Genomic DNA, 72,089 nt, shown 5'->3' on the forward strand with positions numbered 1-72,089 from the left:
GAGATACCATGATTTGTGAAACTATGCTATATATTCACTTCAATCTAGGGGTAACACTACAATTAGAGCGGGTGATAGGGAGTATAAATAATGGTCGCCGTAGGAGCTCTCCCACTCATCCGTCCGGGTCTTTCCTAGACCTCAGCTTGTCCCTTGAACTATGCCAGATATTCTAAGAGCCTGACGATAACCATCCTAATCAACTATATGAACCATATTCATAAATTTCTATTACTAACAGATGAATATAAAATCCATCATGCTGGACAAAGAGGATTAAGGGCGACTCCTTAAAAAAGGGAGAGAATTGAGGATCGTGAACGATCAGGGAGATGCACTTACATATCTTGATTCTCCATACTAGCTAGTCGGTCGGGGTCGGGGTCGTTTCGAACGGACGGCTGCTGTGTCCTGCTTCCCGTTTGCCTTTGGACATATATGGGGAGAGATACAACGATCGCCGTAGCGAATTAACCTGCAGAACATGAGATCTACTCGGATACAACTAGAAGTAATAGTCGGTTAATTCTCAGGTGTACGACCACCAAACCGAAGGCGAGTCACGTAAAGGTTTCGATTTTGGAAGTAAAATTACTAGCTGTACGCCGGGAATAATTTGGAGCGTCCGATTGCTTGAGCAACAGATCATGCAGCCTGTTGTTAGCTCCGTAACAATCTATATCTATACCTAATAATAAAGAAAATAGGGTTTCTCCTTTCGTCCGTGGATTTCTTGTCCGTCCGTGGTCCGTCGCCTTTTCTTCTACCGCTACTGCAAACAAACGATCCCGCGAGCGAACAAAACGCTTCTTTATCGGATGGAAAAACAGTTCATGTCCGTTTCAATCGTCTCACCGATATAAATTGCAATATTGCCATAGATCGAATCAGAACAGGCCAGACCAGAGCAGACCAGACCGTCGCCTCCTTCAGAAATTAGGCGGAACAGAGTCCCGTCGAAAAATATCTGTCCCGCACGGAAGAACAAGGCAAAGCAGAGACGATTCCGCGCCTCGATTTACAGTATAGATGCTCGATTCAGATCGAATCCAGTGAAAACAATCTGTCCTACACCTCGATTCCCAACGGAAAAGAGCAGGAAGACGAGACCAATCTGTCCAACATCTCGATTTCCAACTAAGACCCTCGATTTCCAATGGAGACGAGCAGGAAGGAATTCCAACGGAGACGAGCAGGAAGGAAGGCCAGACAGAGGAAGGATCTGTACTTTCGCGACAGGCTTGACAGCGGGAATCGCGCCCGCGAGGTGGCTTCTGCGTCGATCAAGGCCACCGTCAACCACTTCCTATCTGCCGTGCCGCGCCAGGACTTCACATAGGGGTGAATTCATAAGAGCGCGGCGAGGCCTGAGTCGCCTGACACTCAGGTAGGGTTCATCAGCCTTCAGCCAAACATCACATTTTTTCTAATGATTCCCGACGAAAGCTACGGCAGTTTGTAACTAAAGCTACAGCAGCCATAAGCAAACATGAATTGGATCAGCGCCGCGAGGAAGACGACCCGTCTGTATCGCCCGCTTCCTTGGGGAGGAGCGGACTTGTCTGTATCCCCCTCCTATATGACCCAGCAAATGATGTGGCCCAGCCGCTGTTGTTTTGTTTGCTTAGAAAAAACTAACCTTCCATGGTTGCTATGAGATTTATTTCTGAAAGTACGTGACTATTTTAAAAATATTTGTTCACACCACGAACTTAAACATTGTGCTTGTATGTGCCTTCTCTGACCAGGAAGAGAGATATAGAGAACGTGATTTAGTGTCAACATAATCAGTTTTTCTAAATATAAAATTTATTTTTATTTATAATACTCACAATATGAAAACTCTTATTGCAATGCAGGCAAGCAATTTGGGCTGCAATTTCAAGTCATGGATGTTAAGGAACAAAGAAGAATAAAACATAGAGAGCGATATGCCCGGCTGACCGATGAAGAGAAGCAGAAAAAACTAGAAAAACGCCGTGAAGCTTATAAGCAAAACAAACAGGTTAAGAAGACGAAGAAATATGCAGATTTAGAGCCAGAACAAAGAAAGAAATTATGTGCACAAAAAAGAAATAAATATGCAAATATGGAGCCAGCGGAAAAGAAAGCTAGATTAGAACAAATTATAGCTAACCGTGAGTTCAGACACAACACGCCATGCAAAGAATCGATTGCGATGGTGAACCCTTTATATATCTCTACAGAAGAAATTAGTGCATTTACATTCAGTTAATGTATACGAAGAGGTTATATTTTTTTAATGTTGAGCCATTTCTGCTGATTTGGAGCTAAATTTGGACGATGCTGACATTTTACAATTTAAATTTGATTATTTTACAACCATTGCAACGCACAGGTATTTTAGGTGACTATCTGTGCAAAACTAGAGACTAAGAGAGAGCTCTATTCTTGACTGATAATGATGCAAGCCAACGAAGTTATTTGCTATAGATTGACAATGAAATTATTTGCTATTGATTTATTTCGTTGTTTGCATGAAAAGTTTTTCTTTTAGATATCCTGAAATGCCATTAGTCATTATGATCTCTCAAGGTGTTGGAGTCTGGCTTATTTTTTCTGTTCAAAGCATGTCATGTGTAGGCTGAGCAAATGGGACCATGAGTGGATAAACAACTGAAAATTGTGGAAACCATCAAGAGATATTCTTTTTCTTAAATTATTACAGTCATTTGTTTATAAAATCAACCCGCAGAGGATGCAATTTAGAGAATTCCACCATATTAATACAAACCAAAGAGGATTTATTAGAGAGCTATATAAGTGGATATATAGAGAGACATATATTGGCTACCCATGCTATGTTTGTCATGAATAGGAAACAAGTAACCACCATGGATGGTGACAAAGAGACAGTGTCAACATTGATGATTTGCAGGTGTACTCCCTTCATCCACAAATAAGTCTACATGTGGGTTTTCTAAAACAAATTATGAAGTGGAGTAAAAAATAAATTGGAAACATGCATCTCTCCTCTATAATTCTTTTACTTGCCATAAGCTAAGTGCATGTAAAAAATAAGAAGAATATGTGTATAATATTATTGGGTTTGATTTCCGTGTGATAAGAGAGAGACAATTAAAGTGTATTGAGAAATAGGAATTCACTTTTTTGTGGACAAAGTTTAGAGCTAGATGTCCGATTATTTGAGGACGGGGGGCGTATATGAGTATTTTTCTCCCGGTGCAACGCACGGGTAAATTTCCTATAACTACTTACATTTTGTAGAGAAAAATTAGGTAAGCTGTACTCTCTTTCTATCAAGCAAATAAAGAGATCTGCTACATTTTTTAGATTCATTTTTCGCCATTGGAAACATCATTTTATGGATGGAATGGAAGCATCTTCGCTGAAGTGATTGAGATATAATCTACAACCTTTGCCGGCGAGTCCGGTCCAAGCTTGTATAATTAAAATAGTCGTGCAGACAGAAATCAAGCATATATGTACAAAACAAATTGACACAGAAAAATAGGTGGAGTAGATCTTTAATATCAACGGGTGTTCCTTCAAGACAATACATGTGGTATATATAGGGATAGTGGTAGGTGGATGAGGCCAAATCGAGGGGAAATCTTCCGCCATAAGAAAATGTGGGTTCTCGCCTGAGAAAGGGGGCCACGATTTCCTAACGGCTCCTTTGGCCTACATGACACCTTGTTAATGCCTCAAAAACTTCAGAAAATAGTCAGAAAAGTATATAGAAAAGGCACATAGACATAGTGTATGCCTCCCTCGTTGCATGGTGTGCCTCCTAACAAACATTATTGAGAGAAACCTCAAGAAAACTCATTGAAGGAGAAACGAGTATAATGCACTCCCCCAGGATCAAGACTTACAGATTTGTATGTGCAGATTCTCCATGTGAACCTTGCATTTCGGTCTCATCATATCGATTTCACGAACGCGCCACTCAAAAGATGATATTCATCATGGGCGGAGCTACACCCCGGCCCCCGGGCAATGGCTCGGGGCGAGGGTTTTGGTTTAAGATTTAGACTAATTACGACAAATAACACAATGTTGGTCTTAGGTTTTTGGGATCCTGGCTTTGCCCCTGATGTTGGTAATGATCAAATGAACAAATATGCGAGATTTTCACATGAATTAGTGAGTAAGATTGTCACCTGGTTCAGCTTCAATAGTTTATGTGAATAAAAAGCCTTGAGATTGATATGTTTTGTGAAAAATACTCTTTACACCTAACCCGACTAAACATGTGCAACACCAGCATCATTATCTTCATAGACAATGGTGGGGTTTATACAGTGTTTAGACCACACATTTGATGAATGCAGTCAACCATCGTGAAGCATACCCAGTCTCGTGAGGCTTTATACAGTGTTATAATTTTCGGGTGGTTTGTCGAATTTGATACTCCAAGTTGCCCAACTTTTCATAAATATGGATCTATAACTAAAATAAGTCTATATACTTACGTATTTGGAAAAGGTTGAGTATGTTATTTTGGTAATGAGGGAGTATAGCACTTTGCCTGGGAGATGTCACCACAAAAACCCCATCAATAACAGGTCTTGATTCATCATATAAAACAATTCCATGTAAGCTCAAAATTGTACGTAGCAAGTAATGATGGCAAACGCGATGTCCTATATTGTATAATTCATGATACCGGGATAAAAAATCCTTCCATGATGCATCAGAACCGTGGCAAATTTCTGCTAGATATCAAAAGCTTATCACACAAATTACTGGGTATGTCACTCCATCCACAAATAAGTGAAATTTTAGGTGTTGTGCTAAGGTGAGTTTTTTTAAAGTTTGACAAACTTTATAGAAATAGCAATAATTACAACATCAAATTAGTATCACTAGATTCATCTTAGAATTGGATTCATAATATACTAATTTCATGTCATAAATATTGCTACAATTTTATATATAGTTAGCCAAGTTTTAAAATTAAAGTTCAACTTAAAACAAAACCTAAGAGTGCACTTGTTTGTGGATGAAGAGAGTATGCAGGAACACGTACAGTACATTTTGTTTTACGGTGACTTACAGTACGTTTGATTGTGCATTTTGTGCATAACTATGTAGGAACACTTGTGGTACGCTTGGCTGTGTATTTGAGGAAAGACCTGAAATTAACATAAGGCGGCGAGCGAGCGCGCATGAAGGAACGGTACTCTCTCCGTCCCAAAATATAAGGCGTCTAAGGACTGATCAAAAGTCAAACTTTACTAACTTTGATCAAATATTTAGAAAAATATATTTACATCTACAATATCGAATGAACATATTAAGAAAATATATCTTATGGTGAATCTATTCATGTTGTTGTAGTACTGTAAATGTTTATATTTTTATGTATAAACTTGGTCAAACTTAAAAACCGTTGACTTTTGACTAATCTTTAGACGCCTTATATTTTGGGACGGAGGGAGTATTTAGTTACTCTGCTAAGCTAAGAAATCTGCATCGATGTAATCTGAGCGATGTGCAGCAGGTATCTTACGTCTAACTAGTTTCTGAAAGTGGCCTATATATCTTCACTGCCATCTCCACTATAATTAAGGATCAACACAATTATTTTGGAGTGTTATTAATTATTTTCAACAGTAGCAGCATCACTTTTACTAGTATAGAGGGAGGTGAAGATATCTCTAAGAGCATGTCTAACAGGCCCCGTATAACCCGCCCACCCCGTAAAATTCCGGCGGGATACGGGGCCGGCGCGAGTTTGGGCGTCTAGCAGGCCCCGTATTCGGGCCGGCCCTCGCAACCCTAGCTCCGCCGTGCGCCGCCGCCTCCTCCTCCTGCTCCGGCGAGCAATTAGTCGCTCCCCCGCGCCGCATTCCACCCAAGCTCAAGCATGGACCCCCGCCGCCGTAGTAGCGCCTCGCCGGCGAGCGGATCGAAGCGATCCCGCTCGCCGGACACCGTGGAGGAAGCGTGGCGGCTCAAGTGCAAGCGCTCCGCCGCGGGGAGCCGCCGTGCGGCGTGCCGGTACGCCGGCGCGCTGTACGTGCCGGATCCGCTCCGGGAGTACGCCGCGGGTGGGCGGTGGTACCGGCAAGACCCGCCGCTCAAGCCGATGAGCGGCGAAGCCTTCGAGAAGTGGCGCGCCGAGTGGCAGCGCGACCGCGCGGCGAAGGCGGCATGGGCGGCGACCATCGGCAGCACCAGCGGCGGAGGAAGCGGAGGCGGCGAGGAGGAAGAGGAGGCAGCGGAGGAGGACGCGGAATACTTGAAGGCGGTGGCCGAATCCGAGGCGGTGGCCGAATCCGAGGCGGAGGCCACCGAGAAGGCGCGGGCGGAGGCAGACGAACAGGCGGCGGCCATCGCCGCCGTGGCGGAATTCCAGGCGAAGGAGGCTGCCGCCAGGGCGGAGGAGGAGGCTGCCGCCAGGGCAGAAGAGGAGGCTGCCGCCAGGGGGCCTTTCGTGCCATTCATCATCCTCGAGTAGCTAGGATCGCAGTAGATCGATATGTATATGTATGATCCAATGTATGATCAATGAAGATGAACTATGGTTTAATTTTCCCGGGGTTTTAATTTTTAAAAATACAGGGCGAAATACGGGGTCTGCTAGACGGAATGGTTCAGCAAGACGCACTTTTGGGATACAGGGCGAAAAACTCGCGTTATACGGGGCAGAGAAATAAGGAGCCTGTTAGACATGCTCTAAGCCTCTAACTACTTAATTACTACGGAGTACTTAGATCGATTAACTGGGAAAGTTTGTGGTTCAATTCAATGGAAACAAAAGAAAAGGCCAGATCATAGTGTTACTATTTAGAGCAAGTACAATAGAGTCCAGTCAGCTGACTATAAGACATTGAATAATATATTTTAGATGAGTTAGAGGAGAGAGAAGAGGAAAGAGAAGAGGAGAGAGAAGGGAGGTAGGCTACTATGCAATAGCCAGCTCTTGCACATGCTCCTAGGCACTTTGTGAGAGTGAAAGGTGGACCATATATTAGTAAAGTGCTTCATTCTTGTAGTCAACTATTATACATGTTAGCTATAAGATGACTACAAATGATATGGCATCTTGTTATAGCCAGCAGTTGGTTATACTATTGAAATTGCTCTTATATGTCTCTGAAGTTAACAAATCACAATAGCGCTAGTTTAGTGCTTGATGAAGGACTAGTCAAGACAAAGTACGGAATTAATGCAGCATTGTCGTTCAATAGAAAAATACAACTAGAAAATAATCAAAAATAAAATAAAAATCATCAGAATAACATTGAAAACAAAGAGCATGTTGAAAGTGCATGGAGCCCCCATGTGTGGTTTTGGTAATTAATGACAATCCCTATGTATTAATGTTTGCATTGAGTTATATGTGTAGGTGTTGTCCATAGGCAATGCTTGAACCATTTGTTGGCTTCAAGGTTGCAATAAGAAGAAATTGATGAAGGATATAAAGTATCAAGTATGTCTTGAAGATGAAGATGAAGTGATCCCTCAAGTTACTTCAAGACATCAACATAATGAAGTGCAAGTTCAAGATGAGTCAACTCGAAGAGATCATAAGCTTGAAGCTTGCCATGAAGAAATGCTTGAACCATATGTTGTCTTCAAGATTGCAAGAAGAAGAAATTGATGAAGGATATCAAGTGTCAAGTATGTCTTGAAGATGAAGATGAAGTGAGCCCTCAATTTACTTCAAGACATCAACATGATGAAGAATGAAGAAATGAAGTGCAAGTTCAAGATGAGCCATCTCGAAGAGATCCTTTGCTTGAGTCTTGCCATCCAAATGAAGAAGATCAAGTGTCAAGTATGTCTTGAAGATGAAGATGAAGTGAGCTCTCAAGGTTAACTTCAAGACATCAACGAAATGAAGTGCAAGTTCAAGATGAGCCATCTCGAAGAGATCCTTTGCTTGACTCTTGTCATCCATATGGTGATCATGGTTATGTGAACATGCGCCGAAGAAGAAGCTCTCCCATGGTGGATTATGGGGGAGCAATCCACAAGACTTCGTCAAGCAAGCACAATCAAGAAAGGCGTTCCATCTTGTTGAGATCAAGATCGTCATCATCAAGCTCAAGTGGAATGCGCAAGTATAAGGTTTGCTCTTGATAGGGTTTCTTTCTCACCGGTCTCATGTGAAAGAACATCTCTCATATTATGTTTTGTGTGTTTGATGTCAATGTATGTGATACACTAATGTTTGTCTAAGTGGTACAGGGTTTATATAGATACATTTATATGTGTGTTGGATGTGGTTAGTCATGTCAAAAAGAAGCAGCAAAAGGATCATCAGGCCGGATAATCCGGGCCGGATATTTCCAAAATATCCGGGCCCCAGTTTTCGGCTAAGGACTTGAGCAATTGTGGCTCAGTATGCTTCTGGATAGGGGCCGCACATTTGCCCGGTTTTGTCCCAGGGCCAGATTATCCGGGCCGGATATTTCCAAAATATCCGGCCCCCTCGAAAATGGCTAAGGACCTGAAGAAAAGCAAGTCTGGATAGGGGCCGGACATTTGGCCGGATATTCTCCTGGTTTTGTCCCGGAGGCCGGATTATCCGGGGGGGGGGGGGGGGGCGGATTATCCGGCCCTTACTTAGGCCGGATTATCTGGCCCCCCGGAAGCTCCAACGGCTGGATTTTGGAGAGGGGTATTTATACCCCCTTCTTCTTCCTTCCTCCTTTGCTCAATCATTGCACAAAAAATCTGCCAAGCTTCACCACCATTAGAGCCACCTCAAGAACACAAGATTTGCAATATCTCCTTCCTCCCCCAACCAAAGCTCTTGATCTTTGGAGATTCGAAGGAGAAGACACCGATCTACATCCTCACCGAAGCGATTTACATTTCCCCCTCATTTATTTGAGGGATCTCATGCTAGTGTTCCTATTTGGTTCCCTAGTTGATTTGTGTTGATGTGTTGTTGTTGATTGTTGTATTGTTACAGATTTGGGAGCCTCCAATTCAGTTGTGGATGTGTGCCCCAAGAACCTTGTAAAGACCCGGTTTCCGCCTCGAGGAAATCCCTTAGTGGAAGTGGTCTAGGCCTTCGTGGCGTTGCTCACCGGAGATCTGAGTGAAGCCTTCGTGGCTGTTGGTTTGGCTTTCGTAGCAACCACACTCCTCCAAACGTAGACGTACCTTCTTGCAAAGGAAGGGAACTACAGGAATCATCTCCGTGTCATCGCGTGCTCCACTCTTGGTTACCTCTATCCTATTCTATCTCTTATATTACGTAGCTATATCTTGCTTAGTTGGTTATCTTGTCATATAGGTAAATTCACTTAGTTGCATATCTAGAGAATTTACCTTTGTGTCAAGCCTAAATTGAAAAAGAACTAAAAATTGGTTAGCACCTATTCACCCCCCCTCTAGGTGCGGCATAACATCCTTTCAATTGGTATCAGAGCCTCGGCTCTTATTTCGGGCTTAACCGCCTAAGAGTATGCCAGACGAAGAACCTATGGAAGGGGAGGCTAAGATGGTCACCATGGATGATATCAATTCGTTGAGGTCATCCATGGAAGCTCAAATGGAAAGCATGAGAAAGATGATTTCTGAGCTTTTGACTCCACCCCGTCCCGTGGCTCCCACCAAAGAGGTTACTGTCACGGATGCGTTAGAAGAGGAAGATGCTTCGGTATTACCCTCCGCTACCACACCCGTGGATGGTGATAACTTAAACACTATCAAATCTACCATTGCATCTCCTAAGGGAACTAGTGGAGGTGAGAGCTACAATCGAGTGCCTCCACCTTTTCTATCTCCCGATATACCGGTTCCCCATCCTCATATAAACATTCGGGGCGACCCACGTAAGTTTTCCGTTAATGATTTCGATACTTGGCAATTTGAGTTTAGCTCTCATGTTCGCAGTGCCTCCAATGAACTTTGGAGAATCATCGTGGAAGGATTCAAGCCTTACAACCCCGACAAGTTGACTAGAAGAGAAGCCGTTGATAGTCAACTGAACAACACCGCCTTGCACATGATTCAAACTAGTGTGGGGACAAAGGAGTTGTCTCGTGTTCGACACTTCACCACCGCCAAGGATGCTTGGGATGGATTGGCCGCTAGTTGCATTGGAAGTGAGAGCACAAGAAGGAACAGGTATAATGCTCTTCGGAATAAAGCCGAAGGATTCATGAGGCTACCGGATGAAGATCATGAAGTCATGTATGGAAGACTTCTCACCATTGCCGATGCTTTCCGGAATGTTGGTGCCACTCACATTGATGACTCTTGGATCAAGGAAAAGTACATCGATTGCATGATGCCATTTGAACCTATTGATGTCAAGACTCTTGTCGGTAGAGAATGCTATTCCTCTCTCACCTCTCAACAAGCCGTGCACGAGATGCAAGCTCTCAAGGTGCTTGAGCAAAACTCTCATGATTCTCGCAATCGTGCTCTTGGGATGTCAAAAGGGTCCAACCTTGCCTTGGTGGTCAACCCCGTGGAAGAAGTGATTCCTCAAGAATCTTATAGGGCATCTTGGAACATGTCCTATCCGGAAGACTTGGAACACCATTACCATGACCACATGACATTCCATGCAAACACCTTTTGGATTGATCCATCCAAGGCCAAAGAAGACAACATCAAGAGAAACAACTCAAGGGGTCCCTCAAGCTTGGTCCCAAGAACAAGATCTTGCTACAATTGCAATGACAAGCGCCATTTCATTGCCGAATGTCCCTATGAGAATAGGGAATCTCATGGTGGAAGGCTCATCCCCAAGGACAAGAGCAAAGACTCAAAGGGCAAGTATTCAAAGCCCCCAACAAGAAATTCTATAACAAGAACAAGAAGGGCAAAAGGCCCTCAAGGATTGTGCTAGTGACTAAAGAAGAATATTCCTCCGATGAGATTGAAAGTGCTAGTGATGATGAAGAGGAAAGCTCAAGAGAAGTGGCGGCCATTGTCACTACCAACATTCCCTCTTCCTCTCTCTTTGATTCACCCAATGAGAATCCTCAATTCAAGAATGCACATTGCTTCATGGCAAGGTCCACCTTGGACACATCAATTGTGCTATCAACTCAAGAAGAGTATACCTCCGGAGATGATGATGTTGATGATGAAGAAGATGCAACCTCAAATGGATTGGTTGCCCTTGCCTCCCTCTCCACTAACTCTTCATCAACAAGTGAATCTCCCAATGAGGTCATTCATGTGGAGGAAGAAAGTTGCCTCATGGCTAAATCTTCCGAGGTATCATCTCCTAACCCCTCTACTCCTAACATTTCAAATGATCTTGGGGTTGATCTTGCTAGTCTAAAAGTGAAACAAGAAATGCTAGAGTTTGATGATTTCATTCTTAACCTACAAGGTAACACTAAGAAGCATGTTTCAAATCTCATGGTTTGTATAGCTCAACTAAATGATACTCTTGAGAAAAAGTGCCAAATAGAAAGAGAAGACTCTCTAGAAATACATGCTCTTAAAAATGCTCTTGAGGAATGTCAAGAAACCATAGCATCTCTTGAAGAGAGGCTAGAAAATATTGAAGAACCTCAAGATAAACTTAACAAGCTCACTAAAGCTAGAGATCTTGCTAGAGCTAAGACTAAAGTGCTTATAAAGGAAAAAGGCCAAATTTGGTGTTGATCATGGGAAACTCGTGAAGGATCTAGATGAACTAGACAAGGCTCACAAAGCCTTCAAGAGTGAATACTCTCTCCTCTCCAAGTCTCATGAGCAACTTAAAATTAGGCTTGCTTCATATGACATACCTAGTACCTCTACTCCTTCATGTGATCATGCAAATATTATTGAGGAAAATGCTAGGTTGAAGGATGAACTTGCTAAGGCCTCCTCTCCCCAAAGTAAACTTTCCTTGGATGATCTTTTGAGTAAGAAAAGGTCAAACAATGGGAAGGAGGAACTTGGTTTTAATGCCAAGGCTAAAAAGGCAAACAAGAAAAAGGCCAAGCCCGCACATGAGAAATCCACCACTAATGGTGAAACTCGAAAGGGCAAAACCATTAATGATGATGGTGCGGGAATTGAGAACCCTCACTATGTTTTTTTTAAAGATTATTATGGTGATGTTTATGCTAAATATGTTGGTCCATATGATGGTTATGTTGCTTGGTCTATTTGGGTTCCAAAGACCCTTGTTGCTAACAAAAGAGGACCCATTGAGAAATGGGTACCTAAATCCAAGAATTGATCTCATGTAGGACTATGCCGCCGAAGGTTCAAAATGGGTACTTGATAGTGGATGTACAAGTCATATGACCGGCGGCAAGAACCTCGTCAAGGAGTTGAGGCCCAACATAAATGATATCACCGTCTCCTTTGGCGATAATTCTACATCCGAGGTATTGGGTTTTGGCAAGGTTGTGGTTGCACACAACATTACTCTTGTGGATGTCATGCTTGTCAAAACCCTTGGTTACAATTTGCTTTCCGTTTCCGCCCTTGGCAAGATGGGTTTCGCCGTCTTTATTGATAATGATATTGTGGTCCTCTTGTGGAGCAAGACTCTAAAAGTCGCTTTCGTTGGGTATCGCGAACACAACTTGTATGTGGTGGACTTTTCGGGGACCACCACGACAAGTGCGATGTGCCTATTCGGAAAGGCGGACGTGGGTTGGTTGTGGCATCGCCGCCTAGCCCATGTCAACATGAGAACTTTGCAAAGTCTTCACAAGGGGAACCATATTGTGGGACTAATGGAAAATGTGTCTTTTGCCAAAGATCGTGTTTGTAGGGCTTGTGTTGAAGGCAAAATGCATGACTCTCCGCATCCAAGCAAGACCATCATCTCTTCCAAGAGGATCTTGGAGCTCCTTCATGTGGATCTCTTTGGTCCCGTTACTCATGCAAGTCTTGGTGCGAAGAAACATTGCTTGGTGATTGTTGATGACTACTCAAGATACACTTGGGTGTACTTTCTCAAGACGAAAGATGAGACTCAACAAATATTCATTGACTTTGCTACCGAGGTGCAACGCCAACACAACCTCCTCATTATGGCAATAAGAAGTGACAACGGCTCCGAGTTCAAGAACTATACACTCAATGATTTTCTTAGTGAAGAGGGGATTCGACATCAATATTCCGCTGCTTACACCCCTCAACAAAATGGTGTTGCGGAGAGGAAGAACCAGACTCTTATGGATATGGCAAGATCTATGATGGCGGAATATAAATCCCGCTATAACTTTTGGGCCGAAGCCATTTCCACCGCTTGTCACTCCTCTAACCGACTCTATCTCCGCAAGGGCTTGAACAAGACTCCATATGAAATACTCACCGGGAACAAGCCTAATATCTCATACTTCAAGGTGTTCGGGTGTAAGTGTTTCTACAAAATCAAAGGGGTCTGTTTATCTAAATTTGCTCCTAAAGCTTTGGAGGGTATATTTGTTGGTTACGGTGCCGAATCTCACACTTATAGAATCTTTGATATATCCCCCGGGATTATCATCGAATCTAGTAGTGTGAAGTTCGAAGAAAATGATGGCTCCCAAGTGGGGCAAGTTGATGTATGTGCAGATGATGAAATACCTCAAGATGCCATAGTAAGAATGGGTGTGGGATTTTTCCGCCCCGTTGAGGGACACGGTGTGGCGTCTCGGGAAGGACTATGCTCTACCACGGTGGAGCCCTCATCTTCTCAAAATCAACAAACCCCATCAAGTGAAGCAAATGATGCACCAACCCAAGAACAAGAACAAAACCCTCCCTCTTGTGTGCAAGATCAAGGACAAGATCAACCAAGAATTCATGATGGCTCCGACGAGTATCCATTTGATATTTGCTCCGCACCAAATGATGTCCAAGATCAAGCACATGAGATTGAGCACACTCAAGAAATTGAAGTTGCTCAAGTTGAAGGTCAAGACGGGGACCCAAATGATCAAATTGATCAAGTGACACCTCCAAGGCGCAGAAGAACCAAGGAGGAGATCGAGGCCCGTCGTCTAGCAAGAAGAGAAAGGCAACTTGAGCGTCTTGAACACACACATGACAAGGTTCTTGGTGATGTAAGGGCAAAGGTTTCCACAAGAAGGCAATTGGCTAACTTTAGCAATCATCATGCTTATATCTCCTTAGTGGAACCCAAGAAAGTATTTGAAGCCCTTGAAGATTCGGATTGGTTGGAAGCTATGCACGAAGAACTCAACAACTTCAAGCGCAACAAAGTATGGACCTTAGTAGAGAAGCCAAAGGGGTGCCGCAATGTTATTGGCACTAAATGGATATTCAAGAACAAGCAAGATGAGTTTGGAAATGTTGTGAGGAACAAGGCAAGATTGGTGGCTCAAGGGTTCTCTCAAGTTGAGGGAATTGACTTTGGAGAAACCTATGCTTCCGTGGCTCCCCTTGAGTCCATCCATATCTTTCTTGCTTATGCATCGCATCATAACTTTAAGTTACAACAAATGGATGTGAAAAGTGCTTTTCTTAATGGTCCTTTGCATGAAGAGGTTTATGTTAAGCAACCCCCAGGGTTCGAGGATCTCAACTTCCCTAACCATATCTATAAGCTTGATAAAGCTCTTTATGGTCTCAAACAAGCTCCTAGAGCTAGGTATGAGCACCTTAAAGAATTATTGGTAGACCGTAGGTTTGATGTTGGGTGAATCGATCCCACTCTTTTTACTAAGAGGGTCAATGGGGAGCTTTTCGTTTGCCAATTATATGTTGATGATATTATCTTTGGCTCTACTAACAAAGCTTTCAATGATGAATTCTCAAAGCTTATGACCGATAGGTTTGAGATGTCTATGATGGGAGAGATGAAGTTCTTCCATGGATTTGAGATCAATCAATTGAGGGGAGGAACCTTCATCAACCAAGCAAAATATCTCCAAGACATGCTCAAGAGGTTCAAGATGACCGAGATGAAGGGTGTAGCCACTCCTATGGTTACTAAATGTCATCTTGCACTTGATCCCAATGGTAAAGAGGTGGATCAAAAGGTATATCACTCCATGATTGGATCCTTGCTTTACCTTTGTGCATCTAGACTGGACATAGTGTTGAGTGTTGGTGTGTGTGCGCAAGGTATCAAGCTTCTCCTAAGGAGAGCCACATGATGGCTCTCAAGAGAATCTTTTGGTATTTGGTTGATACCCCAAGATATGGTATTTGGTACCCCAAAGGCTCAAGTTTTATTCTCAATGGATACACCGATGCGGATTGGGCGGGAGACAAGGATGATAGGAAATCAACTTCCGGGGCTTGCCAATTTCTTGGTAGGTCCTTGGTGTGTTGGTCTTCTAAGAAGCAAAATTGTATATCTCTCTCCACCGCCGAAGCCGAATATGTTGCCGCCGCAAGTGGATGCACTCAATTGTTATGGATGAGGCAAACTTTAAAGGAATACGGTGTCATTTGTGACAAAGTGCCTCTATTATGTGACAATGAAAGTGCCATCAAGATTGCCTATAATCCGGTGCAACATTCAAGAACAAAGCATATTGAGATCCGGAATCATTTCATTAGGGATGATGTTGCCCGTGGTGATATTGAGCTTATCTATGTTCCTACCAAAGATCAACTCGCCGATATATTCACGAAGCCTCTTGATGAAGCAAGGTTCACTTATTTGAGGAATGAGCTAAATATCATTGATTCAAGGAGTATAGCTTGACCATCTTGCAAACACACCTTTGTCTCAAAACTTTATTTGGTTTAGATGTGGGCATGGAAATAGGGGGAGTGCGGTTTAAGTTATTGATTATTGAGCTATCCCTCCCCCCATAATGCCAACATTAAGAAATCATTCTCTTTATATCATATGTTGATATATGAGCTTCAATGATGAGTAGTGGCTTGGACCCAACATATATCTTCGCGGTGCCATGACACAACACTCATATATGGTGGTCTAGGCCACCACACTCTTCTTTGAGAAGAGTTGGAGTTATTTGGATCTTATCGCTTTTTATTTGACAACTCCATGTTCTTATGGGAAATCACTCTAGTTTGGCCTTATTTGCTCATATCTTGCAAACTTGAGTGATCATGTACCATTAACAGTCTGTACCCTCTAAACCTAAGCCTACATTCTCCTATAAGCCACTTCCATCTTGCTCATTTGTCATGTTTGGTAAAAACTTGGAGTTTGAGGTTTCTCGGTTGGATGATCTAGGTTGCCCCATCTTATTGGTAAATATGCATCTTATATGTGACATGATACATTATTGCACCACATATGGGTTCACGCAAATAACCAACTAAAGATAGGCATAATTTCCGGTGTTCTGGAATTTTCCAGAAAACCGGATAATCCGGCCCCCTGGCACCCCGGAATATCCGGCTGGGCCGGATTATCCGCCCCTACTTTGGGCCGGATTATCCGGCCTGGGCGATTTGTGGGAGGACTAAGAGAGGCCGCGGGGAGGACAGTTGCCACTGCAATCAGTTCCCCCACGCGCCCTCTTCTTCCTCCTCAGCCGCCAGAGCTCCTCCTCCTCGCTGGAGTCGCCCCGTCCGCTCCCTCTCGGAGTTTTTGGGTGGATCGGGTGCCTCTCCTCCCTAGCTACCCTCTCCTCCAAGCGGCTTCCACAATGGATGCGGGTATGACTCACAATCCCTAACCCTAGGTGTTGTGATTTGTATGTGCTATTTTCTTGGTGGAGATGGTGTCTAGTTGTTCCAAATCGTGTGTAGTATACTCCTCTTGCATGCTATGAGGCCGAACTGGTCATAGACAAGCTTTTGATTGGAAGAACTGCAAGATTCGAAGGGCCGGATTATCCGGCCCCCACGAAGACCGGATTATCCGGCCTGGCCGGATTATCCGCCCCCAGGGGACACCGGATTATCCGGCCTGTAGCCTCATCGCCGCTGCAGTTTGGTTTCAATCTATCTTGTCTAGACTTGTACCGACTTATAGTATGTTTCTAGAGTACATTACTGTATCATACATGACTTATGAGCATTATCTTCTCTTTGCTATCCGCCTTTGCTATTCACAGGTCATGTTTCTCGGGGTGCTCGGAGACGCCCAAGGGGTGATCGGTCAAGTGATGAGTTCGCGCCCAACGCTCCTCGCAAGTCCTCAGCATCTAGGCATAAGAACAAGGCTACAAGGGAAAACTACAAGACCATGGACATTGTCACTTATTCCGCTATCCGCATGAAGAACTGGTATGAAGACCTCCCAAGGGATGAAGAGACAGAGGGCAGGAAATTCTGGTGCATGGAGCAGGAGTTCATCTACAAGGACATTTATGAGCCCATGAAGAATCTGAGACCCATGCAAGCTATCGATGTGGACCTTCTGGCAGTCAACAATCATTTTGAAGATGCAATCTGGGTAGCTGGCAGGTTGGGCTTGAAGGATATCATGAAGATTCAATGTGACTATAGTCCAGAGTTGGTGAAGCAATTCTTTGCCACTTTGGCCATCCAGAAAGATGAGGACCGCACTATGGAATGGATGTCTGGCTCCACTCACTGTAGGGCAACCTTGCGCCGGTTTGCTGGTATTCTTGGACTTCCTGCAGGAGGAGGTCGTCGCCTCCATGGACCACAGAGGGCAGATAAGAATGTGTTGTTTGATCTCTATACCTCAGCTGGAAAAGTTGGTGCTTCCAAGGGGCTGCTTCCCATCTATGGTCAGTTACTCAAGTTCTTTCGGGCCACCATTTCTCTAAGTGGTGGTGACAATGATGCACTCCGGGGAACCCTTGTGGATCTTATGCACCTCAGCTTTAGGTGTGCTCGTGATATTAATGAGGAACGTAACTACACTATTGATGTCATGGACTTCATCTTCAATGAGATTCATGATGCCATGGTCTCCCGGACCACCATACCTTATGCACCATATATCCAGCTCCTCATCAACAACTCTGTGGCCTTGGATGGTGAAGACTTGAGCGGGTACCCATTGATGAAGCACTATGTCAAGAAGCCTTACAAGCTTAAGCCAGTCTCTTCTGCTGCACCTACACCTGACTCCTTCATGGGTGATGCTCGTTCTAGTGGTTTTGCTCCTGCTCGCCATGCTGACCTCCCGGCTATGAAGAAACAAGTGAGCAGGCTTAGTTGGTTTCAGCGTCACATCCTCTACATGAACATTGAGATCCATAAGGAGAACTATGCGGCCAGCCGAGAGCGTTCTGAGATTAAGCATACTCAGGCGGTCATTCTGCATAAGCTCAGTGGTGAGCAAGGAACCCCACCTCAGCCTCCAGTTCACCCAGGTTACAGTGGGTGGCATTCTTCACAGGTTCCGTGGAGTGATCTTGATGATTGCATTCAAAGGTCCAACCTCACTCGCCACTCTCCGGATGCCCCTGACACTGAAGATGAAGATGAGGAAGCGGCGTACCAGTCCGATGATGAAGATGCCTCCGAGTGATTCCCATGGGGCGAGTAGCATCACACTTGTCCCCTTTTTGGCGTCTCGATGCCAAAGGGGGAGAAGTGTTCTATTAGGACTTCTCTCGGGGATTTGCATGGTTTGGGCACAAGCATATGCGTGTATCATTCTTCTATTGCTTGTGTTCCCTCTTATTTGAACTATTTGGTTTGTTTGTGTTCCGTTTAAAACTATGTGCTATGTGGTGTGAGACATTGTTATGGTTTTCGGATTTCTATATGTTGAGATCAAGGCTATTATATTATGTGTGATGCTATATCTCCGTATTATATATCTACACATGGGTATGATTTCTAGCATCCTATCTCAACTTCATATATGTCTATGTCTCTTGTTAGAGCTCATGTTGGATACCTCTTGTGTTGAGGCACCTCGCACCTATGTGTTGTGTATTTGTATTCAAATGCAAATTACTTACATGCACACATGTAGGGGGAGTGCCTCTATGTTTTGCCATCATGCTTGTCTCTATAGTGATTCTCTTGCAAATCCGTATATTGTCATCAAACACCAAAAAGGGGGAGATTGAAAGAACATCTCTCATATTATGTTTTGTGTGTTTGATGTCAATGTATGTGATACACTAATATTTGTCTAAGTGGTACAGGGTTTATATAGATACATTTATATGTGTGTTGGATGTGGTTAGTCATGTCAAAAAGAAGCAGCAAAAGGATCATCATGCCGGATAATCCGGGCCGGATATTTCCAAAATATCCGGCCCCTAGTTTTCGGCTAAGGACTTGAGGAATTGTGGCTCAGTATGCTTCTGGATAGGGCCGGACATTTGCCCGGATATTTGCCGGTTTTGTCCCAGGGCCGGATTATCCGGGCCGGATATTTCCAAAATATCCGCCCCCCTCGAAAATAGCTAAGGACCTGAATAAAAGCAAGTATGGATAGGGGCCGGACATTTGGCCGGATATTCTCCTGGTTTTGTCCCGGAGTCCGGATTATCCGGGGGGGGGGGGGGGGGTATCTGCCCCCCGGAAGCCCCAACGGCTGGATTTTGGAGAGGGGTATTTATACCCCCCTTCTTCTTCCTTCCTCCTTTGCTCAATCATTGCACAAAAAATCTGCCAAGCTTCACCACCATTAGAGCCACCTCAAGAACACAAGATTTGCAAGATCTCCTTCCTCCCCCAACCAAAGCTCTTGATCTTTGGAGATTCGAAGGAGAAGACACCAATCTACATCCTCACCGAAGCGATTTACATTTCCCCCTCATTTGTTTGAGGGATCTCATGCTAGTGTTCCTATTTGGTTCCCTAGTTGATTTGTGTTGATGTGTTGTTGTTGATTGTTGTATTGTTACAGATTTGGGAGCCTTCAATTCAGTTGTGGATGTGTGCCCCAAGAACCTTGTAAAGGCCCGGTTTCCGCCTCGAGGAAATCCCTTAGTGGAAGTGGCTAGGCCTCCGTGGCGTTGCTCACCGGAGATCTGAGTGAAGCCTTCGTGGCTGTTGGTTTGGCTTTCGTAGCAACCACACTCCTCCAAACGTAGACGTACCTTCTTGCAAAGGAAGGGAACTACGGGAATCATCTCCGTGTCATCGCGTGCTCCACTCTCGGTTACCTCTATCCTATTATATCTCTTATATTGCGTAGCTATATCTTGCTTAGTTGGTTATCTTGTCATATAGGTAAATTCACTTAGTTGCATATCTAGAGAATTTACCTTTGTGTCAAGCCTAAATTGAAAAAGAACTAAAAATTGGTTAGCACCTATTCACCCCCCCTCTAGGTGCGGCATACGATCCTTTCATCATGGTGTAGTTGGATACCGGTTTATAGTTTAGTTGCCGTACTATCAAGAGGGCTCTCGAGTGAGTAACTCGATCATATCGTTCGGAGAGAGCTCAAACCTTTGCATCCTTGCATCATATTTCTTGGTTGTTATTTGGATCTTATCCATGTGATGTTTTAGAGCTTGTTCTTATTCTCATGACAAGCTCCAGTTCATCGAAAACGGATTTTGCATAGACCACTTATTGAGTTTTCGAGTTTGGTGATTTTCTCGGTTTCTCATGTTGAGGTGTTGCACCTCTAAATATAATAGAAAATCAACCCCCACTAGTTTCCATATTTTAACTTTTTGTTGGGTAAGCGCTTGTCGTCCTATTTCCAACAAAATTGGTTTCACTCTATTCGGAGCTACCAATCTTTTGTTTTGGATTTTACAAGTTAGCAGTTTTACATCAGCAGGCCAGATTTTCCGGGCCGGATATTTCCCAAATATCCGGCCCCTGAAATTTGGCTAAGGACTCGTGGCTTTTCGGCTCAGTACTGCCCCAGTTATATTGCCGGACTTTTGACAAGAAATTCCCCAGGCCGGAGATTTTTGGCCGGATAATACGGGCCGGATATTTGCAAAATATCCGGCCCCCAATATTTGGCTAAGGACTCAAGATGTTTCGGCTCAGTTCTACCCTGGCATGAGGCCAGATTTTTGGCCGGACTTTTGACTGGATTTTCCCCAGGGCCGGACTTTTTGGGGGGGCCGGATTATCCGGCCCCAACTTAGGCCGGATTATCCAGCCCTGGATTTGCCCAACGGCTCGATTTTCTTGGGGGGTATAAATACCCCCTTCTTCCTCCTTGGGCTGGGGCTTCGCTCACTCTCTCTCTCTCTCCTCGATTGTTGAACTAGAGAAGTTTGCTCTATCTCTCAATCCCTCCATGATTCTTGCCCCCATTTGAGGGAAAAGAGAGAGGAGATCTAGATCCACATTTCTACCAATCAAATCCATCTCTTTGTGAGTGGAACTCTCTAGATCTTGATCTTGGTGTTCTTTGTGAATTCCTTTGTTCTTCCTCTCTTATTCCCCCAATAGCTTTTGTAGCTTTGTTGGAATTTGAGAGAGAAGGACTTGAGCATCTTTGTGGTGTTCTTGCCATTGCATTATTTGGTGCATCGGTTTGAGTTCTCCACGGTGATTCGTGGAAGTGAAAGCAAGAAGGTTGTTTCTCTTGGGTCTTTGGACCCTAGACGGCTTAGTGGCCTTTGTGGCATCTTTGTGGTGTTCTTGGGGACTCCAATTAAGTTGTGGAGAATCTTCAAGGGCAAGGCCTTTGTGGCATCTTAGTGGTGTTCTTGGGGACTCCAATTAAGTTGTGGAGATTCTTCAAGGGCAAGGCCTTTGTGGCAATTTGTTGGGAGCCTCCGATTAAGTTGTGGAGATAGCCCCAAGCTTTGTGCGGGTTCGGTAACCTCCCTAAGGTTACATAGTGGTTCGAGGACATCCCTCTTGGCGAGAATTCTCGAGGAGAATACGGTGGCCCTCGTGCTTTTGGAGTGACTTGTCCTCCACACCGCTCCAACGGAGAGTAGCACTCGCAAGAGTGTGAACTTCGGGCTGCATCGTCGTCTCCCGCATGCCTCGGTTATCTCTATACCCGAGCTCCTTACTTATGCACTTTACTTTGTGATAGCCATCGTGCTTGAAGTTATATATCTTGCTATCACATAAGTTGCTTGTATTGCTTAGCATAAGTTGTTGGTGCACATAGGTGAACCATAGTATACAGGCTTTGGGCTTGACAAAGTAAATGCTAGTTTTATTCCGCCATTTGTTAAGCCCATCTCGTAAAAGTTTAATTCGCCTATTCACCCCCCTCTAGGCGACATCCGTGTCCTTTCACATGTACATTGAATAAAGATTACCCTGAGATACAAGATCATTGTTCCATAAAGTATTCATCTAGCAAACTAGCAAAGTACACTCACAAAATAGTCAAAATTGTAGCATAATATTTAAGAAACCTAAGAGCCGATAGATTAAACAAAAATACTACTACTTAAATTATTCATCTTAATTAATTGATCCCTATTTGCGTTTGACAACAGCCACGTAAGGAAGCTCGACGGATCCCATGAACAGTCTACCGCCTTTCCTCTCCACCACCTCGGTCGGCCTCACGCTCTTGGGTCCTCTCATCTCCTCGACTATCTCCCCATCTACATTGATCCTCAATGCTAGTAGGTGACTATCGACACCAAAGGGGAGTTCCGTCTTCTCACGGTGCAGTGCTACCCAATATCCTCCTCTCCTGTCGAGCCTCACATTATCGGGATAGCCAGGAAAATCAGTGAATAGCTCGATCGTGCCTGCCTTGAGACCCTTGACCCAGTACCTCAGCAACTTGCATGTCCCGGTGGACGAGATCACGAGATGTGTCCGATCAGCGCTCATGGCGAGGCCGTTGGGGTAAGTGCTGCCGGCCTGGAGCACTACTGTCTTTCCCGTCCGTGGGTCGTACCTCATTAGACGGCCTATCGAGTCCCCGGTTCTCATAACCATCTCGTGTTGCGACCTCTGGTAATTCATGGCGCTGTCGGTGAAGTAGACCTCACCGGTAACCTGGTCGACGTCCACCCCATTGGTGAAGCGGAGAGGTGCGCCATCAACCTCCGTGACTAGAACCGTCACCTCCCCGCCGCCCGCCGCGACCCGCATAAGGCCCTTGTAGGCGTCGGCCACATATAGGTGATACGTCTCCAACGTATCCATAATTTCTGATGTTCCATGCTTGTTTTATGACAATACTTACATGTTTTGCTTGCACTTTATAATGTTTTTATGCGTTTTCCGGAACTAACCTATTAACAAGATGCCACAAAGTGCAGTTCCTCGTTTCTGCTTTGTTTTTGGTTCCAGAAAGGCTGTTCGGGCAATATTCTCGGAATTGGACGAAATCAACGCCAAACATCTTATTTTTCCCGGAAGCATCCAGAACACCGAAGGAGAGTCGGAGGGGAGCCAGGGGGGCCCACCTCACAGGGCGGCGCGGCCAAGGGGGGGCGCGCCGGCCTACTGTGTGCCCCCCCCACAAACCCTTTTGCGCCGCCTCTTCGCCTATAAGACCCCTCGCGACCTAAATCTTTGATACCTTTTGACGAAACTCCAGAAAGACTCCAGGGGCGCCGCCGCCATCGCGAAACTCCAATTCGGGGGACAGAAGTCTCTGTTCCGGCACCCTGCTGGGACGGGGAAGTGCCCCCGGAAGTCATCTCCATCAACGCCACCGCCTCCATCATGCTCCGTGAGTAGTTCCCCCATGGACTACGGGTTCTAGCAGTAGCTAGTTGGTACTCTCTCTCCCATGTACTTCAATACAATGATCTCATGAGCTGCCTTACATGATTGAGATTTATCTGATGTAATCGGTGTTGTGTTTGTTGGGATCCGATGGATGATACATTATGATTAGTCTATCTATAAAGTTTGTGAAGTTATTGTTGCTGCAATCTTGTTGTGTTTAATGCTTGTCACTAGGGCCCGAGTGGCATGATCTTAGATTTAAGCTCTATAATTATTGCTTAGATTGTATCTACAAGTTGTATGCACATGTCTATGTCCGGAACCAAAGGCCCCAAAGTGACAGAAATTGGGACAACTGGAGGGGAAGGCGTAGGTATGAGGATCACATGTTTTCACCAAGTGTTAATGCTTTGCTCCGATGCTCTATTAAAATGAGTACCTTAATATCCAGTAGATTCCCTTGAGGCCCAGCTGCCACCGGCTGGTAGGACAAAAGATGTTGTACAAGTTTCTCATTGCGAGCACGTATGACTATATATGGAAAACATGCCTACATGATTAATAATCTTGATGTTCTGTCTTAATGCTATTTCAATCCTATCAATTGCCCAACTGTAATTTGTTCACCCAACACTTGTCACTTGTTATTGGAGAGTTACCACTAGTGTAGTTCGCTGGGAACCCCGGTCCATCTCTCATCATCATATACTCGTTTCTATATGTCACTGAAAGTAGTATCAACTATTTTCTGGTGCCATTGCCTCTGTGTTACTGTTACTGCTGCTGTGTTACTGTTACTATTGCTCTCATATTACTGCTGCTTTCACATCACCCCTGTTACTAGTGCTTTTCCAGGTGCAGCTGAATTGACAACTCAATTGTTAAGGCTTATAAGTATTCTTTACCTCCCCTTGTGTCGAATCAATAAATTTGGGTTTTACTTCCCTCGAAGACTGTTGCGATCCCCTATACTTGTGGGTCATCAATAGGTACCCGGACTTGAGATGGAACCGGAGGCCGAGCGGGCAGCCGCACGGGCTCTCGGTGGCGGTCTCCGGGCGAACGATGGATGCCGTCACTAGTAGAAAAAGGGCCTTTAGTCCCGGTTCACAACGGGCTTTAGTCCCGGTTGTGCAACCGGGACTAAAGGATCGCGACTAAAGGCCCCCCCTTTAGTCCCGGTTGCTTACAAACTGGGACTAAAGGTCCGTCCGCGCGGGTTCTGTGCGTCGGGGCGAAAATGTCTCCCCATGTGAATTTTTCTAATTTTATTTTTTCTAATTTTTTTCCACTCAATTTTTTTCTTCTATTTTTTTCAGAATTTCTATTATTTCAGTTATTTTCATAGTTTAGTCTCTATCTCTAACTACACTTATCTCTAGTCAAATTACTTACTCGTGGTCAAACTTTCCGCTCGGTCACCCATCCTCCCACTATTCTAGCACTAGCACGTTTAACTTCCGAGTTCCATCCCGTCCCGCATCCAAGTGCTTCGCGCGCATGTATGTGATACTAGTATCATATTAATCCTATTAACATATGTTGGTCGATGTCACTGATACGTCCAAAACGTATCTACTTTCCCGAACACTTTTGCTATTGTTTTGCCTCTAATTTGTGTATTTTGGATACAACTAACACAGACTAACGCTGTTTTCAGCATAATTGCTCCGGTGTCTCGTTTTTGTGCAGAAATTCAACTTTCGGGAAAATCCTCGGAATTTATACCAAAGGGCCTATTTTACCAGAAGAATCACGGAGCCAGAAGGGCAAGCCAGGTGGAGGCCCGAGGCCCCCACACACTAGGCCGGCGGGGCCCAGGAGGGGGGCGCGCCGCCCTACTGTGTGGCCGCCTCGGCTGGCCTCCGACGCCCTCCTCTGGACTATTTAAGGGGTTTCGGCCTAAAAAACACGGGAGAGAAGTCGAAGTCGCCAGAAACCCTCCAGAACGCCGCCACATCGCGAAACTCCGTCTCGGGACCAAAAACTCCGTTCTGGCACTCCGCCGGGACGGGGAATTGGAGGAGATCAATGCCATCATCACCACCGACGCCTCTCCATCGACCAGCCATGTTTCCCCTATCCATGTGTGAGTAATTCCCCCGCTGTAGGCTGAAGGGGATGGTAGGGATTGGATGAGATTGGTCATGTAATAGCATAAGATTGTTAGGGCATAGTGCCTAGTGTCCGTAATTGGTACTTTGATGATATTGTTGCAACTTGTTATGCTTAATGCTTGTCACTAGGGCCCGAGTGCCATGATCTCAGATATGAACATGTTATTGTTTCATGATGATATGCATTGTTTTATGATCTTACCTGCAAGTTGTATACACATGTCGCTGTCCGGAACCCGAGGCCCCAAAGTGACAGAAATTGGGACAACCGGAGGGGAAGGCAGTGATGTGAGGATCACATGTGTTCATGGAGTGTTAATGCTTTGCTCCAATACTTTATTAAAAGGAGTACCTTAATATCCAGTAGATTCCCTAGAGGCCCGGCTGCCACCGGCTGGTAGGACAAAAGATGTTGTGCAAGTTTCTCATTGCGAGCACGTACGACTATATACGGAACACATGCCTATGGATTGCTTAGTACTTGGACACCACTTTATTATTATCTGCAAATGCCCTGCTTTGATTGTTACATGAGTTTCTCTCATCCATGCAACGCCCGTCATCCATCCCTATGCCTACAGTATTTTAATCCTGCTGTTTACTATAATCACTACTGCTGTCTTTGTTCCACTGCTACTGTTATTTCACTACTGCTACTGCTATAAAACTGTTACTACTGATAAACTCTTGCGAGCAAGTCTGTTTCCAGGTGCAGCTGAATTGACAACTCCGCTGTTAAGGCTTTCAAGTCTTCTTTGTCTCCCCTTGTGTCGAATCAATAAATTGGGTTTTACTTCCCGCGAAGACTGTTGCGATCCCCTATACTTGTGGGTTATCAAGACTATTTTCTGGCGCCGTTGCCGGGGAGCATAGCTTTATTTGGAAGTTCACTTGGATTGATATTGTTCGCTGCAAATTCTCCATCATGGGTAAATCTCGCCATCCTAAAGTCGCCATATTACCATCCACTACAAGAAAAGGTACAACTCTGAGTACCTCTGCTGCTCTTGATTCACCATCTGTGATAAGTCAACTTGTTTCACCACCGCAAGCTTCACTTGCTGGTACTTCTGCTGAATCTGAAAATTCTCATAATATTGATGATGTTTCTGCTGTGCTTGATGATAGTGGTTCATTGGGATCTTTTCTAGATGCTACAATTGCTAGGTCTAGACAAATTGAAAATGCTGAAACTCCTAATGAAAATACTGCCACACCTGTTAATTCACCTGAGCTTGAATACTCTAGTGATGATCCTGATGAGGATTATGTGGAGCTTGATGATGATTTTATTGATAAATGCAATGCTATTACTGATGCAAGAAAAATTAAAAAGTTTCTCGCACAACATACTGTTAGATATAAGCTGTCTCCTGATCCTAAATTTGCCACATCTCCTATAAACATTAAGGATAAAGATTAAGATTTTTCTCTTGATCTATCTCATATAGCTATTGTTGAGAAAACACCCTTTTGTGGTACTGAAAAATAAAGTGTTGTAGAACACATGAATGAACTTTCTTCTATGAGTAGCTTGTTTTCTGATGATGTCAAGTTGCGCACTTATTTTTTTGCTAAAATTTTTCCTTTCTCATTAAAGGATGATGCTAAAACTTGGTATAATATTTTGCCTCCTGGTTCTATTAATAGTCCAAGTGATTTGCTTGATGTTTTCTTTCGGAAGTACTTTCCTGCTAGTGCTCAACATGCTGCTTTACAGGAAATTTATAGCTTTGACCAGGAAGATGGAGAGAAATTGCCATAAGCTTTGGGCAAGATTTTTCTCTCTTATCAGAGCTCGACCTGGACATGATTTAGAAAAGCATGATTTACTTGATATATTTTATAGTGGACTAACCGTTGAGTCTATAGCATATTTGGATAGTTGTGCTGGTTGTGTTTTCAGGAAAAGAACTCTGCATTTAAGCTGAAGAATTATTGGCTAAAATAGGCCGGAATCATGATGATTGGACTACACCTGAACCAACTCCAACGCCGATATTGAAGAAGAGGGGTTTAATTAAATTAAATGATGAAGATATGAGGGAAGCCAAGAAATCTCTTAAGGAGAAAGGTATTAAATCTGAAGATGTGAAGAACTTACCTCCCATAGAAGATATATGTGAGATAATTCCCCCTTCATCCATGATTGAGGTAAACTCTCTTCAACGCTTTACTAGGGAAGATATTCCGTATTCAAAACCTCCTGCTCAATGCTTAGATGAGTTTGACAATTATATTATTAAGCAGGAAAATTTTAATATGAGAGTAGAGAATCATCTAATGGAAAATTCTCAAGCTATTAGCAGTTTGCATGATATTGTGGAGAGAAACTCCAATGATGTTAAGATGCTTGTTAAACATTTTCAAATGGTTCAAACTCAAATTGATGAACTCACTAAAGTGCAAAATGACTTGTTAAAAAATAATTCTAAAGAGAAACATGCTTATGAAGTAACAACTAGAGGCGGTGTTTCTACCAGGATCCTCTATATCCTGAAGGGCATCCCAAAAGAGTTGAACAAGATTCTCAACGAATTGAACCTAGTGCTCCTTCTAAGAAAAAGAAGAAGAAACATAAAAATGTTGTAGAATCCTCTGAACCTGTTAATGATCCAAATAGTATTTCTATTTCTGATGCTGAAACTGAAAGTGGTAATGAACATGATAAAGATAATGATAAGAATGATGCTTCTGATAAAGAAGAAGTTGAAGATGAACCTGAAAAGCATGCTAAAAATAAAAAATATACTAAAGAAGATTTTATTGCTAAGAAACATGGTAATGAAATAGAACCATGGGTTCAAAAACAAATGCCTTTTCCTGCTAAGAAACTAAAATCAAAGGAAGAAGAACACTATAATAAATTTTGCGATTGGATGAAACCTTTATTCTTGCAAATCCCTTTGACTGATGCTATTAAATTACCTCCTTATTCAAAGTATATGAAAGATATTGTCTCTAACAAAAGGAAAATTCCTAATGAGGAGATTTCCACTATGCTTGCTAATTACTCTTTCAATGGAAAAGTTCCAAAGAAGTTGGGCGACCCAGGTATACCAACTATTCCTTGTTCTATTAAGAATAATTATGTTAGAACTGCTCTATGTGATTTGGGAGCCAGTGTTAGTGTTATGCCTTTTTCTCTTTACAAGAGACTTTATTTAGATAAGTTGATACCTACTGATATATCTTTGCAAATGGCTGATAAATCTACTGCTATTCATGTTGGTATATGTGAGGATGTTCCTGTTCAAGTTACTAATAACTGCTTGATATTAATTGATTTTGTTGTGTTGGAAATGCATGAAGATGATAATATGTCTATTATTCTTGGGAGACCTTTTCTTAACACCGCAGGGGCTGTTATTGATTGCAATAAAGGAAAAGTTACTTTCAATGTCGATGATAAGGAGCATACCGTTTATTTTCCCAAGAGGATTGATAAAGTATGTGGAGTTAATACCATTTCTAATGTGAGAACTATCAAAGTTGGAGCTATTGATTGTCCTATATATGAGCCTAAAGAAGGATATCAAAATCTTATGATTGGATCCATATCAATACAATTTAAGGTAACATGATTGATTTGAGGTTTATTTCTTCTTATGCTATGTAAAATTTATTTGGTGGCAAGACTTGATCAACCTTGTTAACAAATATCTTTTATATGCATAGAGGAGGTAAACAACATCTCTTTCTCCCTCCACTTGTTCTACTTGCTGTAGCACTTTTGTTTTGCAAAGTTCTTTAGTCAATTAGAGATTTCAAAATCTTTTTCTGCCCAGTAATAATAAATTTAATACCCAGAAATGTGCATTTTTCAAAGTTCTGGCACTCTGGACTACTTAAGGGGTTTCGGCCTAAAAACACGGAAGAGAAGTCGAAGTCGCGTAAACCCTCCAACGCCGCCACATCGCGAAACTCCGTCTCGGGACCGGAAACTCCGTTACGGCACTCACGGGACGGGGAATTGGAGGAGATCATCGCCATCATCACCACCGACGCCTCTCCATCGACCAGCCATGTTTCCCCCATCCATGTGTGAGTAATTCCCCCGCTGTAGGCTGAAGGGGATGGTAGGGATTGGATGCGATTGGTCATGTAATAGCATAAGATTGTTAGGGCATAGTGCCTAGTGTCCGTAATTGGTACTTTGATGATATTGTTGCAACTTGTTATGCTTAATGCTTGTCACTAGGGCCCGAGTGCCATGATCTCAGATATTAACATGTTATTGTTTCATGATGATATGCATTGTTTTATGATCTTACCTGCAAGTTGTATACACATGTCGCTGTCCGGAACCCGAGGCCCCAAAGTGACAGAAATTGGGACAACCGGAGGGGAAGGCGGTGATGTGAGGATCACATGTGTTCATGGAGTGTTAATGCTTTGCTCCGATACTTTATTAAAAGGAGTACCTTAATATCCAGTAGATTCCCTAGAGGCCCGGCTGCCACCGGCTGGTAGGACAAAAGATGTTGTGCAAGTTTCTCATTGCGAGCACGTACGACTATATACGGAACACATGCCTATGGATTGCTTAGTACTTGGACACCACTTTATTATTATCTGCAAATGCCCTGCTTTGATTGTTACATGAGTTTCTCTCATCCATGCAACGCCCGTCATCCATCCCTGTGCCTACAGTATTTTAATCCTGCTGTTTACTATAATCACTACTGCTGTCTTTGTTCCACTGCTACTGTTATTTCACTACTGCTACTGCTATAAAACTGTTACTACTGATAAACTCTTGCGAGCAAGTCTGTTTCCAGGTGCAGCTGAATTGACAACTCCGCTGTTAAGGCGTTCAAGTCTTCTTTGTCTCCCCTTGTGTCGAATCAATAAATTGGGTTTTACTTCCCGCGAAGACTGTTGCGATCCCCTATACTTGTGGGTTATCAAGACTATTTTCTGGCGCCGTTGCCGGGGAGCATAGCTTTATTTGGAAGTTCACTTGGATTGATATTGTTCGCTGCAAATTCTCCATCATGGGTAAATCTCGCCATCCTAAAGTCGCCATATTACCATCCACTACAAGAAAAGGTACAACTCTGAGTACCTCTGCTGCTCTTGATTCACCATCTGTGATAAGTCAACTTGTTTCACCACCGCAAGCTTCACTTGCTGGTACTTCTGCTGAATCTGAAAATTCTCATAATATTGATGATGTTTCTGCTGTGCTTGATGATAGTGGTTCATTGGGATCTTTTCTAGATGCTACAATTGCTAGGTCTAGACAAATTGAAAATGCTGAAACTCCTAATGAAAATACTGCTACACCTGTTAATTCACCTGAGCTTGAATACTCTAGTGATGATCCTGATGAGGATTATGTGGAGCTTGATGATGATTTTATTGATAAATGCAATGCTATTACTGATGCAAGAAAAATTAAAAAGTTTCTCGCACAACATACTGTTAGATATAAGCTGTCTCCTGATCCTAAATTTGCCACATCTCCTATAAACATTAAGGATAAAGATTATGATTTTTCTCTTGATCTATCTCATATAGATATTGTTGAGAAAACACCCTTTTGTGGTACTGAAAAATAAAGTGCTGTAGAACACATGAATGAACTTTCTTCTATGAGTAGATGTTTTCCGATGATGTCAAGTTGCGCACTTATTTTGTTGCTAAAATTTTTCCTTTCTCATTAAAGGATGATGCTAAAACTTGGTATAATATTTTGCCTCCTGGTTCTATTAATAGTCCAAGTGATTTGCTTGATGTTTTCTTTCGGAAGTACTTTCCTGCTAGTGCTCAACATGTTGCTTTACAGAAAATTTATAGCTTTGACCAGGAAGATGGAGAGAAATTGCCATAAGCTTTGGGCAAGATTTTGCTCTCTTATCAGAGCTCGACCTGGACATGATTTAGAAAAGCATGATTTACTTGATATATTTTATAGTGGACTAACCGTTGAGTCTATAGCATATTTGGATAGTTGTGCTGGTTGTGTTTTCAGGAAAAGAACCTGCATTTAAGCTGAAGAATTATTGGCTAAAATAGGCCGGAATCATGATGATTGGACTACACCTGAACCAACTCCAACGCCGATATTGAAGAAGAGGGGTTTAATTAAATTAAATGATGAAGATATGAGGGAAGCCAAGAAATCTCTTAAGGAGAAAGGTATTAAATCTGAAGATGTGAAGAACTTACCTCCCATAGAAGATATATGTGAGATAATTCCCCCTTCATCCATGATTGAGGTAAACTCTCTTCAACGCTTTACTAGGGAAGATATTCCGTATTCAAAACCTCCTGCTCAATGCTTAGATGAGTTTGACAATTATATTATTAAGCAGGAAAATTTTAATATGAGAGTAGAGAATCATCTAATGGAAAATTCTCAAGCTATTAGCAGTTTGCATGATATTGTGGAGAGAAACTCCAATGATGTTAAGATGTTTGTTAAACATTTTCAAATGGTTCAAACTCAAATTGATCAACTCACTAAAGTGCAAAATGACTTGTTAAAAAATAATTCTAAAGAGAAACATGCTTATGAAGTAACAACTAGAGGCGGTGTTTCTACCAGGATCCTCTATATCCTGAAGGGCATCCCAAAAGAGTTGAACAAGATTCTCAACGAATTGAACCTAGTGCTCCTTCTAAGAAAAAGAAGAAGAAACATAAAAATGTTGTAGAATCCTCTGAACCTGTTAATGATCCAAATAGTATTTCTATTTCTGATGCTGAAACTGAAAGTGGTAATGAACATGATAAAGATAATGATAAGAATGATGCTTCTGATAAAGAAGAAGTTGAAGATGAACCTGAAAAGCATGCTAAAAATAAAAAGTATACTAAAGAAGATTTTATTGCTAAGAAACATGGTAATGAAATAGAACCATGGGTTCAAAAACAAATGCCTTTTCCTGCTAAGAAACTAAAATCAAAGGAAGAAGAACACTATAATAAATTTTGCGATTGGATGAAACCTTTATTCTTGCAAATCCCTTTGACTGATGCTATTAAATTACCTCCTTATTCAAAGTATATGAAAGATATTGTCTCTAACAAAAGGAAAATTCCTAATGAGGAGATTTCCACTATGCTTGCTAATTACTCTTTCAATGGAAAAGTTCCAAAGAAGTTGGGCGACCCAGGTATACCAACTATTCCTTGTTCTATTAAGAATAATTATGTTAGAACTGCTCTATGTGATTTGGGAGCCAGTGTTAGTGTTATGCCTTTTTCTCTTTACAAGAGACTTTATTTAGATAAGTTGATACCTACTGATATATCTTTGCAAATGGCTGATAAATCTACTGCTATTCATGTTGGTATATGTGAGGATGTTCCTGTTCAAGTTACTAATAACTGCTTGATATTAATTGATTTTGTTGTGTTGGAAATGCCTGAAGATGATAATATGTCTATTATTCTTGGGAGACCTTTTCTTAACACCGCAGGGGCTATTATTGATTGCAATAAAGGAAAAGTTACTTTCAATGTCGATGATAAGGAGCATACCGTTTATTTTCCCAAGAGGATTGATAAAGTATGTGGAGTTAATACCATTTCTAATGTGAGAACTATCAAAGTTGGAGCTATTGATTGTCCTATATATGAGCCTAAAGAAGGATATCAAAATCTTATGATTGGATCCATATCAATACAATTTAAGGTAACATGATTGATTTGAGGTTTATTTCTTCTTATGCTATGTAAAATTTATTTGGTGGCAAGACTTGATCAACCTTGTTAACAAATATCTTTTATATGCATAGAGGAGGTAAACAACATCTCTTTCTCCCTCCACTTGTTCTACTTGATGTAGCACTTTTGTTTTGCAAAGTTCTTTAGTCAATTAGAGATTTCAAAATCTTTTTCTGCCCAGTAATAATAAATTTAATACCCAGAAATGTGCATTTTTCAAAGTTCTGGCACTCTGGACTACTTAAGGGGTTTCGGCCTAAAAAACACGGAAGAGAAGTCGAAGTCGCCAGAAACCCTCCAGAACGCCGCCACATCGCGAAACTCCGTCTCGGGACCAGAAACTCCGTTCTGGCACTCCGTCGGGACGGGGAATTGGAGGAGATCATCGCCATCATCACCACCGACGCCTCTCCATCGACCAGCCATGTTTCCCCCATCCATGTGTGAGTAATTCCCCCGCTGTAGGCTGAAGGGGATGGTAGGGATTGGATGCAATTGGTCATGTAATAGCATAAGATTGTTAGGGCATAGTGCCTAGTGTCCGTAATTGGTACTTTGATGATATTGTTGCAACTTGTTATGCTTAATGCTTGTCACTAGGGCCCGAGTGCCATGATCTCAGATATTAACATGTTATTGTTTCATGATGATATGCATTGTTTTATGATCTTACCTGCAAGTTGTATACACATGTCGCTGTCCGGAACCCGAGGCCCCAAAGTGACAGAAATTGGGACAACCGGAGGGGAAGGCGGTGATGTGAGGATCACATGTGTTCATGGAGTGTTAATGCTTTGCTCCGATACTTTATTAAAAGGAGTACCTTAATATCCAGTAGATTCCCTAGAGGCCCGGCTGCCACCGGCTGGTAGGACAAAAGATGTTGTGCAAGTTTCTCATTGCGAGCACGTACGACTATATACGGAACACATGCCTATGGATTGCTTAGTACTTGGACACCACTTTATTATTATCTGCAAATGCCCTGCTTTGATTGTTACATGAGTTTCTCTCATCCATGCAACGCCCGTCATCCATCCCTGTGCCTACAGTATTTTAATCCTGCTGTTTACTATAATCACTACTGCTGTCTTTGTTCCACTACATGTTATTTCACCATCAAGCATGCTATAAAATTGTTACTATCGATAAACTCTTGCGAGCAAGTCTGTTTCAGTGTGCAGCTGAATTGACAACTCCGCTGTTAAGGCTTTCAAGTCTTCTTTGTCTCCCCTTGTGTCGAATCAATAAATTGGGTTTTACTTCCCGCGAAGACTGTTGCGATCCCCTATACTTGTGGGTTATCAAGACTATTTTTTGGCGCCGTTGTCGGGGAGCATAGCTTTATTTGGAAGTTCACTTGGATTGATATTGTTCGCTGCAAATTCTCCATCATGGGTAAATCTCGCCATCCTAAAGTCGCCATATTACCATCCACTACAAGAAAAGGTACAACTCTGAGTACCTCTGCTGCTCTTGATTCACCATCTGTGATAAGTCAACTTGTTTCACCACCGCAAGCTTCACTTGCTGGTACTTCTGCTGAATCTGAAAATTCTCATAATATTGATGATGTTTCTGCTGTGCTTGATGATAGTGGTTCATTGGGATCTTTTCTAGATGCTACAATTGCTAGGTCTAGACAAATTGAAAATGCTGAAACTCCTAATGAAAATACTGCTACACCTGTTAATTCACCCGAGCTTGAATACTCTAGTGATGATCCTGATGAGGATTATGTGGAGCTTGATGATGATTTTATTGATAAATGCAATGCTATTACTGATGCAAGAAAAATTAAAAAGTTTCTCGCACAACATACTGTTAGATATAAGCTGTCTCCTGATCCTAAATTTGCCACATCTCCTATAAACATTAAGGATAAAGATTATGATTTTTCTCTTGATCTATCTCATATAGCTATTGTTGAGAAAACACCCTTTTGTGGTACTGAAAAATAAAGTGTTGTAGAACACATGAATGAACTTTCTTCTATGAGTAGCTTGTTTTCTGATGATGTCAAGTTGCGCACTTATTTTGTTGCTAAAATTTTTCCTTTCTCATTAAAGGATGATGCTAAAACTTGGTATAATATTTTGCCTCCTGGTTCTATTAATAGTCCAAGTGATTTGCTTGATGTTTTCTTTCGGAAGTACTTTCCTGCTAGTGCTCAACATGCTGCTTTACAGGAAATTTATAGCTTTGACCAGGAAGATGGAGAGAAATTGCCATAAGCTTTGGGCAAGATTTTTCTCTCTTATCAGAGCTCGACCTGGACATGATTTAGAAAAGCATGATTTACTTGATATATTTTATAGTGGACTAACCGTTGAGTCTATAGCATATTTGGATAGTTGTGCTGGTTGTGTTTTCAGGAAAAGAACTCCAGACGAAGCTGAAGAATTATTGGCTAAAATAGGCCGGAATCATGATGATTGGACTACACCTGAACCAACTCCAACGCCGATATTGAAGAAGAGGGGTTTAATTAAATTAAATGATGAAGATATGAGGGAAGCCAAGAAATCTCTTAAGGAGAAAGGTATTAAATCTGAAGATGTGAAGAACTTACCTCCCATAGAAGATATATGTGAGATAATTCCCCCTTCATCCATGATTGAGGTAAACTCTCTCCAACGCTTTACTAGGGAAGATATTCCATATTCAAAACCTCCTGCTCAATGCTTAGATGAGTTTGACAATTATATTATTAAGCAGGAAAATTTTAATATGAGAGTAGAGAATCATCTAATGGAAAATTCTCAAGCTATTAGCAGTTTGCATGATATTGTGGAGAGAAACTCCAATGATGTTAAGATGCTTGTTAAACATTTTCAAATGGTTCAAACTCAAATTGATCAACTCACTAAAGTGCAAAATGACTTGTTAAAAAATAATTCTAAAGAGAAACATGCTTATGAAGTAACAACTAGAGGCGGTGTTTCTACCAGGATCCTCTATATCCTGAAGGGCATCCCAAAAGAGTTGAACAAGATTCTCAACGAATTGAACCTAGTGCTCCTTCTAAGAAAAAGAAGAAGAAACATAAAAATGTTGTAGAATCCTCTGAACCTGTTAATGATCCAAATAGTATTTCTATTTCTGATGCTGAAACTGAAAGTGGTAATGAACATGATAAAGATAATGATAAGAATGATGCTTCTGATAAAGAAGAAGTTGAAGATGAACCTGAAAAGCATGCTAAAAATAAAAAGTATACTAAAGAAGATTTTATTGCTAAGAAACATGGTAATGAAATAGAACCATGGGTTCAAAAACAAATGCCTTTTCCTGCTAAGAAACTAAAATCAAAGGAAGAAGAACACTATAATAAATTTTGCGATTGGATGAAACCTTTATTCTTGCAAATCCCTTTGACTGATGCTATTAAATTACCTCCTTATTCAAAGTATACGAAAGATATTGTCTCTAACAAAAGGAAAATTCCTAATGAGGAGATTTCCACTATGCTTGCTAATTACTCTTTCAATGGAAAAGTTCCAAAGAAGTTGGGCGACCCAGGTATACCAACTATTCCTTGTTCTATTAAGAATAATTATGTTAGAACTGCTCTATGTGATTTGGGAGCCGGTGTTAGTGTTATGCCTTTTTCTCTTTACAAGAGACTTTATTTAGATAAGTTGATACCTACTGATATATCTTTGCAAATGGCTGATAAATCTACTGCTATTCATGTTGGTATATGTGAGGATGTTCCTGTTCAAGTTACTAATAACTGCTTGATATTAATTGATTTTGTTGTGTTGGAAATGCCTGAAGATGGTAATATGTCTATTATTCTTGGGAGACCTTTTCTTAACACCGCAGGGGCTGTTATTGATTGCAATAAAGGAAAAGTTACTTTCAATGTCGATGATAAGGAGCATACCGTTTATTTTCCCAAGAGGATTGATAAAGTATGTGGAGTTAATACCATTTCTAATGTGAGAACTATCAAAGTTGGAGCTATTGATTGTCCTATATATGAGCCTAAAGAAGGATATCAAAATCTTATGATTGGATCCATATCAATACAATTTAAGGTAACATGATTGATTTGAGGTTTATTTCTTCTTATGCTATGTAAAATTTATTTGGTGGCAAGACTTGATCAACCTTGTTAACAAATATCTTTTATATGCATAGAGGAGGTAAACAACATCTCTTTCTACCTCCACTTGTTCTACTTGCTGTAGCACTTTTGTTTTGCAAAGTTCTTTAGTCAATTAGAGATTTCAAAATCTTTTTCTGCCCAGTAATAATAAATTTAATACCCAGAAATGTGCATTTTTCAAAGTTCTGGCACTCTGGACTACTTAAGGGGTTTCGGCCAAAAAAACACGGAAGAGAAGTCGAAGTCGCCAGAAACCCTCCAGAACGCCGCCACATCGCGAAACTCCGTCTCGGGACCAGAAACTCCGTTCTGGCACTCCGCCGGGACGGGGAATTGGAGGAGATCATCGCCATCATCACCACCGACGCCTCTCCATCGACCAGCCATGTTTCCCCCATCCATGTGTGAGTAATTCCCCCGCTGTAGGCTGAAGGGGATGGTAGGGATTGGATGAGATTGGTCATGTAATAGCATAAGATTGTTAGGGCATAGTGCCTAGTGTCCGTAATTGGTACTTTGATGATATTGTTGCAACTTGTTATGCTTAATGCTTGTCACTAGGGCCCGAGTGCCATGATCTCAGATATGAACATGTTATTGTTTCATGATGATATGCATTGTTTTATGATCTTACCTGCAAGTTGTATACACATGTCGCTGTCCGAAACCCGAGGCCCCAAAGTGACAGAAATTGGGACAACTGGAGGGGAAGGCGGTGATGTGAGGATCACATGTGTTCATGGAGTGTTAATGCTTTGCTCCGATACTTTATTAAAAGGAGTACCTTAATATCCAGTAGATTCCCTAGAGGCCCGGCTGCCACCGGCTGGTAGGACAAAAGATGTTGTGCAAGTTTCTCATTGCGAGCACGTATGACTATATACGGAACACATGCCTATGGATTGCTTAGTACTTGGACACCACTTTATTATTATCTGCAAATGCCCTGCTTTGATTGTTACATGAGTTTCTCTCATCCATGCAACGCCCGTCATCCATCCATGTGCCTACAGTATTTTAATCCTGTTGTTTACTATAATCACTACTGTTGTCTTTGTTCCACTGCTGCTGTTATTTCACTACTGCTACTGCTATAACACTGTTACTACTGATAAACTCTTGCGAGCAAGTCTGTTTCCAAGTGCAGCTGAATTGACAACTCCGCTGTTAAGGCTTTCAAGTATTGTTTGTCTCCCCTTGTATCGAATCAATAAATTGGGTTTTACTTCCCGCGAAGACTGTTGCGATCCCCTATACTTGTGGGTTATCAGTCACATTTCTTTATTGTTTCAATTTCAAATAATTCTTTTAATAAACAAAAGTAATGATGTAATAATAATCTTGAATAAATAAATAAACATTAACTTTTTAATTTGTATTATTTTTAATTTTTTAATTTTCTAATTTTTTTTTGCCAAACCTAAAACCTAAAATTTGAAAATCTTGAAATTGGGTAAAAGTAATAGTAATCTTTATGCAGGATGAAAGTATTAATTTTAATTTTTTAAAAAATAAAAAAATATAAAATTCGTAATTTATAGCAAAAACTAAAATCTTCCTGCTTTGTATTTTCATTTGGAATTTTGAGAATCTAATATTTGGCTAACCGGGTAAACCCAGGTGAATTCTGATGTAACTTTTTCCCACTATGATTTTGATATATTATACTTTTTTTTCGACGTCGTATGCAAAAGTTAATGCGGTTTTACCATTTTTCAAACTTTTTTTGCAAAAAAAGTGAAAATTAAAATTTGTTAATTTTCCCTAATAGTAGGTTGCATAACATACAAGAATGTGAATTTTTATTTTTAAAATTTTCTATCATTTTCTTTTCTATTTTACAGTGTTAAAAAAGGCGATCGGAGGGGGGGGGGAGGTGCGTGGGGAGGCAAAAAAAATCCGAAAACCCTTAACCGGGACTAAAGGGTACTGCGTCGGCCGCAGCCCACCATAGCCCTTTAGTCCCGGTTGGTGGAGCATTAGTCTCGGTTCACCTCCCGAACCGCGACTAAAGACCCCATTAGTCGCGGTTCGAATATTTTGGGGACTAAAGGGGTCGTATGGAAGCCTCCTTTTTTTCTACTAGTGCGTGCACGCCTCGCTGCTGTACCCGGGGCTGTAGGTGTACATCGTCCAGCCGACCTTGTCGCCGTTCCAACTGAGGACACGCCCGCCGGAGACACCACTTTAGGGCATCTCCAGCGGCGTGACGCATTTCGGATGCCCAAATTGTCCGCGGGCGTCCGTTTGCGTCGCCTGGCGGACGAGAAAATGGTCGTGCGTCCGTTTGTGTCTGGGGTTGGATCAAGCGGGGCGACGCATTTTCGGTGCAGGCTAGAATTCAAAAAAGATGAAATAGCGTCAACATAAATTACAGCCGCAAATTGAGGGCTGAAACAAGTTCATCACACTTTGCAGCTGGTACGACGCAAATTGGAGTCCAAAAGGGGCACAACAAGGCCCGAACAACAATAAAAAAAGTCCAAAAGGAGGCCAAGGTGCTGGGCGCATGGCGCTGGCGATCAGGCGTCTCGCACGCGGATTTTGGCGCGCCTCTTCATGAACCATGCCCTGGTGTCATCGTCGAAGCCGCTCAAGTCGGTAAGCATGATCCTTGTGTCTTCTGCATGCAATTTGGCCGCGGCGTCCAGCCTTTGGACATCGAGGACCTCCTTCGCGATGTTCTGGTAGATGGAAGCTGCGGCCTCTTTTCCCAGACGCCTCTTCTCGTCCCTAGCAGCCATGGCGGCACGGTTGTCGGCCATTATCTTCTTCATGCTCTGGGTGAACGCAATGGCCTGCGCCTCCCAGACAAGATCGGCCTTGGTAGCCTTATGGCCTCGTGGACGAGGTGGAAGGGCTGGACGGCCTTGATCGTCATCTTCGCCATCAAGGTTGATCGCTGTCCCATTCCTCACAGCTTCGTTGTAGGCCGCAAAGCTTGTCATCCACTTGTTGTTGTTCTTGAGCACCTCCCAGCAATGGACCATATGGTAGCCCTTCTTATGCATCGCCCTGAACTTCTCCAAGGCACGAGATACCTGCAATCAAAGCCGCCAATAATGTACATACAATGATGCAAATAGTGTAGAATGATGTTGGTTGTATCGTGTTTACCACTGTCATGATGGCAGCGCTGCTTACGGGGTTGTTAATAGCATGTTCGACCGCCGAGGAGAACTTGCTTGTCTCTTGTTTGATGTAGTTTCATCTTTTCCGGAGGGACTCTTCCGTCTGAGGGCTTGTGATATGGTAGGGCGGGTGCATCCTGGTCTCGTTGTACTGCTGCAAGACCTTGGCCCAATAGACCTTGCCCTTTTGCTGCGCGCCATTAATACAATCATGGGTCGTTGCCAGCCACGCTTCACACAAACACTTATCCTCGTCGTCGACGAAGCCTTGTGTCCTGCGGCTCTCCCCCTTCTTCTTCGTAGCAATGTCAGGCTGTGTTGGAGCGTCGTTGAAGTCGTCAACGGACACGGCTGTTGGCTGCGTCTGCTGGGTGGCGACCAGCCGTGCGGTTTCGATGTCGTCCGCATCTTGCGTTGCTGCCCAGTCATCTTGCGTCCCGGCCCGATCATCGCGAACGAAGCCACCGCCGAAGATAATTTCCTCGATGTCTGAATCATGGCGGTCCTTCCAATAGTCCTACGAACGACCGGACATCAGACGCATGATACACGACACTCGCACACATTGACAGAGCTCACGTACCGGGTCGTCCATCGCCGGGGCAGGCGGCGCCATTTTGTCGAACATGATGTGGGGCTGCGACATGCTCTCCTCCGGCACCTAGCGCGTCTTCTGTGTCGCGCCCGGGCAGGAGTCACCGCTTCTAGGCATCCGGTTGAGGTCGGGAACCGCCGCCCTGATCAACTTCACCGGCAGCAGGCCGGAGGCGAACCGCGACGCCGCGTGGTCCTGCAAGGGAGCGGGAGTTCCAGGGCGTAGCTGGGAACTTACCGAGCTCACCGACGAGGCCGGAGGCACGACGCCGGCCATCCCCTCTTTCTTGAAGAGCATGTAGCCCTCTGCTAAGCTCGAATGGAGGGCTACTTGCGCGACGCCGGCTTTGATCTGCATCTGCGAGGCCTGCTGGTTGGCGGCCGCGGCAGTCTTGATCTTCTGGTTCTTGCGCCGGCCGTGACGCTTCGCGGCCTCGATGATTTTATCCTCCGGGGAGGGCACCTTCTTTGCCGCCTTCAGCTTTGCCTCCCGGCCGCCGCCGGTGGCGGCCCGCTTTGCTTCCGCCGGAGCTGCAACCTCCATTGTGCCTATGGTCCTGGCTACGGGGGAGTGTGGGGCGGCGGCGAGTGCGAGGATTTGCTCCGCATCCATGGCGGTGGCTGCGGCGCGAGGACGTCCATCGCTTATGGACTGCTCGGCGCTGGTCTAGTTTGCAATTTTGCGTGGGGAATGGCCAGCGGCGGGAATAATATCGGCCTCCTGCCACTGACGAACGTGTCCTACGTCTTTTTCGGCGGACACTCCGCGCGACCGCCGAGCTTCCGCGGAGACTCAAACCTGGCTCATATTTGGACCAGATTTGCGTCTTCGCGGACGGTCCGGTCATTTTACGTCACCCCGCTGGAGCATGCCCCAGACGCATTTCCGGTCACGACGTTTGCGTCACGCTGCTGGAGATGGCCTCAAGGGCCTTGGCCTTTCGTGTCGAAGGCGACGCTTTCGGGACTACGCAGCAGTCCGCGCGGCAGCGGCAGGTGTCGAGTCCGTGTCGCGTCGATGCTGGGGACGACGGCGCCGGCGACGGACGCGCCGGGCATGAACAACAGCAGCATTAAGATGGCGAGCGAGGCCATCGCTGCGGCGAGAACCCTTGCGCTGCTCGCCATGTTGATCAGCTTCGATCGTTAGAGCATCTCCAGCCGCGTCCCCCAAAGCGTCCCCTAAACCGCGCCGGATTGAGCGTTTGGGGGACGTGTTTTGTTCGTGCTGCCTTTGGGGGATGTCGCTCCCCAGCCGCGTCCCCCAAACGCCGCCCCCAAACATTTAAAATACTTTTTTTGGCATTTTTGTTTCAATTTCCACAAACTAATACATAATTGGGAACGTGGTTTACATGAAAACATAGTTAGGCACATGGTTTTCCACAAACTAATACATAGTTTGAACCGTCGTGGACACAAATATAAAATTTTGCAAAGAAACTAAACCTAACTAGGCCGTGCATCGAAGGTTTCATGTGTTCGCTGCTAAGAAAGAACACTCGAGGGCACACCCAGTCACCTATACTGGAAAATCCAGCGGGAGGATGGTGCCCTTGTTGGTTCTACCGATGAGGCGAACAGGCAGAAACCTCCGTGCACGTGTTCGCTGCGAAGAAAGAACACTCAGTCGTCCTCCTCGTCGGTGTTGTCGCCGTGGTAGTCCCGGCGGCAGCGCGTCTCGTCGAAGACCTTGACGCTCATGTCCTTGTCGCAGAAGTAGGAGAACAGGAGGATGAAACCGGCTTCGAGGTTGTGGTGCCGCACGAACTTCTCCCAGCTGATGTTGAGGTACATCTTGCTGCGAGCGTCGTAGATAACGTCGACGATCCACCGGTAGTAGCCGCATGCAGCCTCCCGCAGATGCATCGTGCGCGGGCGGTCGTCGCCGGCGACGTAGTCGGCGAAGGAGTCCGGCAGCCTCTGGATGCCGCGCGGGTCGCCCTTGAGGACGAGGACGAACTCGAACAGCACGTCCGGCTCCACGTCCATCTCCGACGATGAAGCCGACGGCGTGGGAGGCGACGGCGAGCGTTCACCTCTGCCGCGGCCATGACCACGACCACGACCACGGCCGCGAGGTCGGCCTCTGCCTCTACCTGACATAGCGTCGAGTCTTGTTGAGATGGTGGCGGCTAGGGTTTGGGAGAGAGGCGCTAGGGTTTGTGTGTGAGAGGGACGATGAGAGGCGGCCCTTTTATAGGCCGGAGGGAGGCGGAGGAGCGGTGGCGCTCATTAACGCCGGCACGGAGAGCTAGGCGCGATGGGACGCGTCGCTGCGGGAACTGCACCGTCGCTGCGGGAACTGCACCATCGCTGCGGGAACTGCACCGTCGCTGCGGGAACTGCACCGCCAATAACTTCCGTTGCGAGGTAGGCAACGGTTAGGTTAAAATTTATTGTGCCACTGACGAGTCGGCCCCGCCACTCCCCGCCTCGCTTTTCGTTGTGTCTGGCGTCCCCGGTGCGTCCCCTGTGGGACGGGGACAGGCTCGGGGCGCCGGACACCGTATCGGGGCGCGCCGGACAAAAATGGTTTTTGGGGGACGCGGCTGGAACGGTTTTTTGGTCCGGCGCGCCCCAAATCCCTTTGGGGACGTTTTGGGGGACGCGGCTGGAGATGCTCTTAGCTGCTAAGGGCATCTCCAGCGGCGCGACGCAAACGGTCGCTGAGCGACCGTTTTTGTCCGCCGTGACCGGAAATGCGTCTGGGGCCTGTTCCAGCGGGGCAACGCAAAGTGACCGGGCTGTCCGCGGAGACGCAAACCTGGCCCAAATATGCGCCAGGTTTGCGTCTCGGCGGACGCTCGGCGGACGCACAAAGTGTCCTCCATTTCTTACCCGGTCCCGCATGTCAGGGACAGCGAAATCGACCACTTCGATTTGCTTCTTGTTCCCCTTCTTTCCTGCCCTAGTGCGACGGCACCACCCCCACCCCTAGCGCCGCTGTACGGCCGTAGCGCCGCAGTAGTCGGCGTCGGCTCCGTTCTTGCCGCGCGGGAGAGCAGGAGCGTGCTCCGCCGCGTACGTGCCGGCTTTTTTCGGCCGAAACGCTCCTGGTTGCGCCGCCCTTCCACGCCGCCCACGACCTATTCGGTCAATTGCGCCGGTAGGTTTCTACTCGTGTTTTCGGCGCTATTGTGCGCGGCCATTGATCTGCGGTTTGTACCCACGCAGATGGACATGTGGCAGATGTTGGACAAGTTCCGCGCGGAGGTTGTCGACTCCTCTTCCGACGAGGAGTCCGATGAGTCCACGCAGACATTGGCAACTACTGCGGCCTCCATGATCCACGAGTTCACCTCTAACCCGGGGCCGCAACACTGGGGCTCTGTGAAGGGGCGCTCCAAAAACCTGCCGCGCAACAGAGTGGAAGGGCAGGCCACCTCCACAAGGACTACTTCCACCTCACCAATCCGATCTTCCCGGAAAAAATGTTCCGGCGCCGATACAGGATGTCAGGGGACATGTTCTTGGTCATTCTACGGGGCATCAGAAACTACAACCCCTACTTTCAATGCAGGCGCGATGCAACAGGTGCGTTAGGCTTCACCTCGTACCAAAAATGCTCCGCGGCTATTCGCATGCTCTCATATGGAATGGCTGCGGATATATTCGATGAGTATCTTCGAATGGGTGAGAGCACCTGTCTTGAGGCCATGTACAGGTTTTGCCGAGCCGTGATGCCGTGTTCAGGGAGTATTACTGTAGGGAGCCAACTGTTGAGGATACAAGGCGCCTCCTGTCTATCAACGAGTCTAGAGGCTTCCCAGGAATGATTGGCAGCATAGATTGCATGCACTGGCAGTGGAAAATCTGTCCATTTGGATGGCAGGGTGCGTACATCGGGCATGCGGAGGGAACAACTGTCATTCTTGAAGCTGTCATATCTCAAGATTTATGGATTTGGCATTCATTCTTTGGCATGGCCGGTTCCAACAATGACATCAATGTGTTGCACCGATCACTGGTTTTCAACCGGCTCATGCAAGGCAAAGCTCCCCGGGTGAGCTATGAGATCAATGGAAATGCATATGACAAGCCATATTATCTTGCTGATGGCATCTACCCTGACTGGGCCACATTGGTGAAGACTGTCCGTAATCCAAACTCCGAGAAGACGAGAAGGTTTGCGAAGATGCAAAGAGGCTTGCAGGAAAGATGTGGAGCGCGGGTTTGGTGTGCTCCAAGCTCGGTGGGCAATTGTCCGTCACCCGGCAAGAACATGGTCGCTGAAGACCATGCATGAGGTGATGACATGCTGCGTGATCATGCACAACATGATCGTTGAGAACGAGCGTCCTGATGGCCACAATGAGAACCAATGGGATTTCCAAGGTGAGCTGGTTGCGCCACTTCCTGGAGCTTCATCTTGGCAGGACTATCTACATAGGAATGTAGAAGTCACTGATGAGAACGTCTCCAAACAGCTGCAAACGGATCTGATTGAGCATCAATGGACATTGGCTGGCCATGCAGATCATGCCTAGAGGAGTACTATCTTATTTGCATGCAGACTTTTTAAAATTTAAATGTAATAACTATGACTTCGTTGAATATTATTTTGTTGTTTCGAAACTTCACATTTCATGCAAACGCGGAAATGCGTCGCGCCGCTGGAGCCACCCCAAGGTGCAAACGGACGCGCGGACAAAAACGGCCAGTCTCGCGTCCGCCGCGCGACGCAAACGGACATTTCGGACGTCCGAAATGCGTTGTGCCACGGGCCGACGCATTTTGGACGTCTGAAATGTCCGTTTGCGTCGGTCCGTGGACGCGTTGCCAGGGTGACCGTTTGCGTCGGGGTAGCTCCAGCGGTGCGGATGCATATTTTATCCCGGGACAGCGTCAAGGTCGGTAATGGCGTTTTACGTCCCGTCGAGGACTGCCGCCGGCGATTAACTGTTCCCGCGCGGCGACGATCGTTCCCGCGCGCGCCCAATACATTGGCAAGTTTCGCCGGCGTTTCGCGCGCGTGGGAAACGCCCTGCGCGCCAACGCCGTTTCCCGCCCCCGTGGCTATATATGGTGGACACCGGCGGGGGCGACGGGCACACCTCAAGCTACCATCCATCCATGGCCGACCACATGAATTGGGAGCACGTTGTTCACATGTGCCGCCAGCTCCACCCGGAGGAGGTGGAAGACGAGGTAGCCGCCGCCGGCGTTGAGGCGCAGCAGCTGGACCTGGAGGTGGCGGTGGCGGTGGCGGCGGCGGAGGCGGAGGTCGCGGAGGCGGAGGCGGCAGAGCGCGCGGAAGGGCGTCTCGCGGCGACCAGGGCGGAGATCGCCAACGCCATGGCCGAGCTCGCCGACGCCAGGGCCGAGCTCGCGGAGGCGTAGGCGGCCATCGCGGCCCCTCCGGCCGACGTCGTCATCCACGACATTGCGGACGACGACGTCCCCGTGCCCATGCGCTTCAAGTGCGCCGGTGACCAGCTGGTTCTGCTCGCGTCCTCCGAGTCCCTGGCTGGGGACGCCCAACGCCGTCAGGCTTGGCTGGCGGAGGAGGAAGCCCACAGCTATGCGATGGCCATGGCTGGGGGGTTAATGTGCTCCGACCTGGACTCGCTCCAGCGTAGGGGCCCTTCTCCCGCGCGGGTCGAGCAGGAGAACCGGGAGCTGGAGGTCGCCATCGCCGCCAGGGATGAAGCTGTGGCGACGGCGGCTAGGGACAGGGCCCGCTTCGTCGCCGACGTGGCGGCGATCCAGGCGGCGGTCCAGGCGGACGAGGACGCGGCGGTGGCCCAGGCGGCGGCAGAGGAGGAGGAGGCCCGGGCGACGGCGGAGGCGGCGGCTACCAAGGTGGCCTTTGCGACGGTGACGGCCATGTGGGATAGCTCCCTGGCCGAGGCCCTCGAACGCCGCAGGCGGCAGGACGAGATGTCCATTCGCCAGCGTGCGCGGCGCGCGGAGTGCAAGAAGCGCTCCCGCTTCGACGACGGCGCCGGCACATCCAGCGGCCAGTAGTAGGGTGCACGACTGTGAGTAACCGAGGTCGGTGTAGGCCGCGCGACGACGAGTAGGTACGGCCGTTGTAGTTTTAGGTTAACTCGACTAACCATCTCTGTAAAGATGGTCCTTTTGGCCAATCAATAGTAATGAAAAAATCTTTTGCTTACCTAGTCACTGCCGACCGGGCCCGGATGTACCCAACGCGGACATTTTCCGCGACCGCCGAGCGTCCGCGGAGACGCAAACCTGGCGCATATTCCGCGGACGGCCCGGTCACTTTGCGTCGCCCCGCTGGAACAGGCCCCAGACGCATTTCCGGTCACGGCGGACGAAAACGTTGCGTCGCGCTGGCTGGAGATGCCCGGGCCGTCCGCCGCGACGCAAACCTGGCCCAAATATGCGCCAGGTTTGCGTCGCGGCGGACGCTCGGCGGTCGCGGAAAATGTCCGCCGAAAAAGACGTAGGACCCGTGCGTCAGTGGCTGGAGGGCGATATTATTCCCGCCACTGGCCATTCCCCCGCGCCAAATTGGAAACTGGACCGGCGCGAGCAGGCCAGAAGCGATGGACGTCCTCGCCGCCGCAGCTACCGCCATGGATGCGGAGCAAACCCTCGCACCCGGCGCCGCCCCACACTCCCCCGTAGCCACGGCCATAGCCACAGTGGACACTGCAGCTCCGGCGGAAGCAAAGCGGGCCGCCGACGGCGGCGGCCGGGAGGCAAAGCCGAAGGCAGCAAAGAAGGTGCTCTCCGCGGAGGAGAAAGTCCTGGAGGCCGCCAAGCGTCGCGGGCGGTGCAAGAACCAGAAGATCAAGACTGCCGCGGCCGCCAACCAGCAGGCCTGGCAGATGCAGATCAAAGCCGGCGTCGCGCAAGTAGCCCTCCATCCGACCTTAGCGGAGGGCTACATGATCGTCAAGAGAGAGGGGATCGCCGGCGTCGCTCCTCCGGCCTCTTCGGTCAGCTCGGTAAGTTCCCAGCTGCGCCCTGGAACTCCCGCTCCCTTGCAGGGCCACGCGGCGTCGCGGTTCGCCTCCGGCCTGCCGCCGGTGAAGTTGACCGGGGCGGCGGTTCCCGACCTCAACCGGACGCCTAGAAGCGGTGACTCCTGCCCGGGCGCGACACAGAAGACGCGCCAGGTGCCGGAGGAGAGCATGCCACAGCCCCGCATCCTGTTCGACGAAATGGCGCCGCCTGCCCCGACGATGGACGACCTGGTACGTGAGCTCTGTCAATGTGTGCGAGTGCCCTGTATCATGCGTCTGATGTCCGGTCGTTCGTAGGACTATTGGAAGGACCGCCATGATTCTGACATCCAGGAAATTATCTACGGCGGCGGCTTCGTTCGCGATGATCGGGCCTGGATAGGCGCGCATGATGCGGAGGACATCGAGACCGCAGGGCTGTTCGGCACCTAGCAGAAGCAAGATGCGGAGGACATCGACACCGCATGGCTGTTCGGTACCCAGCAGACGCAGCCAACACCCGTGTGCGTGGACGACTTCGACGACGCGCCAACACAGCCCGCCACCAAGAAGAAGGGGGAGAGCCGCAAGACACAAGGCTTCGTCGAGTGTTTGTGTGAAGCGTGGCTGGCAACGACCCAAGATTGCATCAATGGCGCCCAGCAAAAGGGCAAGGTCTATTGGGCCAAGGTCTTGCAGCAGTACAACGAGACCAGAATGCACCCGCCCTACCATATCACAGGCCCTCGGACGGAGGAGTCCCTCCGGAAAAGATGGAACTACATCAAACAAGAGACTACCAAGTTCTGCTCGGCGGTCGAACATGCTATTAACAACCCCGTAAGCGGCACTGGCGTCATGACAGTGGTAAACACGATACAACCATCATCATTCTACACAATTTGCGTCATTGCGTCAATTTGCGTCATTATACATCATTCGCGGCTATGATTGCAGGTATCCCGCGCCTTGCAGAAGTTCAGGGCGACACACAAGAAGGGCTTCCATATGGTCCATTGTTGGGAGCTGCTCAAAAACAACAACAAGTGGATGATAAGCTTTGCGGCCTACAACGAAGCTGTGAGGAATGGGACAACGATCAACCTCGACGGCGAAGACGACGATCAAGGTGGTCCAGTCCTTCCACCTCGTCCACGAGGCCACAAGGCTACCAAGGCCGATCTCGTCCGGGAGGCGCATGCCATTGCTTTCACGCAGAGCATGGAGAAGATAATGGCCGACAACCGTGCCGCCATGGCTGCTAGGGATGAGAAGAGGCGTCTGGAAAAAGAGGCCGCAGCTGCCATCTACCAGAACCTCTCCAAGGAGGTCCTCGATGTCCAAAGGCTGGACATCGAGGCCAAAAAGGCAGACGCCGAGGCCAAATTGCGTGCAGAAGACACAAGGATCATGCTTGCCGACTTGAGCGGCATCGACGACGACACCAGGGCATGGTTCATGAAGAAGCGCCCGAAATCCGCGCGCGAGACGCCTGATCGCCGCCGCCGGCGCCGCCGCCATGCGCCCAACACCTTGGCCTCCTTTTGGACTTTTTTATTGCTGTTCAGGCCTTGTTGTGCCCCTTTTGCTCCACTTTGCGCCGTACGAGCTGCAAAGTGTGATGAACTTCTTTCAGCCCTCAATTTGCGGCTGTAATTTCGTGCAAAATCGATGCTATTTCATGTTTTTTGAATTCTGGCCTGCGCCCAAAATGCGTCGCGCCGCTGGAGCCAACCCCAGACGCAAACGGACACACGACCATTTCCCCGTCCGGCAGGCAACGCAAACGGACGCCCGCGGACATTTTGGGCGTCCGAAATGCGTCGCGCCGCTGGAGATGCCCTAAGGGCATCTCCAACGGGGCGACCCATCCCGCGCCCGCGCGTCCGGATGGGTCGAGCCGGACAAAATCCCGGCCCAACGCGGGGACGCACCGCATAAGCGGACGGCCGCGGAGTCCGGAACAACGCAAACCCGGCCCAAATCTGGGCCGGGTTTGCGTGGCCGCGGATGGCACGCGGCGTCCTCGCGTGTCCGCCTCGTCCGCGTGGCTTGCCCACCTGTCGGTGCCCTAGTCCTATTAAATGTGGACTGGGGAAGGGGACTGTCCCTATCCAGTCCCCACTCTCCACTCCGGCCGCACGCGCGAGCTCGAAGCTTCCGCGCCGCCATGGCCCCGAAGCGCGAGTTCCAGCCGTCCGCCAACGACCACGAGGCCGGCGCAGCCGGGGTCGCGCGGCGCCGTTCGCCATGGGCCCGCCACGGCGACGCCGTGACACGAGCGGATCTACGTCCACCGTAGCGGTGGCGCAAATGTTCTGGGACGCCGGCGTCCCAATGCCGTGGGGACGTGCACCTCCCCACGGCCGGCACCGAGCCCAGATCGGGTTCGGTGCCGCCCATCCCGGTCTCCGGCCGCGCCGCGTCGCGGAGATCCGGAGGCGCCGCGCGCAGCTGCCGGCGGACCTCCAGCAGACCCCACTTACGGCGACGCAAGTCCCAAGCGGGACTTGTGGTTCGAGGTGGAGCACGATGCGCGCCGGCACACGTGCTTCACCTCCGGACGGCGCGGCCTCGCGCGCAGCCACGCACACCTTCAAGGCGGGCTGGCCGCCGCCCGGCGGCCTCTACATCGGCGAGCAGCCCCAGGGCCCCGCACCAGCCCCGTGCCCGGCGTGAGGAGGACGACCCGGAGCCGCAGGCGGCGCTCGCGGCGTCCCGCGAGCAGAGCGATCTCGACGAGCTGGCCAAATGGCCGCACCTCGCCGAGACGCCGCGCGCCTCCGCGCTGGAGGAGGCGGCCAGAAGGCCTAGGAGGACGCCCGGGCGGAGGCGTGGGCCTTCCTCGAGCCGGCGCGCCGTCGGGAGGAGGCAACACGTCGGGCGGCGCTCCGGGAGAGGAGGAGGAGCGCCGGCCGCGCGCCCGGCGGAGGAGGAGCGCGGCCACGCTCCGGCTACGAGCGGAGCCGCAGCCGCAGCGGAGGAGCATCTCTCGGCAGGAGTCCGCGCGGAGGGCACGGCCGCGCAGGGCCGGCGAGCCCGCCGAACCCGCACTCCGCCTGGGAAAGGGCGCAGTGGTCGCCCTGGCCGGAGTCCCCGGTGCCCTCCGGCGTTTCGAGCCGGAATAGCGCATCGCCGCCGGAGGGCGTCGTCGTCATCGACGCCGCCGACGACGAGTACTACTGGGGGTAGTACTGCCGGCGGCCACCGTGTGCTCGCAAACCCTGTCTAGGGTTTTCTTTTTTTTTTAGTTTAAAGCCCATATATGGCTTTCTTTTGTGTAAAAATTGCCCAAAATAGGGCTAAGTTTAACTAACCAGTAGTTTAAATTTATTTTTTGTTGTTTTTATTTTTCATTTTCATTTATGTTTTTTTATTACATATGCGGTGCGTCCGCGCGTTGGGCGCACCGTGCGACCCAAACGGACACGCGGACACGGGCTGCTGTCCGAGTGTCCGCTTGGCCACCCAGGGATGCCCTAAGTCTACGATCTGGTATTTCGCTGGCTGGAGAGGGAGAGCCTTTTTGGTGCGAGAGAAGTCGGCAGGTGCCTCGGCTTTTGTAGGACCCATGGAGGGTCCGACTCCCTGCATGATTCGGCCGTCCAGCCGTCCTCCTCAGTCTCAAAACGGATGTACGCTGAGAGTCCAAGTTCTTGGTGATCCGGGAAATAATTTCGATTTCTTGTGTGCCATGAATCCTAGGACGACACTGATTGTTATTATTTTCAGAAAGAAGGAAAAATACTAAGGAATCAGTGATCAGAAAACAAGGATAATAGAGGAAGCAAAGAACTGCAGAGACGCCGGCAGTCAAAAGGCTAGCGACCTGGTGCCCAATGGAACCAGACTGAACTTCCGTTTCTCTGCTAGCTGATGCTGTCTGGAACTCTTTTTTTTTCTTCGCTTGTTTCTTTTTAGTTCCTGTAACTCTTGTACATCTTTGTACTCTCCTTGTAAACGCAATTAAAAAGCAGGCCAGTCCACCTTTACGAAAAAAAGAGTGATCAACAAATAGATCAAAATGATAATGCTGTCGCAGGATAATGCATGAACAGGACTTTAACCACGCCATAACTTTTTTTTTTGTATGGAAAACCAGAGATTCTATTAAGTGTCTGGTGAAGTACAATCTGATTTCATCGCATATCTGACAGAAATTGTTGCAGCCAAAATTCAGTCTGACCTTGTACTCTGCCTAACTGGGCTAACAAATAACTAACATTACATTCTCTATTAGCGCTTTCAGCGCTTGAACTCTCGCTCCCTAAGATACTCTCTAATGACATTAATTCCCAGGGCATAACCACGCCATAACATATCATTCACCAAAAGTAACCGCCGGCCATGATCCTGTAAGGCCGTAACCATTTTAGGATACAGATAAACAGCTCTGGTATCAACGCAAAAATCAATAGGATTGTCATTACAAAGTGCAATTCCGCGATTAATCTTGAAACCGGCCGACATGATTCAGCCGTCCACCACCATTAAAAACTAAAAATAACACATAAAAAGACACATCCCTAATAGTTCCCTGCAATACCCTGCCGCTCAACAACAATTCAAGCAACCAGTAGACAGAATCACAGTATACAAGAGCAAACTTACTGGTTACAAGAATCCTAGTGCATGTAATCGACCGATGTGCTACAGAGATTGTTTGCTGCTCAGAAAGTTGATTTGGGCAAAGCACAGCCATTTATTGAAGCTGAACAACAATTGCAGTATCGTGTTTAAACTACCAGAGCCCTGTGTGAGTTTACTATCAAGAAGTACTTAGTAGTCTCAATGTGGACATCATTTCTATTAGTCATGGCTATCATTGATTCGCACTAGAACAAAATAGAATTTATCCAGCTACGTAGCTGCACCCCAAAAAGCAGGATTGTCTACAACTATATGGTAGTCCATCTTGACAGCTTCAGCGCTGCAGCTTCCTCCTTGCAAGACGTGGGCTCGTTGTTGGTATGTAGACTTTGTAACTGACCTAAAAAATGTAAGAAAGCCAGTTAAGACCCAATGCATATGATCCACCCATGACGATTTGAACATTTGAAAGAGCAACAATGAAGTTTCTCGCTTACCTGCACCGTTTCTCCATCATGCATCCTAGAGAAAGTTCGCTTCTCAAATTGAGACCCATCTTTGTCCTCGGTCCCAGCCTGGCTCTTGCCCTCATCAGTTGACAAAACTGAGCTCTCAGGAGCTGAAGCTTCACCAGTCTTTCTATCATCCCCATTGGTTCCTTCAAGATTGTTGTTTATCTCAGCAGGAGGGTGCCTGACTTCACTACTGCTTTCAACAGGGACATGATTCTCAACAGCCGAAGGGGTCATCGCAATTTCACTACCATCAAGCCCTTCCCTAGCGGGTATGCTCACAACTGATCTAACCCTGCGTGTTGCTTGCACAGGAATCACCCCAGCGCTGCTGCCTAACCTTTGTTTTACAGTAGAAGAACTCGCCGGATTGTTTCCCAACCTTTGCATCACACTACCACCATTCCTACCATCCTGTGACATGATACGAGAAGTTGGGCGAATCAATTCTAGTGTGCTTCCCTGCTGTTGAGTTGGGGGACTAGTATCACCAGAATCGAGTATTCCAGGTGATTTATCACCACGACTCATTTCCTGGTTCCAAGGACTTGTAGCGTTCCCAAAATCTTCTATTTCAGGTGATCCAGCAGAGTGACCAACTCCAAAACTGTTTCCCTGCATCTGAGAAGGGGTGACAGCAGACCGTGCTTCAGCAATTTTTGTAGATGTATTCTCTAGCCTATCTGTTAATACTCCCTTTCCTGTACCATTGCTATCTGTCTTGCCTGGCTTGACCGATGCTTCCTTAAACTTCCTGAAGTTGTCAAGAGCTTTCTGCCTGAGAATGAGCTCCAGATCCTCCTCAACGTCTGGGCTTCCACCACCAACAGGTAAGATCTCGTCCTCTGCATTCACATCCTTGGGAGATAAGATCTCGCCCATTTCTTTAGAATCCTCGGAAGGTGACCTCTCCCTCCTCTCCAACACCACATTCTTCTCATAATCATCGATCCCCTTCATGGCAACAGCAACCGCTTCCTCATCCCAATCAACATTCTTCATAGAGTTCCTCTCAGTCCAGGAAGCATCGTAATTATCATAATCTCGTACAGTCTGGTCTCTGGTTGCATCATCCTGCGTGCCCCCTGCCCTCCACTTCCTACTCTTACTCTTGCTCCTACTCCTACTCTGGCTGCTGCCACTACTAGCTGGACTGCTCGAGTAGCTCCTGGATCTCCGTGCCCGTTTCCTCTTTCGATATTTGTCTCTGTCCCTCCCCCTCCCCTTGCCCTTCCTTGTATCTTTGGAGTGGCTCCTGGGCAGTGGGCTCACAGACCTCTCAGATGTACTAATGCTGCTATGGCGGCTGCGGCGGGAATGGCTCCTGGACCTGGATACCGTGGAAGGGCTACTGCTGGGGCTAGTGCTTGGACTCGGGCTACGGTGGCGCCGACGCCTGGTGCTGCTACCCTTGTTTTTCTTGCTCTTCTTGTCAACAACCTTCTTGGTGGGTTTCTTGGAGCGCTTGCGCGGCGGGGAATCGGAGCCAGAGCCAGAGCTGGAGGGGGAGCGGCTGCGGCTGTGGCGCTCACGTCGGCGCTTGCTGCGCGAGGATCGGATCTTCTTGGACTTGGCCTCATCCTGACAAGATAACAAAGATAAAAGCTTCAGTTAGTGGGGGGATTCCTCCCGAAGAACAGTCGAAAAGGATTGGGCATCGCATCATCCAAAGTCTTAGTCTGAAATCTAAGCAACCGGGATGATAAAGTCCCCAAATCCTAGTCCAAAATATAGCAATCGGCGTCCATCCTAAACGGCTGCAAGATCCTAAACAAGAACCGGAAATCTGGAAGCCGGCCGGGAAAGGCCTCCCAATCCGCTAACCCTAGGTGAGAAAGAAAAAAGCGATGAAAGAGGGAGCGGAGACCGGGATACGTACCTCGTCGGCGGGCTTCTTGGCCGCTTTGCTCTTCATCGGGCGGCGGCTTTACCTGCTCCACCGGAAGAAACCGCAAAGGAGGAATTAAGGGGGCGGAGGAGGGCGTGTTCTCTACTAGTGCTGTTGGGCCTGGATTTGGGTTCGCCTCTGTTCCAGTCTCTGTCTCACCCTTTTCTGTGTGTCCACCTTTGGATAGGATTCTACTCCGCTTCTTTTTGCTATATGGAGTACAGAAAAGCCTAGCTTCGTGTTAGATTCTGTGACCAACAAGTTTTTGCCATAACCCCGCTTCGTTTCCAGGTCAAAAAAAAGGACCAGCTTCGTTTTCGATTTGCGACGGTTAGAGCGGAGCTCCTATTTTTGGCAACCGAATAAAGTAAGTTCAGTCTTCCAAAAAACAAATTGCTAGGGGATTTAGCGATGACGCAGAACAGAAATCGAAAACGTGAACTGAACTCGCTGAAATCAAACGTCGCGGGAAATCGAAACTCACGATTGCACTCGATTTCATCGGATCAAGCTGAATTCGTTCATAATTTGAGGCCAAATACATGCATCTTGGACCTACATTGGATACTACGGGGCCTAATTTAGACTTGATTTAGTCCCCGGAGTGACTATACTGTCACCGGGGCGCTTAATGTCGCCGGCGGAGGGTTTTTGGTCGCCGGCTCTTCCTAGGCGACGACGACCGCCGCCACCTCGATGGCCGCCGCCTCAGCGGTGCTCCCGCAGGCTAAAGGGGCCCGGCGGCGTCGTCACCGCGCGGGGCAGCGCCGGCAGCGGGGGGCGCCTCCGCTTCTCCTTCGCAGCCTCCTCCGCGCGCGCTTCCAGGTACGCCATCAGCTTCGGCCACTTCCGGCCGGCCTTCTTCCACGCGCCGTCGGAGCGCCTCCGCCTGGCGCGCTCTGGCGATGCTCGTACACCTGGCGGACGTCGAGTTGATCTTCCGCCACCGGATCGGCCTCCTCCCCTACCCACGCGTCTTGCACACACCGTTCCAGACGGAGGGGTGCTGGCCGAAGTGGCGGAGCGGCGTCGGAGGGGCCGGAATCTCCCGCCGGATCGGAGGCAGGCGGCGGTGGGGAGTAGGGTTTACGAACCGAACTCCCCTCCGCGAACCCTTCTAATAGGGGTCGTGCGGGGAGTTTCTCGGACCCCTCAACTCCGTATTTGGGTCAGCCCATGTATTCAGCGCTGTTCTGCGCGCGTTTCGGCCCGAACCCGTAAATCCGCCGGAAAAGTTCAGTTCCGGCGGGATTTACGGGCTCTGTTAGAGATGCTCTTAGAACATCAACAATGGTTGGATATGTTGGTCCTTGAAAAGGTTTTGGGACAGCCTTTTGTCACTTCATCTTTGGTAAGCTTCTTTTAGATGTTACCTATTTTCAATGAATCTTGTGTTCGGGGTTAGTTCTGGGGAGCCTTTTTGGTCGGGTTCATGTCGATGTCAATCAAGAGATATACTTCCTCTAGCTCAAATTAATTAACAAAAACATATAATGTGTCCAACATAAGTGTATTTCTAAGTTGTGCCAATTAATTTAGGCCGAAGGGATTAATATTATTAGTAATGCTGGTAAAGACTTGGAAAAAGACATTTTAGCGACCCCATCCCTCCCGTGTCGCCCCCACACGGCGACCGGGAGGAAACTGTAGATCATGCAGCCGACGGGCTGTCCCTTCCCCTCCTACCTCCTCCCTCGCCGCTACCTGAGGGCATGGTCGAGCAAAGCCCAATCGGCGTTGGCGCTGGCGAGGCCCTCTCGTCCTATGGCTCGGGTGGTGAAGGAGATATGCCCTAGAGGCAATAATAAAGTGGTTATTATTTATATCTTTATGTTTATGACAAATGTTTATATATCATGCTATAATTGTATTAACCGAAACATTAGTACATGTGTGATATGTAGACAAACAAAGAAGTCCCTAGTATGCCTCTTAACTAGCTTGTTGATTAATGGATGATTAGTTTCATAATCATGAACATTGGATGTTATTAATAACAAGGTTATATCATTATATGAATGATGTAATGGACACACCCAATTAAGCGTAGCATAAGATCTCGTCATTAAGTTATTTGCTATAAGCTTTCGATACATAGTTACCTAGTCCTTACGACCACGAGATCATGTAAATCACTTATACCGGAAAGGTACTTTGATTACACCAAACGCCACTGCGTAAATGGGTGGTTATAAAGGTGGGATTAAGTATCCGGAAAGTATGAGTTGAGGCATATGGATCAACAGTGGGATTTGTCCATCCCAATGACGGATAGATATACTCTGGGCCCTCTCGGTGGAATGTCGTCTAATGTCTTGCAAGCATATGAATGAGTTCATAAGAGACCACATACCACGGTACGAGTAAAGAGTACTTGTCAGGAGACGAGGTTGAACAAGGTATAGAGTGATACCGAAGATCAAACCTCGGACAAGTAAAATATCGCGTGACAAAGGGAATTGGTATTGTATGTGAATGGTTCATTCGATCACTAAAGTCATCGTTGAATATGTGGGAGCCATTATGGATCTCCAGATCCCGCTATTGGTTATTGGTCGGAGTGAGTACTCAACCATGTCCACATAGTTCGCGAACCGTAGGGTGACACACTTAAAGTTGGATGTTGAAATGGTAGAACTTGAATATGGAATGGAGTTCGAATATTTGTTCGGAGTCCCGGATGAGATCCCGGACATCACGAGGAGTTCCAGAATGGTCCGGAGAATAAGATTCATATATAGGATGTCATTTTATGTGAATTAAAATGTCGCGGAAGGTTCTATGGAAGGTTCTAGAAGGTTCTAGAAAAGTCCGGAAGAAACCACCAAGGAAGGAGGAGTCCACATGGGACTCCACCTCCATGGCCGGCCAACCCTAGTGGGGGAGGAGTCCCAAGTGGACTCCCCCTTAGGGGGCCGGCCACCCCCCCATATGGGAGGTGGAACTCCTACCTCTAGTGGGAGTCCTAGCTTGGCTAGGTTTCCCCTTCATATGGAAGGTTTTTGGTTCGGGTCTTATTCGAAGACTTGGAGACCAACTCTTGGGGTTCCACCTATATAATGAGGAGGAGAGGGAGGGGGGCAGCGACTTCAAGCCTCAGCCTTGGCCGCACCCCTGAGAGGGCCGGCGCCCAACCCCCCTCTCTCCCCAAACCCTAGCGGTCTCTCTCCTCCACCACATCCCGCACGCTTAAGCGAAGCTCCGCCGGATTTCTCCACCACCACCGACACCACGCCGTCGTACTGTCGGATTCAAGAGGAGCTACTATTTCCGCTGCCCGCTGGAACGGGGAGATGGACGTCGTCTTCATCAACAACCGAACGTGTGACCGAGTACGGAGGTGCTGCCCGTTCGTGGCGCCGGAAGCGATCGTGATCAAGATCTTCTACGCGCTTTTGCAAGCGGCAAGTGAACGTCTACCGCAGCAACAAGAGCCTCATCTTGTAGGCTTTGGAATCTCTTCAAGGGTGAGACTCGATACCCCCTCGTTGCTACCGTCTTCTAGATTGCATCTTGGCTTGGATTGCGTGTTCGCGGTAGGAAATTTTTTGTTTTCTATGCAACGTTATCCTACAGTGGTATCAGAGCCGTGTCTATGCATAGATGGTTGCACGAGTAGAACACAATGGTTTTGTGGGCGTTGATGCTCTTGTTATCTTTAGTTTGAGTACTTTGCATCTTTGTGGCATAGTGGGATGAAGCGGCCCGGACTAACTTTACATGACCGCGTTCATGAGACTTGTTCCTAGTTCGACATGCAACTTGTATTGCATAAGAGGCTTTGCGGGTGTCTGTCTCTCCTACTATAGTGAAGATTCAATTTACTCTTCTATTGACAACATTAGTATCACCGTTGTGGTTCATGTTCGTAGGTAGATTAGATCTATCTCGAAAACCCTAAACCACGTAAAATATGCAAACCAAATTAGAGACGTCTAACTTGTTTTTGCAGGGTTTGGTGATGTGATATGGCCATAATGTGATGATGAATATGTATGAGATGATCATTATTGTATTGTGGCAACTGGCAGGAGCCTTATGGTTGTCTTTAAATTTCATGTTGAGTAGTATTTCAAAGTAGTTGTAATAGTTGCTACATGAGGTGAACAACCATGAAGACGGCGCCATGAACCTTGACGCTACGCCGACGATGATGGAGATCATGCCCGAAGATGATGGAGATCATGTCCGTGCTTTGGAGATGAAGATCAAAGGCGCAAAGACAAAAGGGCCATATCATATCACATATGAGCTGCATGTGATGTTAATCCTTTATGCATCTTATTTTGCTTAGATCGCGACGGTAGCATTATAAGATGATCCCTCACATTAATATCAAGATAATAAAGTGTTCTCCCCTCGTATGCACCGTTGTAACAGTTCATCGTTTCGAAGCATCTCGTGATGATCGGATGTGATAGACACAACGTTCACATACAACGGGTGTAAGCAATGTTGCACACACGGAATACTTGGGTTTGCTTGACGAGCCTAGCATGTACAGACATGGCCTCGGGACAACGGAAACCGAAAGGTTGAACACGAGTCATATGGATGATATGATCAACATGTTGATGTTCACCATTGAAGCTACATCATCTCACGTGATGATCGGTTTTGGTGTAGTGGATTTGGATCGTGTACCACTTAACAACTATGAGGGATGTTGTATTAAGTGGGAGTTCATTAGTAATTAGATTAGAACATGAACTATTTATCAGAAACATAGTCTGAGTAGTATTTTGAATTAATTTTGTAGTATTGGCATCCGTTTTCTACTATGCGCTAGTCTTGTTATTGAGATAGAAATACTGTTAAAATCTGACAAGAAACTTTACGGATTGGTACCGTATTGTTAAAGAATCAAGAATTGATTAAGTCCTACTGCAAGCTTTTAGTAAACCTCACATTGTTGATTCAAAGAGCTATGGATTCAATTAGTAACTAAAGTTATCTTGTCTCCGTAAAACTTGAAGTTCAAATCTGTTTGAAAAGTAAGGAGCTGAAAATTTAGTTTTCAGAAATAATCAAGGTATGAGATATATGTGATATCTAAGACCTTATTGCAAGATGATAGAATATAATTTGGTGAGACTACATAAACTCATATGTTTTATGGGAATGTATGAAGGTTGAAGACGCCAGGCGTCACAATCCTCCAACTATTGGGGCACTAACGATATTCGCATATCCATGAAGTTATCATCCTTAGTATGCACCGTTGCTAAGACTCGTCGTATCGAAGCATCACGTGATGATCGGGTGTTATAGATTCTACGTGTGCATACAACGGGTGCAAGCCAGATTTGCACATGCGAATACCAAGGTTAAAACTTTATGAGCCTAGCATGTACAGACATGGTCTCAGAAAGTCATCATGATACAATGGATAAATTTATGAGTGAAATTGTTCATCATATTACAAGGTTACTAATAGTGAAATCCGGAACACTTGTCATATGATGATCAACTTCAAAGTAAGAACCTCAAGGTTATTGGTATTTGTCAACACCCGGATTTTTAAGTCCAGATGCCTATTATGTCGTACATCGCAATCCCAGGAATAATGTTTTTGCGAGACATAATAGTAAGTAGCATCGAGTCATCATTTATTACAACACATATTGTCTTACCACCATAGATCACATGATCCAATATTACACGAATATATTGTTCAACATCACAAATAGTAGCGGAAGCGAAGTAGTAGTGGACTATCTATTCCACAGGCAACGCTTGACGTTAGAAGACGATCCTAGTTATCGTAGACGTCCTGCTGTCCGTCATCCTGATACTGGTGCTCCTCTTCATAGTCTGGCATTGGAATAGCCAGGGCAAAGCCATGAGTACTTTAAAGTACTCGCAAACTAACTCTACAATAATTACTCATTAAGTGTAATAAGGGGGTGCTAAGCTCTAGGTTTATTTGCATAAAGCCAAGTTTTAGTTTGATAAACATTTAGTAAAGCCTTGTCATGTGCTAGACTAACTTAAGTGGAAACATTAGTGTCATTCCCACAACTCATATTGATTCACCACAATATCACCTTTCAATTCACCATTCATTTTTAGGGTCAAAACATATTAATGATAACGGAGATAGTATGGCCTTTCCAATCGTCCGTAACCGTGGACACGGCTATTCGAATAGGTTTAACACTCTGCAGAGGTTGTACTCTTGTGCCACAACTTTTGATTACATCCGTCGAGGATAACCCCGAATCATCGTAACACAGTACGCGGATCATCAACCGTAACTTTTCACTTATATATGCTAGTATGAGCACCTCTCCCCATGAGCTTGGCCTCCCGGTGGAAACCGCATGATTAACCCGGAATCGCATGTGGCTTGGCCGTACATTCACCTCATTTTAACATCAATCCACACTTAACGGAGGCAGCCTCGGCGTAACCCCTATGATGTTTGTTTAGAGGGAACCCATACTAAAATACACAAGTTTCTAGTTAAGCCCTACCCATAATCAGGTATTGTGGGGGTACTTGTATAATTGGAAGGGTATCGCATTCAAACCCAATCATCAATTTTATCAAAAATCACCATCTTCTCTTATTCAAATCCACCTCCACTTTACTTTCTTTCAAAGTCATTTCACTTCACCATGTTCCCATCTAGAGTAGCCAATTTTAATTGATTAGCACTAGCAACTAAATGAGGGGTGCTATCTAGCTTTGAGTTGTGCTAAGCTAACTTCAAATATTGTTCTACTCTAGACCAAGTGAACCATAAGCAAAAAGTACTTTGAAATAAATAAGCGAAAGTAAATGTAGGTAAAAACATGGGATAGGTAATACATAAAAGTAAAGTGTGATTGTGCCTTTGCTCTTATAGAGCTAAGCACTTGTGTTTAGCAAGGGTTAGCTTGCCTTGAGCTGGGTAGTTATCGAAGTTCTCTTCTTCTTCCTGAGAGTAGGCCTCCTCCTCTTGGTATTCCTCGTTACTAGCGTCTATATACGAATACGAGGTATAAATACTAAACCAAGCTCACATACTAAACTAGAAACACTCAAAAGAGTTCACACACTATTCCTACCATCAATCAAACATGGCATGGTGGATTATTTGATTAATCTTTATTTGAAAGAAATTAATTTCCTCTCATTCACTACAAGAAAAGTTGCCATGGCCGACGAAGTTGAAGTCGCGCCGTGGTTGCTGGTGTACCATGGCCGACGATTTTTGGTCCCTCCGTGGTGCATGTCAAAACTTTTTTTTTCTCGTTTTTGAGGCCACCTAGCCCAACGAAAGCGGCCAAAACGTCGCGTATGGTGGCCCGGGACGTGGTGCATCTCGAAATCTCGGGTTCGCCGGCCGAGTCAACGCAAATCCGCACCGCCGAGGGATGTAGGGCCCAGATGGCAGCCTCTCTGGCATTGTTTTTTTTCTCGATCGCGCCATCTCGTTCAACGTTCTCCGATCGAGCCGTTTACGATGCAGGATCATGGGTCCCGCATGTCATCCTCTATGAACCAAATTTTTTTCTATTCTTGGATTTTTTTGACCCCCTGATTTCTGGCTACTTCCTTTTTCTTTTGATCCCTTGCCGCCTTGGAAACGTTGAGACCGCTGCTGCTAAATGGGACCCGCATGTCATCCTCTATGTGCAATCAACTTTCTTTTCTTGGAGTTTTTTTTGGCACCTCAAATTTGGTCACTTGCCTTTTTCTTTCGATCCCCTGCCGCCTCTCAAACGGTGATACCGCCGCTAATCGGGACCCGCATGTCATCCTCTATGTACTATAAAACTTTCTTTTCTTGAATTATTTTTGGCACCTCATATTTGGTCACTTACCTTTTTCTTTCGATCCCCTGCCGCCTCTCAAACGGTGATACCGCTGCTGCTAACTGGGACCCGCATGTCATCCTCTATGTACTATAAAACTTTCTTTTCTTGAATTATTTTTGGCACCTCATATTTGGCCACTTACCTTTTTCTTTCGATCCCCTGCCGCCTCTCACCCGGTGATACCGCTGCTGGTTAATGGGACCCGCATGTCATCCTCTATGTACTATAAAACTTTCTTTTCTTGAATTATTTTTGGCTCCTCATATTTTTCACTTTCCTTTTTCTTTCGATCCCTGCCGCCTCTCAAACGGTGATACCGCTTTGCTAAATGGGACCCGCATGTCATCCTCTATGTACTATAAAACTTTATTTTCTTGAATTATTTTGGCTCCCGATATTTTTCACTTGCCTTTTTCTTTCGATCTCATGCCACGTTTGAAACGTTGAGGAACCCGCAGCTCATGGGACCCGCATGTCATCCTCTATGTACTATAAAAGTTCATTTTCTTGGTTTTTTTTCACCCTCTGATTTTTGGCAATTTCTTTTTCTTTTGATCCCCCGCCGCCTCTCAAACGGTGATACCGTCGCTGCTAACTGGGACCCGCATGTCATCCTCTATGTACTATAAAACTTTCTTTTCTTGAATTATTTTTGGCACCTCATATTTGGTCACTTACCTTTTTCTTTCGATCCCTGCCGCCTCTCAAACGGTGATACCGCCGCTTGCTAAATGGGACCCGCATGTCATCCTCTATGTACTATAAAACTTTCTTTTCTTGAATTATTTTTGGCTCCTCATATTTTTTCACTTGCCTTTTTCTTTCGATCCCCCGCCGCCTCTCAAACGGTGATACCGCTTTGCTAAATGGGACCCGCATGTCATCCTCTATGTACTATAAAACTTTATTTTCTTGAATTATTTTTGGCTCTGATATTTTTTCACTTGCCTTTTTCTTTCGATCTCATGCCACGTTTGAAACGTTGAGGAACCCGGCAGGCTCAAGGGACCCGCATGTCATCCTCTATGTACTATAAAAGTTCATTTTCTTGGTTTTTTTTCACCCTCTCGATTTTTGGCAATTTCTTTTTCTTTTGATCCCCTGTCGCCTCTCAAACGGTGATACCATTCTTTGCTAAATGGGACCCGCATGTCATCCTCTATGTACTATAAAACTTTCTTTTCTTGGATTATTTTTGGCACCTCATATTCGTTCACTTGCCTTTTTCTTTCGATCCCCTACCGCCTCTCAAACAGTGAGACCGCTGCAGCTAAATGGGACCCGCATGTCATCCTCTATGAGCAATCAACTTTCTTTTCTTGGATTATCTTTTGCTCATGATATTTTGTCACTTGCCTTTTTCTTTCGATCTCATGCCGCCTTTGAAACGTTGAGGAACCCGCAGCTCATGGGACCCGCATGTCATCCTCTATGTACTATAAAAGTTCATTTTCTTGGTTTTTTTCACCCTCTGATTTTTGGCAATTTCTTTTTTCTTTTGAACCCCTGCCACCTCTCAAACGGTGATACCGCTGCTGCTAAATGGGACCCACATGTCATCCTCTATGTACAATAACGTTTCTGTTCTGGGATTATCTTTTGCTCTGATATTTTGTCACTTGCCTTTTTCTTTCGATCTCATGCCGCCTTTGAAACATTGAGTAAGCTGCTGGCTCATGGGTCCCGCATGTCATCCTCAACGAACAATAAAAGTTTGGTTTCTTGGTGATATTTTTGACCCCTAATTTACGGCTATTTGCCTTTTTCTTTTGATCTCCGCCCCTTTGAAACGATGAGGACGCTGTTGGCAGGTCGGTCCCACAAGTCATCCTCTATGAACAATAAAAGTTTCCTTTGATGGATTTTTTTTGAACCCCTAATTAATTTCTGGATATTTCCTTTTTTTTGTTTGATCCCCTGCCGCCTTGGAATCGTTGAGGATGCTGCCTCATGGGTCCCGCATGTCATCCTCTCGTAACGGTAAATGTTTCTTTTCTTGGATATTGTTTACCAAATGATTTTTGGCTTATTTTTTCTTTCGATATCCTGCCGCCTTTAAAACGTTGAGGACGGGCTGGCTCACGGGTCCCACATGTCGGCCTCTATGAACAATAAACGCTGAGGATGTTGCTGCCTCATGGGTCCCGCATGTCATCCTCTCAGAACGAAAATGTTTCTTTTCTTGGATTTTTTAACAACAGTGTTTTTGTTTAATTTTTCTTTCCATACCCTGCCGCATTAAAAACGACGAAGCTGGCTCATGGGTCCCCGATGTCGACCTCCCGTACAAGAAACATGTGATATCTTGATTATTTTGCGGACAATAAACGGTGTATTGCGCTCACGAGCTATTTCAACGGATAAATTAAATATTTATTTTTACATAAACAAATTTATATGCTGAATCTCCTTGTTTTTGTTTTTGCGAAGCATAGGACTTTCCTGTTTTTTTTAGAAAAATCCGAACTATCCTGTTTTGGAGTGGGCTGAAATTGTACGAGTCAAAAGGCCCAACAGGATAGTTCGAATGCCCAGATGTCCACATGCAGCCCAATTGAAATCGTTCTTTTTTTGGAATTTTTTCACCCCGATTTCTCGGCTACTTCATTTTTCTTTTGGTCCTGTGCCGCCTTGGAAACGTTGAGACCGCTGCTACAAAATCGGACCCGCATGTCATCCTCTATGTACAGTAAAATTTCTTTTCTTAGATTATTTTTGGCTCCTGATATTTGGTCACTTGCCTTTTTCTTTCGATCCCGTGCAGCCTCTCAAACGGTGATACCGCTGCTGCTAAATGGGACCCGCATGTCATACTCTATGTACAATCAAGTTTCTTTTCTTGAATTATTTTTGGCTCCTGATATTTGGTCACTTGCCTTTTTCTTTCGATCTCATGCCACGTTTGAAACGTTGAAAAACCGTCTTGGCTCATGGGACCCGCATGTCATCCTCTATGTACAATAAAACTTTCTTTTCTTCGATTTTTTGGCACCTCATATTTGGTCACTTGCCTTTTTCTTTCGATCCCCTGCCGCCTCTCAAACGGTGATACCGCTTGCTAAATGGGACCCGCATGTCATACTCTATGTACAATCAAGTTTCTTTTCTTGAATTATTTTTGGATCCCGATATTTGGTCACTTGCCTTTTTCTTTCGATCTCATGCCACGTTTGAAACGTTGAAAAACCTGTGGCTCATGGGACCCGCATGTCATCCTCTATGTACTATAAAAGTTCATTTTCTTGGTTTTTTTTCACCCTCCGATTTTCGGCTATTTCCTTTTTCTTTTGATCCCCGCCACCTTTGAAACGTTGAGGACTCTGCTGGCTCATCGATAAAACTTTCCTTTCTTGGAGTTTTTTTACCCCCTAATTTCTGGCTACTTTCTTTTTCTTTTGATCTCAAGCCGCATTTGAAACGTTGAGACCGCCGTCGCTAAATGGGACCCGCATGTCATCCTCTATGTACAATAAAGTTTTCTTTTCTTGGATTATCTTTGTCTCCCGATATTTTGTCACTTGCCTTTTTCTTTCGATCTCATGCCGCCTTTGAAACGTTGAGTAAGCTTGGCTCATGGGTCCCGCATGTCATCCTCTACGAACAATAAAAGTTTCCTTTCTTGGAGTTATTTTTGAACCCTAATTTCTCGGCTACTTCCTTTTTCTTTTGATCCCGTGCCGCCTTGGAAACGTTGAGACCGTCTGCTAAATGTGTCCCGCATGTCATCCTCTATGAACAATAAACACTTCCTTTCTTGGAGTTATTTTGTACCCCTAATTTCTCGGCTATTTGCCTTTTTCTTTTGATCCCCGCCGCCTTTGAAACGTTGAAGACTTTGTCGGCTCATGGATCCCACATGTCGACCTCTATGAACAATAGACACTTCCTTTCTTGGAGTTATTTTGTACCCCTAATTTACGGCTATTTGCCTTTTTCTTTCGATCCCCGCCGCCTTCTAAACGTAGAGGACGGCTGGCGGCTCGTGGGTCCCGGATGTCGGCCTCCATGGACAATAAACCTCTCCTTTGTTGGATTTATTTTTCACCCTCCGATTTTGGCTATTTCCTTTTTCTTTTGATCCACCGCCGCCTTGGAAACATTGAGTAAGCTGCCGACACATGGGGCCCGCATGTCATCCTCTATGTACAATCAACTTGCAAGATCTTCGAGCGAAAGAGCTTGTATTAGTGGGACCCATATGTCAACCTCTATGTACAATAAAAGTTTCCTTTCTTGGATTATTTTTAGCTCCGATATTCGGTCACTTTCCTTTTTCTTTCGATCTCAAGCCGCCTGCGAAACGTTGAGTAAGGTGCTGCCTCATGGGACCCACATGTCATCCTCTATGTACAATAAAGTTCCTTTTCTTGGATTTTTTTACCCCTGATTTTTGGTCACTTGCCTTGACGCCGCCGGGCTCATGGGTCCCACATGTCAAGATCTATGAACAATAAACCTTTCCTTTGTTGGATTTATTGTTTACCCCTAATTTCTGCTATTTGCCTTTTTCTTTTGATCCCCACCGGCCTTTGAAAACGTTGAGGAACCCGCTGGCTCATGGGACCCGCATGTCATACTCTCTGTACTATAAAATTTCTTTTATTGGTTATTTTTTCACCTCTGTTTTTTTGCTATTTCCTTTTTCTTATGATACCCAGCCTACTTGGAAACATTGAGTAAGCTGCTGACACATGGGGCCCGCATGTCATCCTCTATGTACAATCAACTTTCTTTTTTTGGAGTTTTTTTACCCCCTAATTTCTGGCTACTTTCTTTTTCTTTTGATCTCAAACCGCATTTGAAACGCTGAAACCGCTCTTTGCAAAATGGGACCCGCATGTCATCCTCTATGTACAATAAGTTTCATTTCTTGGATTATTTTTGGCTCTTGATATTTGGTCACTTGCCTTTTTCTTCCGATCTCATGCCGCCTTTGAAACGTTGAGTAAGCTGCTGGCTCATGGGTCCCGCATGTCATCCTCTACGAACAATAAAAGTTTCATTTCTTGGAGTTATTTTTGACCCCTAATTTCTGGCTACTTCCTTTTTTCTTTTGATCCACCGCCGCCTTTGAAACGGTGAGGATTCTCAGACTAATACAAGCTTTTTCTCTCCAAGATCTTGCAAGTTGATAGATTAAATCATGGAATTATTAGGATATGTTTTAAATTTCAAATCCACTTTATGAATTATTAGAAATACCGTTATCCATGTGGGTATGGAGCGAACAAGGATTTTCATATTGGGCATGAGCAGTTTCAAAAATTGGAACCCAATAATTCAAAATAAATAAAAACAACTTTTATGTAGAATCTCCGCGTTTTTTTCTTTTGCCATTCATAGGATCTGTGTTTCATTAGAAAAGGGCCGAAATTGCATGAGCAGAAAGGCCCATTTGTAGTTATTGGGCTTCGACAAATGAGCAAGTAGGCCGAGAGCAATTACCATGTAGATGGCCGTTGGCAACCCAAAGTGAAATATTGGGCCCAACAGGGGAAGGCTGAACAAGACTATTTTCTAATTGGAAGGTGGTACATGGCGTAATCCTGCCAAAAAAGATGGACACGGGTTGCTGAAATTTGCCCATCTGCGCTAATATCGCCGCCGCGGCTCCGCCCGCCGCCGCCGCCATGCCTCGTCTCGCGTCGAGCTCGCGGTACTGCCGCGTCTCGGGCACAGGGTGCGCGGCGTCCGCGCGCGCCCCAAAGGTACGTATTACGCGGAGATACGTGACGGCGGCGAGCGCATCGGCCTCGGCACCTACGAGACCGCGCACGAGGCCGCGCGCGTGTACGACGCCGTGGCGTGGCGGCTCGGGCGCCCGCGATCGTCGATGAATTTCCATGACGTGTGGACGCGCCAGCAAGCCGAGGATCTCGCGCCGCTGCCGTACATCGTTAGACAGGAGGAACAGCACCGCCGCCGCGAGACGGAGCGCCGTTTGCGCATCGCCGAGCGGGACGAGCGCGCAGCGCGCGAGTGGGCGGCCCGCTTCCCCGAGGATGTTGCCGCCGAGAACGAGCACTTCCGCAGACGGAGGGCGGAGAAGGCGACGAGGCGGGCAGCGAAGAAGGAGGACCGCGCACGACGGAGGGCGGAGAAGGCGACGAAGCGGGCCTTCATCGAAGCGCAGCTCTCCGGGCCGACCACCATTGGCGAGGACGACCCCCGTTGGATTGACCTCTTCTCGTCGGATCCGGTGTCGGGCACGACACCGGACTCGTCAGATGTCGAGTTTTAGTTTAGTTTTATCGCACTACTTTGTAAAAATATGAACTACGGAGTATCTATCAAGCTAATTTTATCCTATTTTATGTCTATTTCTAGTCTTTGTTTGATCTTCTGTTTTACTGCACTCTATTTTTCATTATATTCTGTTTTTGGCGCTGCATTTATAGCGCCTCTGAAAATACGCTGTTTCAGCCTCGCATTTGGCCGCCACGGTTGCAGCCTTCCGGTGAAGCTATTGCCGGCTCCATGCGCAGCATCAGCCATTCAGCCCACAGCGCCAAAATATAGAGCCACTGCTGGAGTTGCTGTAATATGTTTGTCAGCAGGAGCTTACCTAATTAGTTAAAAAAAAGATGTTCAGCGTGGGATTCGAAAAAAAGATCTTCATGTTTTTTCCTAGCTATCCTAGTTCGGACTTTTTATTGTGTTGGCTAGTGCATGAAGCTTGACACATGTATTATGTGATCCTGATATGAGGATAAGAACACCTTCAGCTTGCATTGCTAATGGTGTCTCTGCAAAGTGGCGTACATTCAATGGAGACTGATGCAAGAGAGTTGGTACTGGTGAGCCTGCACTTGACATCATCGTGCCACCTGAAGTAGGTGGTGTATTGGGATTAGACTGATAAGCATAGCACCTTGCAAAGAACAAGATGATGCTAGTGTTGGTTAACGTGATTTTACGCCAAAAGTCATGTATGCTCAACAGGTGCCGTACCTAGTTTGGATATTGTATTGTTACCCTTTTGTGGTTTGGTGTTTGTCCAACAGAGAAAGCTACTCTTTTCCCGTGTAAGTGTTATTATGTGAACAAAAGTTGTGTGTACATATATATCGGTCAGAGAACCAAGATTGCATATTCTTGCCTGGTTATAACACATAAGTCATAATAACAATTAAAGAGAAAAGGAACATTTGCCTTTGCAATGTGATTGTGCCAAGTAGATTAGACAACCAACCACAAACATTACAGGTCAACAGCCAAACGCATGCGAAAGTCCTAAGGTAAGCTCCATAATACATGTTGAAACCAAAAGCCTAGAAACCATAAGAAAGGTAGCTCCACATCACAGCCCACGACAATGACATACTGATCATAAAACATATATCAAGTCAGGACAACTGCACCACTGGGTAAGCATCCATGGGGTCTGGCTCAAGAGCGAAGACTGTGTGAATGCTGTAAAATGTGGCTCTTGCCTCACCCCACCCATACATCTTATCATGGAACATTACCAAATTAGCATGAATCATCTTGACATAAACATAGCTCCTCTCTCCATGCTGATGGGATTGAACAATGCGCTAGTTGCAGTGCTTCAGCTTGTCAAACAGTATGCAGGAGATGACGAAGCATGCTGGCTGGTCTTTTGTAGTGACAATGGCTTGGAGTAGCTGGTCCTGTGAACCACCCAACTGGATCTTTAGAGCTTGAAGGACAGTCCGTGCTATATAAGCTACCGTTGTGACTTCAGCTCAGGTTTAGGTGAATGACAATGACATCTTGTCCTAGAGATGCAGATCCTTCTTGATCAGATTCAGCGGAATCATCACCACTACTTACAAAAGCGCCGGGTTCTACGAAGGCACATCAGGTACATGCTCCAGTTCATAGGAGTCGGGTGGGACAGCACCGTTTGCTGAAATCTCTACAATACCAGCTCCAGGTAGACCACTAGTCTCTACAGAGGGTAAACCACCAATATCCACTTCAGAGGATTCTCGTGGCACGACACCTTTCGCTAGAGTCTCTACCCTACCAGCTCCAGGTCCACCACCAGTCAGTACTATGGGCATAGTCATGACGGGTTCTACCAATACAAAACCTCCTTCGGGTGCAGGATCATCAGTAGCAACTCCAAAGCATCGCACTGATTAAATCGGTCTTGACAATAGGTAAACCGTTTTGCTCCAGTTCAGAGAATTCCCGTGGCACGACACCATTCACTAGAGGCTCTACACTAGCAGCTCCAGCTGCACCACCAGTTTCTACAGTAGGGGGTAAACCCAATCCACAACCTTCTTCATGTGGCACGATGATGCCAGGTATAGGCTCATCGCACTGTGTCCACCGCATCGGTCTCCATAGACAAGAAACAAGGTGGCATCGGAGGTTTAAAAGATCGGCATGCCATTTCACCTTTGTCATCGACAATATAGAGTTTTCTTCAACTCTATGTTTCTGCAATAATAAGCACATGAACAGAAATTAGACCAGAGCATCTAGCCATCTAACAGGCAGCGGCAAAACAAGCGTCGGTCCATATGTTTACCTTGTCATACGGGATATCGAACACACAGCATTTAGAAGTCATTTCACATAGCATCCGCTTTTTCATTCCTTCCCCTACGTCCATCTGGAATAAGTAATACTATTGATCACATAAAACTAATTAATCAAATATATGCATATGTTGAGAAGTTTGCACGGCAAATTGTGGATTCGTCGTTCTATATATTTACCTTGTTATCTGGGATATCAGAAGTCACAGAATGAGAAGTCATCTCACTAAGTATCGGTTTTTTCGCTCTTTCCCCTCCATCCATCTGCAATAAGAAGTACTATTGATCACATAAAGCCAATTCATTGAATATATGCATATGTTGAGAAGTTTGCACAACAAATTGTGGATTCTACTTCCAATCACCAAGTAATCTCGTGAGAAATGCATGATCAAGATATGTTTCTCCCTCTTGATCGACATCTGCATCTCCATTAAGACTAATCATCGTGCGATGGTGCTAGCGCATACACTTCCAATCACCAGACAAGCAAAAAATTGTTGATTCTAGTAATGCTTAATTAGCAGTGGCCATGGAACGACCACAGATCGACCAAGCAAAAAAATAAATCATCAGCCTACTGACCACCAGGCAAAACAAACTAGGCCCATACATGGCCTCACAAATCATCATCAAACGTCGATCAAACTAGCAAGTTTGAACATGGATTACTAATTTATTTTCTGATAAAGTGAGTATATTAATATCGAAAGATATTGATTACACTGAGCCTCTGCAACAACGCAATACCTTACTGGTAGTACGGATGCACATGGATTCCTAATACTCCCTCTGTTCGGTTTTAATTAGTCGACGCGAGGGAGAGAAGAAAATGAACTGTCGATGCTTTCAACTAGAGTC

At 46.0% G+C, this 72,089-nt stretch overlaps 1 protein-coding gene and 1 pseudogene across 1 annotated transcript; both read right to left on the bottom strand.

The window, feature by feature from the left end:
* Positions 1–22,149: 22,149 nt before the first annotated feature.
* LOC127334120 (protein STRICTOSIDINE SYNTHASE-LIKE 10-like) lies at positions 22,150–42,125 on the bottom strand (annotated as a pseudogene).
* A 10,189-nt stretch (positions 42,126–52,314) lies between these two features.
* On the bottom strand, positions 52,315–55,107 carry LOC127334119 (uncharacterized). The gene is made up of 3 exons (XM_051360536.2): positions 54,899–55,107; positions 53,005–54,600; positions 52,315–52,907 (listed from the first exon to the last, which is right to left on the bottom strand). The coding sequence occupies exons 1-3, from the start codon at positions 54,932–54,934 to the stop codon at positions 52,842–52,844; spliced, it is 1,698 nt and encodes a 565-aa protein (XP_051216496.1). The 5' UTR covers positions 54,935–55,107; the 3' UTR covers positions 52,315–52,841.
* Between the last annotated feature and the right edge of the window lie 16,982 nt (positions 55,108–72,089).

Source organism: Lolium perenne, chromosome 2, assembly GCF_019359855.2.
Source record: "Lolium perenne isolate Kyuss_39 chromosome 2, Kyuss_2.0, whole genome shotgun sequence".
In the NCBI taxonomy this organism is placed as follows: domain Eukaryota; kingdom Viridiplantae; phylum Streptophyta; class Magnoliopsida; order Poales; family Poaceae; genus Lolium; species Lolium perenne.

Bases quoted from the DNA above. Each gene is read 5' to 3' on its own strand.
- LOC127334119 (XM_051360536.2), bottom strand. From the start codon at position 54,934: ATGAAGAGCAAAGCGGCCAAGAAGCCCGCCGACGAG. The intron at 54,601-54,898 runs GTACGTATCCCG...TTATCTTGTCAG, and splicing joins CCAAGAAGCCCGCCGACGAG to GATGAGGCCAAGTCCAAGAA. The intron at 52,908-53,004 runs GTAAGCGAGAAA...TACATTTTTTAG, and splicing joins ATGATGGAGAAACGGTGCAG to GTCAGTTACAAAGTCTACAT.